Consider the following 72,089-nt stretch of genomic DNA (forward strand, 5'->3'; position numbering starts at 1 on the left):
GAGTCAGATGATTTGAATAAAACTATTCTTGCCTTTCTCACTGGCTCCTTGTGATACTGAGTAAGTCCTTTCCCCATTCCTGGGCCTGTCCCTTTCGTTGCTCCTGGGCTTCAGTTTCCCCATTTGCAAAAATGAAGGGTTTTGGAGGATCTGTTCTCGAAGATTCCTCTGAGCTCTGAATTCTGGGAACAATCTGATATCCCAAGTCCCTTGCAAGCCCCGGCACCCTGTGGCTGACTTTGTGCGATCACGGAAGGTCCTGGGATTGAAAGATGCTCTGCCAGGATGAAGGAGTCTGACCGGGTACCAAACTAGGGCTCAGGAGGTCGTGGCTGCCGTGCTCCTTCAGCCCTGGTGGGGGCGCTGCCGCGCTCTTCAGATTCAGGGCGGCTCCTCGCGGTGTCACAGAGCCAATCCTTCGGCTTCTTAGCTGTTTTCATCACTGCCTGACAGGAAGCCGCACGCCCCCCGGCCCTCACTTATCTTGCCAGGCTGTTCGTGGAGGCGGACATTTAGACAAACAGCTGATTTGGCATAAGGCGGAGTCCACGGCGGCCCGCAGAGGGGTCAGATAATTCATGTTGAGAACCGGCTTATCTGAGGTCGCCCCTCCGGCGTGGGGTCCTCGGCGGGCCCGAGGGAAGGCCCTCTTTGTGGCTGCAGTTGGCAAGATGGCGCCGGTGGGGGTGGAGAAGAAGCTGCTGTTGGGGCCTGAGGGAAACGGGACCCCGGGCGCCGGGGATTTGCCCAGCGAAGAGGACGAGGGGCAGAACTTATGGTGAGTGGAGGAGTAACGGGCTGAGTGAGGAGGGGCCGAACCCGGCCGGGGCTCCGGGGCCGGGGCCGGGCGGGGCGGGGCAGCAGGACCAGCCGGGACGGCCGGGATGGTGGAACAGCCTCCGCCCGCGTCTCCCCTGCCTCCGGCTCCGCGCTGAGGGGCCGGGGGCCTGGGTCCCCTTTCCATTTCTCTGTTGGTCCTGTCCCTCCCTCCCGGAGTCAGGAGGACTGGCGGACCGGTCCAGTCGCTGACACTTAGCGGTGGTGTGACCCCGTGCAAGTCACTTGCCTCGGCTCGCCTCGCTTGTTCCTATCTGTGAAATGGGGGTGACAATGGCACCTCCTAACAGAGCTGTTGTGAGCCCCAAAGTGACACATTCGCAAACCTCTGCGATCCATTCGCGCTCAAACTCTCTTGCTCTGTTTCTCCTCTTCTGCGAGTTCCCAAGGACCCCCCCCCCCCCCCCCCGGGAGGTTATCCTTCGGGATGGTTCACTGACTGTATTCTTGCGGTATCCCCAGGAGGGTGCTGGTGTTAGCAGGGGGGTGAGACGCCCTCTCACTTTTTCCTCACGAGGGTGGATGTTCTCGGGACGATACGGGAGCTTCCCGAGCTAAGCCAGGGATTGCCGCATTCCCCTCCGCCCCCTTACATCAGGGGGTCTAAGAGCCTTCGGGGTCCGGGGCAAGCCCTGGGGGGAGTGAGGGGCTAACTGCTGTGCCTTCTGCCGCAGGTCCTCCATCCTGAGCGAAGTGTCCACCCGGTCCAGGTCCAAGTTACCAGCGGGAAAAAACATCCTTGTCTTTGGTAAGTGCTGTCTCACGGGGCGGGAAAGTAGGAGAACACGTTAGGAGCTGAATTTTGCAGAGGAGGAAGTGCTAGGAACCCACGGGGCTTTTGGGACATTACCGCTGTGCTTATTATTAGACTTGGGAACTTCCCTGTTTTAGGGGATGTAATAAACTGATCATACTTCTCCTTCCCCCCCACTCCCCCGACTTTATTCCATGTTTTTGCAGTTACCTTTTTTTTGTTTTGTCATTGCTTTAAGTACTCTGATTTTCTGGTTCTATAAAATTATTCCGTTAAAGTGGCAAAGGTCACTGAAGTTAAGGGAGAAGTCAGCTCTATTCAGCAATGGGTTTGTTAAGTACCTGCAAGCTAGGCAGAGAAAAGCCACAACCAAACAAAACCAAAACCAACCGTCCTCGGCTCTTAAGTAGTTCGCTCTTAATGGGGAGACAGCATGCAAACAACTGTGTTCCAACCGGATATATAGGGATAAATTGGAGATAATTATAGAGTCTGCCTGAGACGCCTAGTTTTGCTTAGCCCTATAATTATTTTCATTAGTTTCCCAGCCTTCATAGTGCGGGTGAAGAAGATGCTCTGAAGTTGAAAGCCAGGGGTGTGTTGTATCCACCACAGACTGAATTTTCTGTTAATGATCGTTGACTGTCACACTCAGACTTTATTATTTAAATACTAAAAACTAAAAGTTTTAAGGTTGTCCTTTTATTTTCTCTTGTAACTGTTTTCTTTGTAATAGTCCATCTTAACATATTTGCTGGTGATTGACCCCAACATAGTCTTTGTCTTCATTTACCTCTTTTACAGATTGAAAATAGAGTTTTAAATTCATTTATTTTTCACATAAAAGAAGGGGTTACAACTTGGATTATTACTACGGAGAACTAGGTATACCTTAAGTATAGGAAGTGCTGTGATGTAAAGAAACCAGCATTTGAATTAGAAATCAGAAATCGATTTTAAATTCATTTCTTCCATTCTGGTTGAATAGTATTTATCCTTATGTTACAAATCACATTCCCTAAGCTTTAGTTTTCTTATATGCAAACATAACAGGCTGCATCTTGTGATCATTGAGGTTCCAGGTTCCAGTCTAAAATACTTAAATAAATCTGCGATGTCATTAATGGGGATGTTCCTCTCAACAGAGCAGATAAGTTCAGTATGGAGTCAGGTGGTTTACCTTTTATGCTGAGGGACTTTTCTCATTATTTACTGACATAAAGATTCAATGGAGGACATGAACTGTTCATTAGGTCCTACCTCTTGTCAGATGGCCAGCTCCTCCTTTGTGATTATAGAATTCTCTGATAACATCCTATACTCCAGTTATTTTTATAGTTCCTTATTTGTCACATTCTTGCCGTGTCTAAATCATGTCTCGCTAAAATATAACACTTGTAACATAAGTTTGAGTTCTGTGCTGTGAATTCAACTTTTTAATACGGTTCTATTATGTAAAAATAAATGCATCAATGTGGAAGCTATATATCTACTTCAGAATATCAACATGGTTTTTGTGTCCTGAATGCCTCCTACGTTTTTCTTATTTATAGGTGAAGATGGTTCAGGTAAAACAACACTCTTGGCTAAATTACAAGGAGCAGAGCACAGCAAAAAAGGAAGAGGTTTAGAATATCTATATCTTAACATTCATGATGAAGATAGAGATGGTAAGTTGCTCAAACCTATCATATATAAAATATTTTAGGTGCTCAATATTGTGCAAGCACTTTTCTGAAGACTGGGAATGCAAATAAAAGCAAGTCATTGCTAATTGTGGGAAAATAGGCTTGGGACTGGTCTGGCCATCGGATTGGTATAGGAAGCTTCCTTATGGGAAAACTTACTTTCCCAAAAAAGATTAGCATGTTTTAGAGAGTTCCCTAGAAGAATCAAACATGTAACCCATAGTCCCCCTGAGAGCAGCCTGAATCAGATTAAAATATAATTGAAAAATATTTAACAAAACATAGATCATGTTGATATAGTTTTCTAAGGCTATATGGATCCCACAGGGCTCCATTTAGATTTAGTGGAGCTCATTTCTATTTGAGAACACTGATAATTTAAGTGACTTGCCCAGAGTCCCATGGTCAGTATGCATTGAGCCAGGGCTTCAACTTAAGTCTTTCATTCAACACTGGTTATATATCTTTGGGGAAAGGAGAGTTTGGGTGCACATGAACTTAAAGGTTTAAGAGTGAGTCAGGTGGCAGATGCAGGATCCTTAGGACATATCAGTAGGTCAGATGACAGTGCCAAGGAGAGCATAGAAGTGGGACAGATAAGAAAGCCTGGTGATCCCCCATCTCACTAGAAAGATTGGATTTGATGACTTCAGCTTATCTAAATAGTGTGAGTAGTCACCCCTTTGGGTGACTTTGGAGCCAGGGTTTCACATTACTTATTCTATGAAGAAGAGATCATTTCCATTTTGAGGAACCATGAAAGGATATTTAGAGAATGTAGCATTTAAGCTGGGGCTTGAAAGCTAGATAGAAATTCAGTAGGCAGAATTTATTTGGGGAATGAAGGGCTCTTCCATTTGTGAGGGCATAATGTGAGCCAATGTGTAGAGGTGGGAAAGTGTCAAGGTAGGATTAAAAAGAACAAGAATAAGCTATTTGCCTTACAGTATAGACTGGGGGAGAGAATTCAATTTGTTTTAAATAGTGCCCCTTCTATCCTTTGAAAAAAATATAAAAAACAAAATACATCTGCCTTTTTTTGCAGACTTTTAGTAATAGAAATTAAAACTTAAGTTCATTTAACATATTGAACATAAATGCCATCTAGGGGAGAGGGGTGGAGGGAAGGAGGGGAAAAGTTGAAACAGAAGTTTTTGCAAGAGTCAATGTTGAAAAATTACCCAAGCATGTTTTGTATATAAAAAGCTATTAAAAAAAAACACAAATAAAACTTTTAAGTTCAGATATAGATGGGATCTATTCAGGAGTCTATCTTGATATCTTGGTCTGGTAGCCTGTAATTTTCCTGTGAAGAACACCTGAAATATATTAGGAGTTTTTTAAAACCTTTTTTAATCCTCTTTTCCAACATTAATTGCTAATAGAAGTATATATGTGCAACTGTTGACACCATTTTAAGTTCTGTAATTCCAGGGTTAACTGGAATTTAATCATGAAATCCATTCCCTGATTTCTATATTTGCTGTGATTTAGATTAGAGTTCTGACTTTCAAATGAAAAAATATTATTTTCAGTTTTTTTGTAAGAAGGATCCTCTGAATGTAGAGCCTACCATAAAAAGGAATACTTTAAAAATTGAGTTATTTTGACAAAGAAATAATAAAATCTTGCCCAATATCATTTAAAATTTTAGGAAGGTTAATATAAATGGAATGTATGTTGTCATACCACTTTACTTCTTTAGATCTCAGTTTCCTCATATGAAAAAAAGTTAGAGATTGGCCCCAGTGGTCTTTTAAGTTAGAGATGAAGAGATTAGACCAAGTTAAACAGCCATTGCAATTAGATGATGCAGGGGATAGAGTTCTGGGCCTGGAGTCTGGAACATTCATCTTGAATTCAAATTTGGCCTCAAACACTTACTAGCTGTGTGACCCTGGGCACATCATTCAACTCTGCTGGCCTCAATTTCTCATCTGTAAAATGAGCTGGTCAGGAAAATGGCTAACCACTCTAATATCTTTGTCAAGAAAGCCCCAAAAGGGGTCCCAAAGTCAAATGCCTGAAATGTCTAAGCAGCTGCAAACAGCCATTACCTCAGAGACTGGATTTGAAAACAGGCTTTTTGCTTCCAGTTCTCTTTCTATTATATTACATTCCCTTTACTCTTTTAATGTTTTTTTTTTTTTTTTTAATCAGTGTCTATTGTCATTTGCATCTTTGAATTCTTTAGTTTCTTTCAGCGTGCTTTCAATTTCCCATTTGAGCACATAAATTGGAATGTTGGGGGTAGTTGCATTGACTTCAGTGCTAAAGTCCTTTCAGATTCTCCTTTCCTGCAAGAAGCAAGAACAGATTTGTTTGCCTTCTATGAGAGACTCTTTATAGAACATGATGGACAGCTATATTTGAACCACAGAGAAGATAGGATGGCCTTTGAACAAATGAAAACTTTGTACTTGGTTTTTATGTCTTGTCTTTTTTTTTTTTTTTTTTTTTTTCTTATTTCTCAAATATGTAGCATGGATATAATTTTCCTTATGGAATAGTCAAAAGTTTATTTCATGCCAAAGCATTTTCATGTCCTCTTGACAATGTTTATAGTTACAGGACTTTATGACTGCAAAAAGCTTTTACATGGATTTCATCATTTGATCCTCACTAGAGTCCTGTGAGGGAGGTTAGTTTTTTTTCCATTTTACATAGAGGTTAGGTGACCTACCCCTAAGGCACATAGTGAGTTAATGAGGATTGGAATTCAGTCTACTTGTGTCTTGGATATGTACTCCTTTTTCCTATAAATAGAAGTAATGTAATAACTCTTCATTCAGATTTCTTTGAGGTTAGCATAATAGTTAATTTTGTAGACAGCCTGGTGACTTTACCAGCTGTTCCATCTGTGAGCAAATCTTTTTCCTTCTTTGAGCTTTATTTTCCTCAGCTGTAAAATGGAGATACTTCCACCACCTACCATATAGGTTGTTGAAAGAAAAGACTTTAAAATCATTAGCCACTATAAGTGTGACTCATAATAAATGTCTAATTTAGATTTAGATTTGGAAAGAAATTGGTTTTTTTTTTTTTTTTTTTTTTTTTTTTTTTTTGCTTTAGTGATATAGGCATATAGTGAAATGGTTTTGGTATAAAATGTGTGAGTTTGAAAGTGACTGTGATGTCTTGAGAACTGTTAGTCTCCAAAAGGAAAAAAAAAAAAACACTTGATAAATTTGGAAAGATTGGTTCCAATTCTCACCAAAAGCTTTTATGGATGTGTGGATTTGACTGTTTAATTTAATTTGGTTTGCAAAACATTTGATAAACACTTTCTCTGTGCCTGGCACTGTACCAGTTACTAGGTATATAAAAGGAAAAGTGAAATAGTCCCATTTTCCAGAGAGTTTATATTTTAACTGAAGGTAAACATGTCCAGTGAAAAATAGCAAATAAACACAATATTCTGGGATGAAGAAAGGGGTATGGAGACTATTATATGGCAGAGGGGAAGGAGAAGACATAAGGAAAGACCTTGGGCAGACATAGGTTATATTTGAGCTGGGCCCTGAAAGGATCTGAGGTAAAGAAAAGCAATGTCACAGGGACTGATAGAAGGGATATGTAAGAAACAAGCCATAGGTCTGTCCATCTGCCCTGATACTGCCATTAATAATATAATTGTTGCTAGCATTTCTAATGTCCTAAGATTTAGAAACTTAAATGCTGTATGAGAGGGGTAGGGATGGTTGAAACACTGGTGAGGAGGAGGAGGTAATGCTGAGTGGGACAAGAGTGCCTGTTTCCATTCAGAAAATATTAAATGCCCATTTTATGCAAACACTGAAAATAGAATGATAAAAATACACACTTGTCCTCAGAAGCTCCTCTCTTAAAAGAGGAGGATGCAATCTCTGCATCTTGATACTTCATACCAAAAAATTTATCTCCTCATTAACCTAGAATCTTTATCTAAAAATGAAACCCGAAGCCCCAGAATTGAATTAACAGTCAAATAAAATAATATTTAGTGAAAGCACTTTCTAAAATACTCCATAATTAGGAATATTTTTTTTAATGTTAATGTGGAAGTCTTAAATTTTATTTAAAAAATGGCACTATTGGCAAATACTAGCAAATCATTTCTGATGATCTTGTGTTCTGGCATGGAAAGACTCTGAGAATCAGTTTCCTTGTCTTTAAAACAGACTTGCTTCTACTAATTGCTTAAAAGGACTTTTCTAAACATCAAATGAAATAATGTATAAAATTGTTCGACCTTTCATGTATAAACATTTGAAATCTCATTCCTCAACTTCTACACCTTTTAGTTTTGACTTTTATCTTTTTTTTTTTTTTTTCCGAGGCTAGGGTTAAGTGACTTGCCCAGGGTCACACAGTTAAGAAGTGTTAAGTGTCTGAGATCTAATTTGAACTCGGGTCCTCCTGAATTCAGGGCTGGTGCTCTATCCACTGAACCACCTAGCTGCCCCTGCCTTTTAGTTTTGAAAGAAAGAAATATAGCCTTCATTTTTTTTCTTGATGTCTTTTGCTTTTATATCACATTTATTTCCAAACAGCCATCCTTTGTAACAAAGCCTTCATTTCCAATAAAAGAAGTGAACAGCTTAATATTTTTTTTTTAAATTAACACACTTCCAGTCACTTTGAGAATAGAACTATCCTCTTATCCCCCCTTTTAAGGGATGAAGTAGATTATGTACATATGCTCTTTGGTTACATTTTCTTTGTAAATAAAATATTTCTAGTTATTGTGTTTTATGGTTTTGACTTTGGCCTAACTACTGACTTTTCTAAGATGCAATTACAGTAGCAGCTCATTTAAATGTTGACTGGTTACATTTTTTCTCTTACAGATCACACACGTTGCAATGTATGGATACTGGATGGAGATTTGTACCATAAAGGCTTGTTGAAGTTTGCTGTTTCTGCAGAAACCCTGCAAGAGACTCTAGTTATCTTTGTAGCAGATATGTCTAGGCCTTGGACTGTTATGGAATCTTTACAGAAATGGGCCAGTGTTTTGCGGGAACACATTGATAAAATGAAAATCCCTCCAGAAGAAATGAGAGACATGGAGCAAAAGTGTAAGTACGGTGCATTTTTCTTAGTTAAATTGTAATTGTGGGCCTGTTTTCATTGTAGATCCTTTGAATGGCATCTGCCCCCTCATTTTAGTAGGTGGATAATATTTTGGACACTTGGGATCCTCTCTTTGAAGAAGTAAGCAGAGAGAAGGTGCTTCACAAATGTTGAATGAATGATTATATTCTTTTCTATGAAGATTCTCTTTTTTTCCCCCTGAGGCTGGGGTTAAGTGACTTGCCCAAGGTCACACAGCTAGGAAGTGTTAAGTGTCTGCTTAAAAGGACTTTTCTAAATATCAAAATAATGTATAAAATTGTTCGACCTTTCATGTATCAACATTTGAAATCTCATTCCTCAACTTCTACACCTTTTAGTTTTGACTTTTATCTTTTTTTTTTTTTTTTTTTTTTTTTCTGAGGCTGGGGTTAAGTGACTTTCCCAGGGTCACACAGCTAATTAGTGTTAAGTGTCTGAGATCAAATTTGAACTCGGGTCCTCCTGAATTCAGGGCTGGTGCCCTATCCACTGCGCCACCTAGCTGCCCCGTGAAGATTCTTTTTGGGAGAGCTCAACCCTTCTTAATTTAGGATCTCAGAACATTGTCAAAGTTCTCATCCCCAGGTGGTCTCTCTCTCTGTATAAATTGAGTTTTGTTGGTATTGCTTTCCTTGTTGACCTGGAGATTAAGGCAATTTTTTTGTGATTTTTTTTTCAAAAGGAAGAATTTACAATAAGGCTTTATCTAAACATGATTTGATCTGTAGGTCTTTATATTGTTAGCATGTGTGGTCTCCAAACTCTTTAGCAGGCCCTGTTTGGGAACAGCTCTCATCCCGAATTTAGAAAGCCTGGGTCCAAGTCTTGACACTAACACACAATAGCTTTATGGCCTTAGGGTAATTGCTTCCCTTCAAGGAACTTTTTTTCCCCTCCTGTAAAGTAAGGATGATCTCTAGGCAAAGTGTTAAAGTTCCATATAGTTCTAATAGTCTTTGAGTCCATGGGTTCTAATGTAGTCTGTACAGCCTGAAGCTCCCTTTAGGAGCTTCATTGTTTGACAGGAGGAAAGCTAGTTTCCTTCATTAACCTGCAGGACAACAAAATTAAAGTTAATTAAGAAATTAATAATTATAAAGGAATTCATACAAAAGCAATACTTAGAGTGGTTTGTTTCTGAATCCAAGAAGTGCTGAAATTAAAAATTAAGAGTATTTAAGGGTCCATTTTCTATTGTTAAATGGTAGGCTGTATTATGTTTATTAAAATCTGGGTTTTTTAAAGTGAAGGACTTGATTTTCAAATTTGAAGGAAGTTTGGGAGGGGTGGGATTGTTTTTTGTTCTAAAATATATGTGGTTCAGAAGATTGTTTTTCCTCTCCCTTGCTTCTGTGCAGTTACATGAGCATCTGATCACTTGCCAGAAGAGTAGGAGTGGCCGCGGCAGCAGCAACAGTCTTTGACAAGGGTTGGCTCTGCTCAAACTGGCTTATTTCCACAGTATGACATCACTCCAGTGAATTAATGAGGGCCCTTTTGGGCTTGGTGTACAGTATCCTCACATTGCTAACTCGTGCATTATAACGACATTCAGAATGATGGTTCCCGCATCTTAGGTTTGCTTTTCAAATCAAATTCCACATTCCATGTCTTCCTATCACACTCTTCCTTTTGCCTGTGCCTTCTGTCACATGTCAGTTCCAAATATCTCATAGACACTGGGAGCTTTTTAGTTGATCCTTTCAAAGTATCTTTTGTTTTTTTCCCCGCTGTATTTGCTGCATTGACTACTATGCATTCTAGCTAGCCAGTATCACACTGATCTTTACAAATAATGAGGATTTCCCCCAGAATTAGACACACTAAAGCACGTTACTTTTGAACATGGGAGAATTTTTGTAGCCAATACACTTATAGTATGTATGGTGTATAGAGAAGTAAGTTGATTTTTGTGACAGATGATTTATTCTGAGTTCATTTTTACAGTGTGGTAACATCTCAAAAATGTTTCATTTTTGGGTTTATTTTGTTTTTTAAAACAACCTAGATCTTGGACAGCAAGATCTCCAAAGTAAGAATTAGGAAACCTAGATTTGAGCCCTAGCCTGCCACTGCTAGCCATGTGACATTGGGCTTGGTTTCTTTCTCTGCAAAATAATTGGATCAAATTAAGTGATCTTTAAGGTCTTTTTCATCGCTGATATGCTCCTATGTGCATAATGTTAGGGGGGAGCTTTGTCTATTCAGTGCTACAAATTTATTCTAATTCTGGTTAATCTTTGTTCTCTTTTCTACCCTCTGTACCATACATTTGGGATGATAAGTTCTTTGCCTGTGTGCTAAAGTTAGTCTGTTAGTCTTAAGTTGCAGTAAAGTGGATATTTCAGGCTAGAGGAGATACAGTCTTAAATAAATTACCTCGATGAGTCTCAGTTTCCTCAACTTTAAAACAAAAGATTTGAATTAGATGTTTTCCTAGGAGAAGCTTTAATTTTATCAGCTGGCTCTTTCATCTCAGTAGTGAGATTAGTCCATATGTTGAATTATCCTATAGTATCTTCATTATTCATCCTGTGCTTTTCTATTTTTAAAGAAAAGTAATGGAAAGGTAGTATTTATTTAAAAATTCCTTTCCTTCTCAATTGTACATTTGTGTAGAACATTGCCTAATTAACCCAATGCATTAGGACCAGGCAGTATCTTTTGAAATGTTTTTGAATATTTACCTATTGCCCCTACTCAACCCAGAAGTGACCTAAAGCTATAATATCTGGTAATAGTATAGAGGCTTGGAACTGTTAGAGATGTGAGGTTTGATTCTGCCTTATAAGACTTGTATAACTATAGGAAAGTTACTTAATCTCTCTTTGTTAATCGACATACCTTTAAAATGGACATCAGAGTAACATAAGGACATAATGAGCAAGATTATCTGGAGATAATGGGGAGGGGGGGCAATACATGAGTGTATAAAAATACTATTTTACATGTTCTAGACTATATACTTTAAGAGTACAGTGGAAAAAAAGATCAGAAGCAGCTTCTTGGAGGCAATGAAATTTGAGCTAGGCCTTAGAAGATAGAATTGTGAATAGCAACAGCAGTATTTATTAAATGCCTACTATATATTATACATACACATTGTTAAATGCTGGGGATATTAAAAAAAAAAAGTAGACCCTCCTCTCAGAAAGCTCATAGCCTAATGAAGACAACAACTTATAAAGAACTATTTGCAAATAATATAGAGGATAAATTGGAGAGAATAAACAGAGGGTAGATACTAGCATTAAGGGAATAAGGGGTAGGGTCAGGAAAGGCTTATGAAGAATGCAAGGCTTTTAGCTAGGACTTGAAGGCACAGAAGCCAGAAGGTTGAGATGAGATGGGGGAGATTTCAAGCCCTGGAGAGCATGGATTGAAAATGCCTAGAGTTAGGAGTTGTGATAACTTATTTGAGGAATAGCATGGTGCTAGTGTCACTGGGTCAGGGAATGTGGACTGTGTAATATGTTAGAAAACTAGAAAGGTTATGAAGGACTTCATACATCAGACATAGTCTGAACTGCACTTTAGGAAAGTCTGTTTGGTAGAGAGACTGGAAGACACTGAAGACACAGAGACCAACTAGCTAGCTATTGTAGTAACCCAAGTTTTGAGTGGAAGGATGGTGGTGCCTTCAGTACCAATAATAAGGAAGTTAGGAAGATGGGAGGGCTAGGGAAAAAGTGGAGTTGAGTTTAAGATGTGCAGTTGAAGATACTAGACTGGAGGTCTGGAGAGAGTTTAGGATTATGTAAATGGATTTGAGAGTCCTTACAGATAATAATTGAATCCATGGGAGCTGATGAAATCAAGCAAAATAATATAGAGGGAGCTGAGAAAAGGTCTCAAGACAGGATTCTGAGGGACATCCTTTGTAGGCAGATATACTAGATCTAGCAAAGGACACTTAAGGAACAGTCCAATAGGTAGAAAAAAAGAAGGAAACAGGCTTGCATTTATTAAGTAGCCACTGTGTGGCAGGCACTGTGCTAAGAACTTTATAAATAACTTATTTGATCCTCTTAATAATCCTAGGACAGAGGTGCTATTATCCTCATTTTACAGTTGAAGAAACAGAGTCAGATATATTAAGGGACTTGTCCAGAGTAACATAACTAGTGCAAGCCAGCTTTGAACTCATGTCTTCCTGATTCCTCATCCAGCTTCACTGTAATTCCTAATTGCTTAGAGAATCTAGAAATATTAAGAAAATTTAGAGAGGCATGTGATGTAAAAGGCTGTAGAGAGTTTGAGGAGAATTAAGGATTGACAAGATCATTGGTTATTTTGGAGAGAGCAGTTTCAGTGGAATTGAGATTGAAAGCCAAATTAAGCGAGTGATAAGAAATGAGAGGCAGTAGAGTCATGATTATACACCCAAATTGTAGGCAGCTTTCTCAAGGAGTTTAGCCGGAAAAGATAGATGAGCAAAGACAGGTAGTGGGGCTGAATAGATCAAATAAGTTTTTTTGGTTTTGGTTTGTTTTTTTTAAATGAGTGAGATGAACATGAACTTGTCTGGAGGCAAGTTACCGAGCCATTATGAAGTGTTTCTGTGTGCCACATGAAGCATTGGAGATTAAAAAAAAAAAAAAACAACAACAACAAAAAAAGCCCTTTTCTTAAGGAGTTCACAGTCTTAATGGAAGAGAGAATGTGCCAACAACTATGTATGAGTAAGATATATTAGGATAAATTTGAAATAGTAAACAGGGCCTTAGGCACTAGCATTAGATCAGAGGTCGATCAGAAAAGGCTTCTGTAGAATGTCGGATTTTAGTTGGCATTTGAAGCCAGGAAAACTGGAAAGTGGGAATGAAAGAATTCCAGGCATCGGGCAGCCCCTAAAAAATCCCAGATTTGGGAGATGGAGTATATTATGGGAAAAATAGCAAGAAGGCCAGTGTTACTGGAATTGTAGAATACATGTAAGTGAGTAGGGTATAAGAAAACCAAAAAAGGTGGAAAGAGGCTAGGTTATAGAGGACTTTAAAATTTAAACAGAAGATTTTATATTAGATTGTGGAGATAATAGCCTCTGGTGATGATATGGTAATAGGGCTGACTTGTCCTTTATAAATTAGTCAGTAGACTAATTTATAAAGAGATAGACTAGACAGAAAGAGAAAAATATTCATTGAATCTTAGAATTTCAAAACTAGAAAGGACTTTTGAGAGGTCACATAGTCCAACACCCTAATTTTACACATGAAAAATTTGAATCCCAGTATGGACAGTTAGACATGATCATAGAGCAGGACAGTAGGAAAAGCCATGTTAACAAAAATGTAATATGCCAAAAGGCTTTTGTGAGGATGTGATTAGGCTGCTTTAGTAAATAGCATTTGGGGGTGCATAGCGAGTTCCCAAACTCTTTACTACAATTAAAATATTATTTTCAACTACATCTGTATCTTGAGGTCACCTCAGGGCTTAAAATACCAACAATAATTCAAAGTTTCAGAATCTCTCCAAAGACAAGTCATTTAATGATGGGAAAAGTGTCAGAGAAGTCACCTATTTTCTCAATGTTCCCTATAGGATTTCATTGGTTGCCTGGGAACTTTGGTGCCCAAATTATTAAGTGATATTTAATTTTATTTATGCTTCGTTTAAATACAAGGATGTAGAATGGAGAGTTTAATTTAGATAAAACACGAGTTATAAAGGTTATTCGTGAGAAAAGTTGCAAGTGGGGTTTCTATTGTTCCTTGTTAATTGTGTTGCACCATTAAACATAGTTCTCTGAAATATTGTGTAAAACTGTAATATGGCTGAGAATCTCATTTAACTGCTGGGTTAAATGGATATATTTATGGAAAGGAAATATTCTGAGGATCAGATTCTAGCTTGGGAAAAGCTCAAATTTCATGCTGCTGTGTTAAGTTAGCACAAAATTATTTAATAAAAATTTCTTCTCACGGAATTTCAAAACTGTCCAAAGTATTTCAGGAGTTTTGCTTACTCAGTTTTATTTGAATAGGACTGAAGTTATTCTGACTTCTGATTAATATGAACCAGTAGAAAATGGAAGTATTTTCCGTTATGCCTTTAAGCACTCTCATTTTGGAAGCGTGGGTGTCTCTCATATTTCATTCTAGAAAGGAGTCATCAATGCTGTAGCTATACTGAACTATTTTCTAAACTTAGATTGTAGAGGCTATGACAAACTGGGCTAACTTGCTATTGTTGTGTCCCCTTAAGTTTATCCCTGCTCTAATTTGGAGGGAGTGCTGCTTCTGTTTTCTTAGTATGAACTTAAAATGATACTCAAATATTACACATTTATAGATCTTAGCCAAGTTCTATAAAGAAGCATAAGATGTTTAAAAGTAATCTGGTTTTTTGAACTGTTCTGCATAGTTCATCCATTTCCCATGATGGTAATAATTTGAGTGATTGTAACCTGGCATGGTCTATTTCTATTGAGTTATCTGTAATGTATTTCACACAAAAGTAGAATAACTGGTATTCATTTCACCAATTTGATAAATAAAACTGCTTCAGTTAAGAGTAGTGATAATCTGTGGTTGGAGAAAAAGAAGGAAACTACATGAGAACAAGGTTAAGAGTCAAGACGTCAGTTCTAACCTAGGCTTCTTCTACCAAATCTAGTTGATATCTTTACTCAAACTTAATATCTTAGGTGCTTCAAGCTCTGGTAATTTAAGCAATTGGCTTAGATTTTATAGCTAAATCTAGGCTTGAGTGCAGGACTTCCAAACTGTGATGTAAGGTCATCTATCCACTCTTATCATGCTACCCCTTTGTAATAAGGGATAATTTTTTTTTTTTTTTTTTTACTTCATGGGCTTGTTGTAAAGAAAAAACACTTGACTATACTTTGAAATTACTAGACAAACATAAAACAGTCATGGTGTGACATATAACTTTACTTGCAAACATAACAAATGGAATTTTTTTCAAGGTTTCATCATGAAATCAATCATAGGTTGCTGTTTAGTATTCTAAGGGACAATATTTTTAATACTGTCTGTTGAAGTTAGTTTTGTTATGTTTTTAAAGGAGTAAAAAGGCCGTTTATTCCTTGATATCCCCCCACCCCCCTTGGCTGGGGTTTAGTGACTTGCCCAGGGTCACACAGCTAGGAAGTGATAAGTGTGTGAGATCAGATTTGAACTGGGGTCCTCCTGAATTCAGGACTGGTGTTCTATTCACTGCGCCACCTAGCTGCCCCCATTCCTTAATATTTAATGTTCCTAATGGGCACAGAACACAGTGTTTCAGGTTTGGGTCATACTGTTGCTTTTCAAATCTCAGTGCATCCGTGAATATTTCTCCTTTGGTTGTTTATATTAGAAGTTTAAATCACTGAATAAGTTAATTGTACATTAATATACATAATACATAATGCAATGCTGTCCAGAGGGCTTCATCATTTTGGAAACAGTTTATGTTTAATCAACTGATATAATAATGGTTGAGAACAGTTTGTCAGATTAGCATTAAAAAAAATGTCTCTTTTGGGGCCATTTGAAATTAGTTTTTAATTTTATTTTCTTACTTTGTTACTTCATGTGAAAAATGAAGGGATCGGATGCAGATGATCTTTAATGACCCTCTAGTTTTGAATCTAATAAAAGATTAGTGGCTTCTGTAGATCCAGCTTCCTTTTTTGGTTGGGCATGAAAAGAAAGGGCAATTTGGCAGCCTGTCTTTCTGGCATGAGAGAGGAGGAGTGTGAGGTAGTAAAAAGAACATAGGATTGATGGTTGAGAGCTAGATTGTTTTAATTTTTGTCACTTTGGCTAAGTCACTTCCCCTTTTCCAACCTTGGTTCTTTTGTACTGTAGGGCTAGACGCTCTCTAATGTTTTATGATATGTGCATCCTTTAACCCTCTTCATTTGTTCCATATTTAGATCAAAATGCTCTGAGCCTAAGTGATGATGCTATTTTCTGTCTGTGGTTGCTTAGTTATTTTGGTTAAATCACTGCTAATGAGGCTGAGATCATAGGTTTGATTCCCCACAATAACTATTTCAGAAAATTCTTCCCATTGTTTAATAAGCTGTATTGGGAGAAAGTGGAAAATTCTATACAATACACTCTCGATTTGGTTAAATTTCTCTAAGGAATTGCTATATTTATGAGAGGACAGCTTATTATCTGGTTACTGCAAATTACAAAGAATAGTAATTTAAATAATAGGCCTTAGTAGATTGTAGGATTTAGGGCAAGGAGTCATTGTCCAGCCCTTTCAGTTGACAGGTAAGGAAACTGAGTATACTAGGCTAAGAGTTTTCCATCTCATTATTTACATACAGCAGGGATGATATATGTATACATTCAGCTCTGTTCTTTAGTATGTAAATACTATAGCAGTTTAGCAGTTGTATAGCAAACTTCAAGTAGAACTTCTGACTGGTGTGATATAAAAGAGTTTCAATATTTTGGTCATTTAAAAGATTGGTACCTTATAAGCAGTTTAATTAATTATCCATGATATTTTGAAAATCTGAACTACTTAAATGTTAACATTGCTGGCTTTAAAATACACATTATAAAAAAAAACTAAACTATATGGGAAATATGCTCAGTGGTGTGTTTTCAGTAATCAGAAAGAGTTGCAATGAGGATGTCTGGGAATATGCCTGTGTTGCTCTGAAATGATAGAGTTCTAACTGAATTATTTAAATTTTGCAGTCTTCATTGATGTTCTCTAATCTGATTTTCTTGGGAAGTGGGAAGGAGGGGTGGTTTAATTTTCCAGGGCTTACTACTTAAAAGGCATCTAATTTATTGTTAAAAATGTGTTGTCTTTTATAGTTGTGAAGGATTTTCAAGAGTATGTGGAACCTGAGGAAGGCTATCAAGGCTCACCACAAAGGAGAGGACCTCTAGCTTCAGCACAAGATGGTGAAAATGTTACCTTACCACTTGGAGACAACATGCTCACACATAATCTTGGCATCCCGGTCTTGGTTGTTTGCACAAAGGTGAGGATTAAAGTATTACTTGCCTTTATGGTTCTCCAGTAAAACTCACTTGACAATGAGTTCTTTTTAAACTTGTATATAAATAGATGAATTGCTATAACTGAGAAAAATACTTAGATCAGAATCAATGACTAGAAGTTAAAGAAAAATGATTTTCGTGTAATAGAACAAAGAATTTCTAAACAGTTAAATCTGTACCACATTAGAATGGACTGCTTCAGTGGCTGGTGAGTCTTGACACAGGAAATATACAGTGACAGTTGGGTAGCCATTTTGAGGTATAAATTGTAGTGTTTCTAGGAATTTGATTAAATGGGAATTCTATGCTTCTGTCATTTGGTTTAGGGTCCTTGCTTTGCCACTAACTAGTTTTATGATCTTATTAATCCAATTAGCTTCTCTGACTTTGAGTGCTCATCTTTAAAATAACGCTGATCCTTCTGCTCTCACAGTAGACTTGTTAAAAGCAGAAAATTATGAAGAAAATTTCTTTAAAAGCCCTTTGTAAAATGCTACTCTACAAATGCTCTATAAACTGTTACAGCTCAAAGTTATGTTACTAATGGGAATGGAGTCCAGAACTATTTTCACATATCCTTGATGTAGTTCCCTTGATACAATGTCCTTAAGGACAGGGACCACATCTTTTTTTCTCTTTTTATTTTTCTCTTGTTTGAAGCACAGTGCTTACATGTGACATATGACAGGTGCTTAAGAAATAGTTGTTGAATGGATGGTTGAAATACTCATTTTCATTCAGTAAACCAAGTCAATAGCCTTGAACTAAAAGTAGGTAATTTATATTTTAAAAGGACTGATCAGTCAGGCATTTATTTAGTGCCTTCTATATGCCAGATATTGTGCTGGGAATACAAAAACAAATTAATTGAAAATCTTGCCCTTAAGGAGCTTACATTCTGTCATGGGACACAATATGTTATATGATAAGACTTTTCAGATTGGTTGGGGCTGGTTTGTAAAGGTAGTTTTTATTTGATCCTAGATTTACTAAGTAGTCACTGAAGTTTGAATAGAACATGATCAGACCTACACTTTAGAATCAGCACTCTGAAAGCTATGTGAACATAGGAAGGAAACTTGAAGTGGGAAGATCAATTAGGAACTTAATGGAATAGTCCAGAAGCAGTGGTGGCCTAATAAAGGATCTTGCTCTGCAAGTAGAGAACTGGACAGTTAGAAGATTTAACAACTCTGTGGCTCTGTGAAGTGAGGAAGACTGAGAATTCTAGAAGTCTAAGATAGTGAACCTTTAAGATTGGAAGCATACACAGTAATGCCTTAAACAGAAATCAGGGAAATTTGTAAAAGGTAGAGTTTTATGGGAAAGATGAGTTTGTGGTGTTTATGAGACTTCCAGTTTGTTATATTCAATAGGTACTTAATGATGCAACATTTGAGAGAGTCTGAGACTGAGTATAAAGAAAGATCCAAGAGTTTTCTGTCTAAAGATGATTATTAAACTTAGGAATTGAAGTTACCAATGACAGAGTATAAAGAGAGGAAGGGATCGGGACTGAGCCTTGGAAGATAACCATAGTTAGGGGCCATAATGGATGAAGAGCCTTCAAAGGAAACTGAGGAATGTTCAGGTAGATAGGAAGAAAACCGAAGCAAAGAGAGTGTACAGGAGTTCAGGGTTATTCAGTGTCATATGCTGCTTCAGAAAGGTCAAGAATGGTGAGGATAAGTACAGGTCTTTGGATTCAACAATTGGGATCATTAGTATTTTTGGAGTATTGAGGTTGAGAGCTAAACTGCAAGTCAGAAATGTTTGAAAGGAGAGGAATTGAAGGTAGATAGTCACTTAATGAATGGTCATTTAGTGATATGGTCAAAGTTTTGGAGGATTGGTCCAGTTCATTTCTTTGTCTTCAGTTCTTTGTTATCTTTGCAGGGAACAGGCTATTGGATTTTAGTTTTGTGTGAGCAGTAGAAGAATATCAAGTTTTCAGTGTGTTTATATTTGCAGCTGAGAAAATAGGTCACTTAGAGTCAGAATTGCAATTTAATTCAGCACAGGTAGATGCAATCTCAGTCTGATCCGTATTCAAATTATGAATCATATTTTACAATATCCGTGATAAGTGGTAATTGAGTCTCCATATACAATGTTTGGAACTTTTGCTTGGGTTATTCCATTCTACTGTTAAGACAGTTCTCTTATTAGATTTCTACATAATTTTAAACCCAACAGAAGTTGATTTAAGAATTGAAAATTGTTCTTGTTTCTTTGCATACAGTGTTTTGTGGCACTTGTTCGATTTATTTATGAGTCCTAGTAGACTTCATTATATTCAGCAGATATTTTTCCAAAAAATCATATGTAAATCAAATTCTATTTTAAATGTTTTAAGCTCATTAAGGCAACTTCCCTTTAGAGATTACCCATTTCAAAAGAAGACTACTTTTGTAATATGAATTCATTTTATTCATTAATTTAATTGTTTAATGTTAATGTGCTTATTCATTTCAACCTGCCTATACTTACTCCCTTCTTGAAGCTTCAATACAGAATGATAGAGATCCCAAGACCTTGTCAGGAGTGTAAAATCTGGCGAACCCTGCCGTGAGGGGAGGGACACCAGTATGGGCCTATGATGGATATATCTCCTTGCTAATATTGGTGTTATTAATGATGGGATTGCCTCAGAACGTAGCAGCATGCTCTGTCCGGCTGTCCTTGACAGCTTTTGAAGAATACCTAAGCCAAGATGGTATATACTCTCACTACTGACAGACTTCTAAGTGATAATAAATAATTCCACATTCATGATACCCAATTGAAATTTTTTTAGCATCAACTCAATCAATGTAAGATCTTGTGCATGCATTTAAAAAGCTTAAATTATATCTTCCTGGCTATACTTTAAAGTGTAACCAGGAAGATAACACAGGACCACCAATAACTTAATCAACAGATAGAAACAAGATACTGTGAAAGGTGCATGGTGGAGCAGAGCATCCCTGCCTGGAAAGATTCTTAGAACTTCAATTCTGATTTGCCTCTGTTACCTAAAAGTAGAGTATAGAAAGTCATTCTGTTTCTTTGAAGTTTCTAGTTCAGCAACTTATGCTGAGAATATTGGTCATCACTGACACTCATGAAAATTAAGTAAATATCTGGGAATATTTACAAAGCATATTTCTTGTCTGTCTGCCTTACTACTATGACTCTTGACCTCATAGCCTACAGAAACACCCTCCCTTTCCCTCTTTCTCCCACACCATCCAATAATGTATTGTGAATTAAATAGAAACCAATATAGAAGATAAGTGAATTCTGATCCTGTCATAGTGACATAGGAGTCCATAGACAATCTGTTGAAGGAACTGGGCATCTGCTTGCATTTTTGTTAATAGACATTTCTTTCCAAAGAAGAGGAAATAGCTGTTTGTTTTCCTCAGGATAATGATGTGTAATTATAACAATAATGACAAAAACATGTAAAACACTTTAAAATTTCCAGAGTGCTTCAAAAATGTCTCATCCTTACAACAGCTTTGGGAATGGGTACTTTTATTATCTATATTTTATAGATAGTTGAGGAAACTGAGGCAGAAGGAAGTTATGTGACTTGTCAGGGTCGCTGGAATGAATGTAGATTGTAGACTCCCAATTTAGTGGTCTCTCCATGTGCTGCCAGCTGCCCTAAGGAAAGAGGCCAAAGCAATAAGAATAGGAATGATGGGTGATTTCCCTATGGAGATGCCCAGACATTGACTCTGTTTTATCTGGAAGCAGGAGTTATGCAGAGTGATTAATTAGGTCACTGATGACAGCTTCCCACTTCTGATGTTTTAAATGGTCACAAGTGATAATGCTAGAAGAGATCTGGAAAACATTGCTAAGGCTTAAGAGACTGAAGGCCTTAGTGGTCTATTCAGATTTTCATTACTGTTGTTGATCAAAAAATAATTGCTTCACAGGAGAGAAGCAGATAGGTGAAATTGCTGGTTAATAAACTAGATGGACCATGGTTAAAAATATAGGCGTGTAGGGACAGAGTGTACAAGGACTGGTAAAATTGTATTTGCCTGGAGAAAGTTGTAAAACTAAATCCGGGATAAGAAAGGACTAGAGAAAAAACTTCCTTCATATCTCTACCTAGTTAAATGTTAATAAGAGTAACTGGGATATAAGAACAGCAGAAAAAAAATCCAGAAGTTTTCAGGGAATGATCCAAGAAAGCACTAAAGCCTGTGGCTTCTGTTGTCCATCTACAAATGTATAAAATATGAATGACAAGCAGGCTGATGTAGAAATAATAATACATGGAAGCAAAGTTTTACTACATGGATGTCCACGAAACTAGGTGGGATGGGACCTTGGTTGGACTATGGCTCTGAAAAACTATTTCATTATCCAAAGGAATTGGGTAAAAGAGAATAGTGGAATAAATGTATATGTTAAGAAAAATCAGAGGAGCATAGTGGAGAGGATTTGGATTAAAATTGCCAAGGGAATCATGTTTGTAGACTGTAAACCAATCATCATGAGTTTATTAAGTGCCTACCATATATTAGGCATGGTGCTAAAGTTTTAGGAATGCAAAGACTAAAAGTAGAATTGCTACTTTGTTTTTCTTTGTTTTTCTCATTGTTGAAAATGGCCACATCCATCAGAATTGATCACCATATAGTATTGTTGTTGAAGTATATAATGATCTCCTGGGTCCTACTCATTTCATTCAGCTTCAGTTCATGTAAGTCTCTCCAGGCCTTTATGAAATCATCCTATTGGTCATTTCTTACATAACAATAATATTCCATAATATTCATATATCACAATTTATTCAGCCAATCTCCAATTGATGGGCATCCACATAGTTTCCAGTTTCTGGCCACCACAAGAGGGCTGCCACAAACATAGACTTGCTACTTTCAAGAAGTTGACATTGCACTTGGGAAAATAACGTGTACATATATAAATAAATCCAAAATATAACTGAAATATAAGGAAGTGCTAATAGATGGAGAAAGACCCATGTAGGAATGACATTTCAGCTGAATTTTGAAGGAAATTAGAAATATTTTTGCTGATTATTTTTTGTTTGTACATTGCATTCTTTCCTACATATATCCCTCTCCTTCCCTACTCAGTAAGCCATTCATTGCAACAAAAGGCTGTATTTTCTGGGTGTGGTTGAGGAGAAGAGAGAAAGGGTCAAAGATGGGAAGAAGAGACACATACGAAGGACATCAGTTTGTGCAGAGCAAAAGTGTCATTCTTGGCTCCTGTAGAAGTCCTGGGTGCCCAGGACCAGTTTCAGTTGTAATTGGGAAATTCTTAAGAAAAGAGATGCAAAAGCAATATAGTTTAGATAATGTTGATTTTCTATATCAGGGTACAGCTGCCAATACCTAAAATGTTTCAGTTTAAATCTTACTCTGTAGGCCTAGAGTTTAGGATGTATGAGATGGATTAATGTCCATTATAGGTTGGTTAGAATCCTATTGTGAAGGGCTTTCAATGCATGAAGAATGTATAGTTTAGCCTAGTGGCAATAGAGCCTATAGAGCTTTTGAATTAGGGGAGTGACTTAATCAGACCTTTGTTTTAGAAAAATCATTTTAGCAACTGTATGAAGGATATATTAAACAATTAAATTAAATACATATAAATCTACAAAAAGGCTTTGGCAGTAGTCCAGGGGAGAGGTGATGAAGGACTCAACTGGAGTGGTACCTAGGTGAGTCAAGAGATCTAGTTGGAAATGTCTAGTAGGCAGGATGATAGAGGAATGAGACTCAAAGAAAAACATTAGGGCTTACATAAATATTATCTGAGGATATTCTATTTAATTCATGAAAGAGGATTTTTGAGAAAGAAGAGGGCCCACAGTGGAATCCTGGAGTATACCCAGAAGTAAAGCACAGATCATAGATCCAGCAAAGGAAACTGAAAAGAAGCAGTCATAGAGGATGTGAACAAGAGAGAATAGTGTCATGAAAACCTAAACAAGAAAGTATATCTCAGAGGAAAAGGTGATTAGCAGTGTCAGATGCTACAGACAATTCAAGGAAGATGATTGAAAAAAGGACTTTGGATTTGGCAGTCAATAATTGAGAATTTTGGAGAAAGTATTTTTAGTTGAATAAAATGTTTAGAAGCCAAATTACAAGAACACCTAGACAAAGGAAATAGGTAAAGAGTTGGAAAACAATCCTGCTACAGAGAGCTGTGATATAGTAGTCCATTATCTGGATATTTCTTAGAATATCTTCTCTGCTAAAAGTGCTGTAATAATTTCCTATTCCTAAAAGTGTAGGAAGTAATAAAAGGAATTGTTATATTAGATTTGATTTTCATCAATAAAGGAAAAATTGATTGCTTAAATTAAAATCAGTTTGTGTCAGGATAGAACATAGTTTGACATGCACTATGATTTTGGGAAAGCAGATTTCAGATAATTCAGATAGAATAGGTAAGAGTTTTTGGTCTAAAATCTCATGGGGAAAATCATCTCAGGAACTCCCAAATATAAAGGACTGTTGACTTAAGGAAACTGAAGTTATTGATCAACTTAGAATTTTTTTTTTTTAATTGGACAAGTAATAGGATTTATACCAAATTAGGGTAGATTATTATAAGAATTGTATTTGGTGTTCAGAATATATATATATATTCTGGTGGATGGTAAGGTAAGATTTAGGTGCTTTACCCTTAATATACTTCTGTTTTCTCTGACAAGAATCATGATCTTTGTTCTGAAAAGGATAAAGCAAAAATGTAGGATAAATTTTAAAAGGTCTGCGGGATTCCATGGCCTGAAATTCTACAGCATCAGAAGGATGAAAATTGCTTAAGAATTAAATTCTGAAGATTCGAAAAGAAATGATTCTGATATAGCTTGTCTAAAGATGCCAATATGAATATATGGGGAACTTGTTTACAAACTTGGGTTTTTAAAAAGCATATACAAAAAATGGAGGTAAAGGTAAAAGATGAATAAAAAATTACAGAATAATCTTGTGAGAATAGGGTCAAAACAGCCTGGGATGATAGAAGTCCCTGCTATTGAGACAAGTGAGTTCTTGAACCTAGTAGTTCTGCACTGCAGCTGACATCCAAGCTAAGTTTAGCATTCATGTAGTGAGCTCCCAGAATGCCTGAACCACTGGATAGCCTTGAAAGGGATGAGCTGGAGCAGATGAATGTTAGAGACTTTACTTTTGATATGTACACCATGTCAGCTGGTAGGGTGGACCCAGGAGGCAAAAAGGGGCTTGGCCTCTGAGGCAGGAGGTTGTGTCTTAGAACACAACCTTAGGTGTTAGAACTTTTCTTAGGAAATAGCACTAACTCCAGGTATCTCCTTTCTGTGGAACCACCAATGCAGTGCTGAGTGGGGTAGGCACAAGGTAATCCCAGAAGAGAGTGGGTATAATTGGTCAGTTTTGCCAGTTATAGGCAAGAAAAAGGATGCAGAGAGAGACACACAGAGACATACATACACTTGCTCTTGCCTTCCTGCTAACCCTTGTTGAGTTTTTCAATAAAAAACAGACATTGGTACTTTAACATCAATCTCATCTCCATGTCTATCCAGGGAATATTGGTATGTATGGCCCTGGCAATTAGTAGCCTCTGAGGGAGAGGTTACAGGTGAGGTGAGAAGTGAGGTTAGTTAGATGAGTCCTTCACTACACTTCTGGCCAAGAAAGGACTTTCTAACAGAGTAGTACCCAAGTGGAATGATTGCCTCAATTAGTGTGCTCAGGTCTATAAGCAAAACCTAGCTAACTTTGTGCCATAAATTCTTTTCAAACATAAGTTGAATGGTACTCAAAGCTAGTTCAGTAAAGTTAGAAATATTATTGCAGTATATTGCAAATACATGCTTTTCCAAAGGGCTATCAAACTATGCATATCCTTTGATCTAGCATTATCTTTACTAGGTCTGTATCCTAAAGATCATGATTTTCCCTTTGGAAAGGGACCCACATGTGCAAAAATTATTTGTAGCAATCATTTTTAAAATGGCAAGGAATTGAAAACTGAGTGGATGCCTATCAGTTGGAGAATGGCTGAATAAGTTAATATTATGGAATATTGTTGTTCTATAAGAAATGGTCAGCAGGATGATTTCAGAGAGGCCTGGAGAGAATTACATGAACTGATGCTAAGTAAAGTGAGCAGGACCAAGAGAACACTGTACACAGCAATAAGATTCATGTGATGATCACCTGTGATGGACATTGCTCTTTTAAACAATGAGGTGATTAAGGCCAATTCCAGTAGACTTGTGATGAAGAAAGCTATCTGCATTCAGAAAGAGAATTATGGGAACTGAATGTGGATCACAACATATTATTTTCATCTTTTTTGTTCTTAGTTGCTTATTTTCTTTTTTATTTTCTTTCTCATTTTTCCCCCCCTCTTTGATCTGATTTCTCATATGTAGCAAATTGTGGAAATATGTATAGATGAGTTACACATGTTTAACATTGGATTACTTGCTGTCTAAGGGAGGGAGAAAAAATTTGGAACACAAAGTTTTCAAGGGTGAATGTTGAAAATGAATATGCATATATTTTGAAAATAAAAAGTTAAAAAAAGGTAATTTTGGAATGTAAAGAAAAAAAAAATGCGTGCTTTTATCTTGGTAACTCTTTCCACTGGTATAATTTTTGAGTGGGCCAAAAAATTCATTCTTTGGGGATGAGTATCTCCATATTTAATTAATTTAATGAAGTCCTATCCATTACTCAAAACCTTTCCATTGGGGTAGAATCCTCCAGATTTAAGAGTCTTCTCTTAAGAGAATGCTAGATCAAGATCATACTAATAAGATATTAGAGGAAGATAATTGGAAATACTGAAGCTGATTAAATATTTGTAGGTGGCACATACTATATGAAATGTGATGAAAAGTTGAATAAATAATTTGATGCGGGAAGGGGAAAAATCTATACCATAAAAGGTCAAAAGACATTCTTCTAGGTAATAGCAGAAATAGAAAAATTCTGTAAAAGTCAATCTTAAAAAACAAAACAACAAAATATTCCTGAATTTTAAAGAGTGGAATAGAAAGAATTAAACAAAAAAGGAATAGTGAAATTTCAGAAGTAATTTGCTATTAGAATATTAATACCTTTGGTGTGTACCTTTGAGAAAAATTATAAATTCAAAATTATTTAACTCGCACTAACTTTAAATATAGTGTGAGTTAAATAATTTTGAATTTGTAATTTTTTAAAAAATCTAAAATACATTTTAAAATACATAGACACATTCACAGTATACTTCTGTATGTGTGTGTATGTAATAACAAGCATTTATTAAGACCTCATTATGCTGAGTGCTGGACTTGCAAATAATTTTATGTTATTGGAGTTGGAGGAGGTGAAGGGGGTAAGGAAGACAGTTCTTTTAAGGCTCTCAGAATATGGAAGCTCATCTTTTTGCAGGAAATTGGATTTATAGATTTCCTAAAGGTAGCATTTGTGATTGAATGATTTTTTAAAAAGCTGCCCCCTATTATTATGTCACTTCTTTCATTGTGCTAGTTCACTTTAAGGATGATATCAAAAAGTCACCTATTTATGTAAGAGATGTGATAGGAAGCTTTGTAGCAGTGTAAATTTTTTTTTTTTTTTTTTAAGTCAACAGCCAGTCATGATATGACAAGTAAATAGAACTTGAAATGGATTATTCAGGTTTGGCAGAAACTAGGCATTGATCAGTATTTATCAAGAAAAGGTCTAAATGGGTTCATGATTTAGACATAAAGGGTGATACTATAAGCAAGCAAATTAGGGAAACAAGGGATAATCTACCTTCAAGATCTGTGGAAAAGAAAGGGATTTATGGCCAAAAAGGAACCAGAAAAGTTTATGAAATGCAAAGTGAATTGAGTTATAAAATTAAATTATAAAATTTTTCTACAAGCAAAACCAATGCAGCCAAGGTAAGGGAAGCAGAAAACTAGGGGGAAAAATTCGAAAATATATGGAGAATTGACTCAAATTTATAAGGATACAGGCCATTCCCCAACTGATACATGGTCAAAAGATATAAATAGACAATTTTCAGATGAAGTAATTAAACCATTTTTAGTAATATAAAACAATCCTTTAAATCACTATTGATTAGAAAAATTCAAATTAAGACAACTCTGAAGTACCACTTCACAACTCTCAGATTGGCTAAAAATGATAGGAAAAGTTAATGATAAATGTTGGACAGGATGAGGGGAAATGGGGACAATGATTGTTAGTAGAATTGTGAACTGATCCAACCATTCTGTAAAACTGTGCATACCCTTTGATCCAGCAATGTCTCTACTGGGTGTGAATCCCAAAAAGATTTAAGAGTGAAGAAGACCCACATTGCAAAAATGTTTATAGCAGCTCTTTCAGAAACTGGAAACTGGGTGAATGCCCATCAATTGGAGAATGGCTGAATAAATTATGATATAAATGTTATGGAATACTATTCTATAAGAAACTTATAGCAGGATAATTTCAGAAACCTGGAGAGACTTACATGAACTGATGCTAAGTAAAGTGACAAGAATCAAGAGAAATTTTATACAGCAATAAGTTTAAGTGATGATCAGCGGTGATGGACTTGGCTCTTTTCAATAATGAAGTGATTCAAGGCAATTCCAATAGACTTGTGATGGAAAGCACCATCCATATCCAGAGAACTATAGAGACTAAATGTTGATCAAGGCATAGTATTTTTACTGTTTTTGTTGTTGGTGTTAGTTTGTTTTTTCTTTCTTGTGTTTTTCCTTTTGAGATGATTTTTCTTCCTCATATGTTTTAACTTATATCAAATTACTTGCTGTCTAGAAGATGGGGGAGGTGGGGAGAGGAAGAAAAATTTGGAACACAAGGTTTTGCAGAGGTGAATGTTGAAAACTCTTTGCAGTGTATTTGGAAAAATAAAAAACTTAATTATTAAAAGAGATTTTTTGAAAAACAGATTATGAATATTAGTAAAATATCAACCTCCAATCCAATAGTTCTCAGGGACTGACAGTATGAAATTTAAACTTTTTCACAATAATAACAAGGTATTTTAATGACCATCATAATAATTATCAATTGCTATTGCTTATATAAACAAAAAGATGTTGGGGGGTAGGGTGAGAAGTTGTCAGTAAGTTTTAAGAGTGTAAGGGAGTGCTGAAACCACAAAGCTTAAAAACTGCTATTCTAATCCTTTGCCTTCACTGGTTTTATTGTTTTTTGTTTTTTTTCTAGTGTGATGCAGTGAGTGTCCTAGAGAAGGAACATGACTATCGAGAAGAACACTTTGATTTCATTCAGTCACACATCCGTAAATTCTGCTTACAATGTATCCTCACTTAAGGCGGTGTCATTTTTGTATTTCCTCATTGTTTTTGTTTTCTAAGATGGCACATGGAAAATTGCATGGCTTAAAATAGCATAAGGTTAACTGTTTCTGTTACATAATTGCAGAACAGATGCTAATCTTACTTGGCAGAGTAAGGACTCTTTCACACCCCATGCAGATCCCCTAAAATCAAATGTAGCACTAGACATGTAACTTTTTAAAGACTCAGCTTTTTTCATCAGTTAAAACAGGAATAATAATAATACCTGTGCTCCAGACCTCAGGAAGCCCTCTCTCTCCCTCTGAGAGGGAAACACTTGGTAAACTGTACAGCACAATAGAAATGTAAAATATGGTGGCCATCTGAAAGATGGGAAGGAAGAGGAATTCAGAATCTCCTTCTAGAGAATAGGCTATTGTAATACTGAGTTATTTGGAGGCATTTCATTTATCACTGTAGAAAGCCAGCTTTTTTGATGGTATAATTTGGGTGATGACACATCATTGAGATATAAAGAGCTGACAATTCTGCTGCCAAATGTCATTTGAATTCTGTTATGTTTTAAAACTTAGCTTTTTTTCTGAAAATCAAACTTATATTTAGATCTAAATTATTAGTAGATGTGAATTTGGAGTCAGAAAGTTGGACATAAAAGCAGCTCTGATATTTCATCCTTTTGTGGCCAAGTCACTGTATTTCACTTTTTTCATCTCAAAGATAGAAATATTTCACCATATTAGATGACGGATTCCACCAGGAAACTTAGAAGCCTTAGATCTTCTTGAGTAGCTTATGGTATGTAAAGGAAATATAAAAGGAATACATAGATAAGCTTATTTCACAAAAATTTGAGAAGTTTTTGTTATTTATGTGTATGCAGTGGACTTGTCCTATCAGTAGGGACATAACCAAAAGTTTTTTTAACTGATAAATTTTACGAGATTTAAAAAGTAGGAAAATGAGCAGAGAAATCAACAACCAGAATCTAGCCAGAAGAACAAATTATTTCTTTGGCAAAAAGTTCACTTAAAGCTTATTTTTACTGTAGTTTTATACCATCAAAGCCAGTTTAAAACATGACATTAGTGTTATTTTCTGAGCAGCTAATTAATTAATTAATTAATTGGTTTATTTATTTATTTGCTTATTTATTCCCCTGAGGCTGGGGTTAAGTGACTTGCCCAGGGTCACACAGCTAGGAAGTGTTAAGTGTCTAAGACCACATTTGAACTCGGGCCCTCCTGAATTCAAGGCTGGTGCTCTATCCATCCATCTAGCTGGCCCATGAGTAGTGAATTTAAGGTAATAATATTAAATTCCTTTGGGGGAAAAACACATGATGGGGGTTTATACTCTACATAACTATATATTGTATCATTTACATATGTAGTTCTATCTAGCCATATGTACTATATATTTTTTATTGTATGCTAGAAATATGCAATTGTATATGCATATATGTTACATATTTCATTATTCCTCTATTGAAGCTCTACTAACATCCTTTACTATTGGATAATGGTAACTTTGAATTCTTGCAGTTTGTACCATTGGAGCTCTGGCTTTTAAATAGCCATTACTGGTGGTGTGTGTAGTCAAATAACATGGTGGCATGTTATTTGAGGACTGTTCTCATAAACTAAGAGTCTGAACTCTTCACCATAAAATTAGCCATCGGGTCAAAAATTTTAAGCACATGGTAACTTAAAAAGAGTATTTAGTTGATATTCAGTCTGCATATAGGACAGTCACACAGAAAAATACTGGATGCTTAGAATGTCAAAGTGTCTATGTGGTGTGTGTGTGTGTGTGTGTGTGTGTGTGTGTGTGTGTGTGTGTGTGTGTGTGTGTGTGTGTGTTTAGAAACCAGACCTTCCATTATTTTAACATCAGGATTGTTAGTGAAAAGATTCTTGATGTTTGGACAAGCAGCCATCATATACTTAAGAATTCTGATTTGGGATCCCAAATTTGAATTATAAATCCCTCAGCAAGTGGCTATGACTCATTCTAGTTTCATTTTAATGTTGTATGATTCTATAGTTTTTATTTTTTGATGTTTCAAAAATTCCAATGTTTGTCTCAGGGTCTCTGGATTAATAATTTAGGCTTATTTCTTTTTAGATGAGTTTTGATTGTGCATGCTTGATTTGAACATTTATACTCTCTCAGCTTTCCTTAAGCAAATTGAATAGATGGAGCTGCCTTGATTTACACATCAGTTAAGGAAGAAAAGAACCTTGACTTGTTGTACAAGTATATTGTACATAAAACATATGGTTTTCACTTCACCACACCTGCCTTAGTGGTGGAAAAGGATGCAGTTTTTATGTAAGTTCACTTAAAGGTGTTTTTTTCCTTTACATTTTAAATCTTTTTGTCCCTGTAAAGTGTGGTGTTTTTCTACTTATATTCATTCTACCTTCTGTTAGGCTACACATTCTACCTTCTGTTAAGCTACACAGAGGCTGTATTGTATCATGGACAGACCCCTAAACCAGGATCCAAAATAACTCGCTTTGTTTTTTGCTGATAACCAGTTATCAGGGGCCATTCCCTTCATTTAATCCTTAGTTTTCTCTATCTGTAAAATGAAGCTAATAGTCTACATAGTAGAATAAATGGAGTGAGACCCAGCTTCAACTCTCAACTACTGTGCTGTGACCCTGGGAGGAAAAGCCATTTCTTTCAGGGCCCTTAGAGTTTTAAATTCTTTGATTCATTATTTTTTGTACTCCCTACTTCACAAGACCATTGTAAGGATGAAATAAGTACTGTACGTGAAGAATATACTATTTATGAGCAAATTACTTTCAGGGTTGGTCAAGATAGTAGCTTCTCTCTTCTTGCTATCCAAGAGTGATTCATTCTTCTGCCTGCTTAGACCCTTAAAAATGATAGGTTAACTATAGTAAATATCAGTATATAGTCAATTTTTCTATGCATTTTCTTTAAATTTAAACAAATTAACGTTAGTGTACAAAATGTCACATTATTAGTCTCCTTCAAAATTATTTTTTGTCTTTTTTTTTTCCATTTACTTTTCTTCTGAGTCCTTTTTTTTTTATTTACTCTTCTGAGGTTATAATTAGTCTGTGCTATCATTTTGCAGTTTAACTTGTTTTGCAGTATTTCTTAAAAGTCCATATATTTTTATGCCATATTGGCTGTCTTAATCATGTAATCTTTCAATTTTATTTATTTGCCTCTATTGTTGAACAGTTGCTTTTAGTTTAATTTAGTTTTTTTTTTTTTTAATTACAAATGATATTTCTAAACATTTTTTAAAAGGTACTCCTTTTTTGTTTTTGATAACACATTCAAGGTTTGTTCAAGGAATTTTAGAGTTAGATGTGATTATTTTTTGTAGCTTTGCTGGTTACTAGCAGATTTCTTTTTTTCTCTCTTTCCTACAATTATTTTCTCCACAACCTACCAGCATTGGATTTTGTTGCTCTTAATTATTTTTGTCAGTTTGATGGATGTGGCAGTATCATCACTTTTACTAACCTTACTAATAATAAGGTTAAATATTTTTCTAAGGGATTATTAACAGTTCATGTTTCAATTTTTGAAAATTGTTCAGATCCTTCTACCATTTAGTCCTTAATAACAGTGGGAATCTCCTGTGTAAATTTTTTAAATATCTTATATATTTTAGATGTCAGGTTTTTATGTAATGTTTACCATGAATATGTTTTAACACCCCCCTTTTTTTTTTTTTCTTTTTTTTTTTAAATAATTGTAATTAAATTAATTCATTGAGGTTTTTGGTATAAGTTGGGGTTCTAAATCCATTCCTCTATGAAATGCTAACCAGTGTTGCTTAAGTAAATTTGTTGTGTAATAATATGTTAAGAACCTGAGATTTAATCTGTTATAGGCACTGACATATGCCACAGCCACTATCCAATGAGGATTCTTAGAATTGTGTTAGGCTCTAGTGAGTTGCCTATAGTCACATAATTCATAAATGCCATAGGGGAGATGTGAACCCAGGTCTTCCTGATTTCCAAGTGCAACTCTCTATCCAATACACTCCACTGCCTTGCTAAATACATGCAAACACAATACAACAATATAGTGCTAGGTGCACAAGGCTGTTTGAATATCAGAAAAAATGAGCAACATGGAGAGACAATGTAGTACAGTGAAAAGAGTTTCAGATTTTCAGAGTCAAAGGACCTGTGTTTGAATATTGATTCTGCCACTTCTGTGATCTCAGACATGTCACATTGTTAGGTTCCTCTTTAAATAAAAAGGAGTTGGGTCAGTAGGCTTCTAGGCCTACAATGTGAAAATTCAACGACAAAAATCTTTTCAGAACTTTTCTATCAATAGAAAAAAAACATAAAAAAATCATTTAATTTAAAAAATATATATCACAAGGAAAAGGCAAAAAGGGATTGTTTTCTTCAGCACAATAAAAAATTACCCAAGCCAATTTCTGACATAATTTGTAATGGAAAACCATTAGAAGACTTCCTTACTAAAAACACTACGCCTCACTTTTGTTTGGTGGTCTTAGAATTACTACAAGACAGAAAAAATATAGGGATTAATATTTTAAAATAAGCCAAAATATTATTTGCAGGTTACATAATAGCATGCTTGGAAAATCCATTTGTCTTGGCCAGAAATGGTCAATTTTGTAGTGTTATAGGATGTATGATTAATCCATTTAAAAAATCATTCCTATTGGAAAAAAAACTGGAATAGAATGAGCCTCTTACCCAGATTAGAAATCTGTATCTTATAAGAATTACCACAAAATGGTAATAACTGAAATAAAGTAAGAACTGAATAATTTGGTAACTATTGTGTTTGTCAGTGCAGTAATAATGGCTTTATATCCTTAATTTATTTAGATATTTAATGCAATAATCATCCCAGAGAGCATTGCATAGTAGAAGATTGGTTGCAGTTTGCAGTTTTTGAGGGAATTTCCTGACTGGTTATTCCCTATACTAATGAAATGGTAGCTACTAATCCCAAAAAAGTACTGTAAAACCTCTTCATAAAAGTGAATAAAATCATAATGAAATTTTAATGGAAATATAAAGAATTTTTAAAGAGAAACAGTGCAGAAACATTTTGATATTTCATTATGCTGAAACAAGCTGATGTTGGGGTGATCTTACACTATCAAACTTTAAAAACAGATTACAAAGTAGTCATTCTTCCCTTTCCTTGGCCTTTAAAAAAAAAAAAGCTCCTATTCTTGAGAGAAAAATTGACTACCGTTGCTTTCTGATAAATGATAAAAGATGATAGGAGATGGAATGTATACAAATGAATTTTGAAGGTTATGCTTGTCTTTTGTTTATCAATCTAAATTGATAAATTGGTTCTATCTGTATTTGGCAGTTCTTGTCCTTGTTCTTTACCATAAATTATTCCTAAAATATGGAGGCCTTCCTCTCTAGGTCTTTTCATGAACCTCTCCAATGGTTGATGCACTGCCTCTCTTTTCTCTCACTCTTGCCATAAGACTACTGAGTTTCTCATCCAGTCATATATTACTGTATATGTATATAATATGTAATATATTACAACAAAATTTGTCATTACTAATAGCTGTAGTCTACTCATTGCTGTCCCTTGCCCTTTGGTTCATTTGTGGTTTTTATTCTTTGAGTATTAGTTTATTTTTATGCACTTTTATTCAGGAGATATTCTTGCCAGACTATCAACTTTTAAAAACACCTCTTCTGATTCATTAGGGCCTTCAATAGGGCTATGCATAGGTGACTTGATACAGCATTTTTACAACAAAGTTGAAATAATCCTCTAGGAAGATTTGTATCTTGCATTTAGAGAAAGAGAAAAGGCATTTATTAAGCACCTACTTATACCAGATACTGTGCTAGGCACTTTAGAAATATTTCATTTGGTTCTCATAACAACCCTGTGAAGTTGTAGGTGCTATTATCTCCATTTTACAATTGAGAAAACTGAGGCAGATAGGGTCATACAACTAGAAAGTATCTGAAGTCAGATTTGAACCTGTCCCACTTCTGTATCCACTGTACCAACTAGCTTAGCTGCCTCAAACATTTTGGTAAGTTATGTTTGTTTTCATGTATTCTTTGAAATCTTCTATCAACAAAAAAATAAGCATTGAATATACCCAGAATTGTGCCTGGTCCTGTGCCAGGCAAGACAAATAGCCCCTACTTTGTTGAGAGTTTATTGACAGTCTCCATTAAAATAAATCTACTTACATTCTAGTATTCACTCCTGGGCTGATTTTTAAAATTATAGTTCAGAAAAAGTAGACATAAAGTCCTGTTAGTTAAACAACAAAAACATATAATTGTTAAATGTCATTTTCTAATTGTTCTAATCTACCATAGGACAAATGAAAGCCTAAGATAAGAGTAGTAGTCGCCAGTCAGGCCTGAGTGTCTGAATAGCATTTAATTTGTTTGAGTAAGAAAATAACTTACTAAGCCCACTGTAGATATGATCTGTCATACTGTTACCTTTGATCTCATTAGCAAGATATTGGCCAAGACTGGTCAAATGTGTTACTCTTTGTAAGGTCTCTATATCCCTATCACTTTAGGACATTGTATTTTCAGTTGTATTACAGTGGGGAAAGGCACTGGCACCATTCTTGGGACTCAGACGAAGTCTATACCTACCCCTAACACTTAGAAATATGTGACCCAGAGCAAGGCCTGTGATCCCAGGATTTAGAGTTGGCATAGACTTTACAAATCATCTGGTCCAATTCCTTTCTTGTATTGGGGAGGGTATGGAGGCCCTCTAGTGAATTAATGATTAGGCCCTGAGACTGCTGATACAGTGCCCTTTCCACCAAAACATCTTGCCATCTCAAAAAGAAATCACAGCTTCTTTAAAATAGCAGTGGTGATATCTGTAAGGCAATCAGGAAGATTATAAATAACTCCCTTAACTCCAAGCAAGGAGATTGGTTTCATAACCTTGCAAAGGAAACCACAATCAGGTCTTAATATGTTGCCTTAAATATATAATCCTAAGACTATTTTTGTACTGTTGTGTTCATTATGTGTATATTGTATGCATTAATTCATATTTATAACTTTGATCGTATTGAAATAAGGAAACTTTTATTAGTTTGCCTCCTGGGATCATATTATTTTCTAACATCAGATAGGTGTTTTGTATCTGCAATGTTCATTTTAAGGGAGTTGGAATGAAAGAAGGAACTCAAGGTTTTTTAAGCTTAAAAAGAGAACATTTCCAAGAGATATGATTACTGTAATGGGAAAGAATGATTAGCCTTATTCTTCTAGAATTGTAGGAGGTGTTATAGAAATGTAGCTTTCAACTTAGAATAAGGCAAAACTGCATAAAACTTGTTCCACAGTGGAACAAGCTGCTTCCCAGCTCCAGTATTCCTAATTGTCATGTGACCACTTTGGGCCTTGGTTTTATCTTCTGTAAAAGGCAGAGGCTGGGCTTGATTTCCAAGGGCTGTTCATTTCAAATGAAAGGTTCATATATATGGGCAATAGTGTATAGGTTAACCTGTAAAATACCATCCTCTGAGGATGCAAACTCCATCTGCTTAGTAATTTAGCTTTCATGTGGGGCAAATAAAACATCATTTTTGTCTTTATTTATATGGCATCTTCAATGCCATATAAATATTTGTTGAATTGAACTGAAATATACTCTTATGTTCCCTGAAAATATCAGGTGTTCAATGATCATTAGGTAACAAGTACTTGTCCTGTGGTTTGAATCTTTTTAATACCTCTCAAACTTGTATTAAATTGTGTCCAAAAAAAGCAAATCATTCCATATTTCTTTTCCTTTAGACCTGCTGGTTGGGACAATGAAAAGAAAATAGCTATTTTACATGAAAATTTCACAACAGTAAAACCAGATGATCCATATGAAGACTTCATTGTAAAACCTCCTGTAAGAAAGGTACAAACACTTATTTAATTTTAAAAGAGTTTTGCATGATTGTTTTCAAGGAAATGTTTCAATGATAAATTATCCACTAAATTTTTGATTTCTTGTACAATGTGATGTTATGGAATGAAATAATAGGAATTTTTTTGAAGAGAAATTTAAATAAGACTTGGACTTTAGTGTCAATTATAACTACTATAATTACTATATTATATATACATTATATATTATATATAACTACTATAATTACTATATTATAATATACTATATTACTATAATTACTAATTAGAATCTAATCTTGGAGATATTATTTTGTATTTTCACCTACCAGATATATTCTCAAGGCATAGTCACTAGCCACAATTATTTCATATAAAAATAAATATTTAAATTCAAACTATTATAGAAGCACACTTGATCTTTTGCTAGTGACAGTACTAAATCTAAATTGTTTTCCCACAGCCCCAGCATCAGCCTTTTCTCTGTAAACATCAAGATGTTTACTTTGTAATACAAAATTTTATTAATATTATGCCTATTAAAAGACCTGCTTTTGAATGCATTGAATTTCATTCATATGATTATAGAAAACATTAAGTTGATTTTTGTCATTAACAATAACTAGAATTTCCTTAATAGTTTCCTGAAATACGCAGAGGAAAAGATAAAGATTATTATTACAGGTGGCAAGAGAAGTGTCCAAGACTGTGACTAATAACTGTTGGACTTCAAGTCCTAGGTAGGGTCTTCTACTACATCAGGCTTTTTGCCTTTCTTCCTCTCCAAATCATCTGCGAATGATTCTTTTTTGGAGCTCTTATGATGTAAAATTTTGCACCCAAAAAAATCTATTTTGATTGTTGCTCACTCATGCTTGCCTCAGCCCTTTTTTGTATCTTTGTTAATGTAATTCTCAGCAAGCTGTGTTCAGTAAAGGTTGACAGTTTGATGTGCTGTCCTCTTTCTGTATTTGGAAATATCCATTACATTTAATGTTGGTTAAAATCAGAATTTTAAAAAAATTATAATTCTCTGATATTGCATAAAATATGTATCCAAAGTGTTAATCTTAACAGGTTTCATGAATTTAATTATAGTTACCTGTTTAATAATAGCAGTTAGATAGCCCTTTGAAGATTATAAATACACATGATGTATATTACTATATTTGAGAACCATAGCAATATCAAAGAGTATTGCAAGTATTATCCTTGTCTTATAGATAGGGAAACAGGTTTTGATTTGCCGCTGATCATGCAACTAAAAAGTTGGGATTTGAATTTGGCCATTCCTGACTATTGCTGTCTTTGCATTGCAATTTTTTTGACTGTCAGTTGTTTCATTTTTCCATTATTCAGATTGCTTAATTTGAAGCTATTGTGAGCTTTGTCTGAAGTTCTGGGTTTCTTTGTGTGTAAAGGTGGCTTCCAGATGCATAGTATGACTAAGACTCCCTGTTCTTTTTGGAAAATTCTGATACCGATTTGATGTTTTTATGCATTTTTGACTAAAAATGAACTTATTGTTTTACAGTTAGTACATGATAAAGAATTGGCAGCAGAAGATGAGCAAGTATTTCTAATGAAACAGCAGGTAATGTCACTGAAAGTTTTAAAGCAATTATCATTGCATTACAAGTACCTCCCTTGGACATAGGGGCATGAATACCATCATCTATAATTTTCAGTAAGTACTATAGCCTTGAAGTCCTTCTGCAGGCTCTTACAATTGAAATTAAGGTAAACTGAGACAAAGTTCTGAGCACATTGAATCTATTGATAAGGCTAGCAATTAACAACAAAAGGGTGTCTCTTAATACCATGAGGTGCAGCTTACTGGCCTTTGTATAGTTTTGGGAAATACAAGAGTACAAAAAACAGGAAACATAAAACAGTATGATTGGTTAAAGTCTGAAGATTATATATGGTGGAAAATGATCTGATTAGATGAAAGTGAGGAATTCAGGAGTAAGCATTTTCACCTTGTTGCTATGGAAATCCCACTGCATGATTAATTAGAGTCATAGTGATGACAGCCCAGACTTTGCCAAGGACAGCCCAGTATGGCCAAGTTAACGGACTTTCTGGTGCTCATATGCATCTTGCAAGACTTGTTAGTGAGGTAAGAGTTCTTTCATGTATTCATACATGCATACATACATATACACATCTATATTTACATACGCACACATATGTATGTATATATTTTTCAATTTCACAACATATTCCTTTCAATCAAGATGATTTGTGGACCAGTTTAGCTCATAGAGGAAGGCAGAACTTCTGAACTAGGAGACAAAAAAATGTGGCTTAGACAGTTTTGTAATATTGATTTGATTTTTCTCAGTCCCCACTCCCACCCCCACCTCACCCCTTGATCAAAGGGGAAACTTGTCTCCCCCTAGATCATTAATCTATAAGCTAATTCTATAAGATCTTTAACATAATCATTACCAGTAAAGTTCACTAACATAAGATTTTTCAGTGAAAGTTCAGAACAAGCTTTAACATAGCAACTAATTTAAAGCCTGAAAAAAATTAATAAGGCAGAGGACAATAAGGGTTCATTTATCAAAGGTGGGTCATGGGCTGTTTCCCTGCAGCCGCCTGAATGAGAAGAGGGATTCCATCTGGATTATTTGAAGTAAATAGTTTTGCCTCTGCTTTCACTTGCTGAGTCTTATATAGGTAGGTCTATCACAGTTTTCCCTGACCAGTTAGTGTTAGAACAACAAGATTGATTAATTATAGTACAAGTCATGAATATCTAATAAGAATATCCAAAACCATGGAATATATAGAGATTTGCATGTCACCAAGATAATAAGAAAACATAACTGTGAAGCAGAAAATCAAGGTAATACAATAATGATCATTGTCTTTTTGTGTCCTTGTAACCCACTCTGAATGTCCATTTAATCATCACATTTCCTTAGATCCCAGATGTCTCATGTAGTTTCCTGTTTTCTGGAAATTACTATCCATGGATATCTGTAATGAACCTATTCTCAGAACAGCTCTGAAAGTTGTTTTTCTGGTTCCACTTAGCTTGTAGGGATTCGTAGATGTCTTTTCTAAAATCTTTTGCAAAACAGATCTTAGTATTTGAGTACAGTCTCACTTAAATTTTACTTTTCCAATAATAATTTCACATGATGAAAGTCAGGACAAATCTTATGATTCTAATCCTATCAAGAACAGAGACATAAGAGGGGTATCCAATTAGAGCCCCCCCCACCCCCCCCCCCCCCCGGTTTATTTTCTTTTTTTTTTTACGTGCTCCTTGCTGTTTGTATCTTTATCTAAACCCTATACCTAATATAGAAACTATAAACAACAGACTTAAAAAGGAATCTCTTTATAATCTATAAAGATCTGACTTGTAAAATGAATTTTCCTGGCTAAAGATTTAATTAACATTTACCATATAAGTTAAGATTAAGAGTGCATTTGTAAATTGGCACTGATTCTATTATAATTTAGTGTTCATTTATTTTGTATTTAAGCCTTCAGTTTTACCATGTATGACCATCCTGTTAGCATGTGTGCTGTCATGTGGATGTATTTCAGAAATTTAATTAACAACTCAGAAACCAAAATTTAATTATTTTAAAACCTTTTAAATTAAATGTTAAGAGAAACCAGAAAATGTCTGACTTTTGAAGAATGAACAGTACAGTATTGCATATGTTAAGTCTTAAATACAATTTTTAGAACTTATTAGAATGTGCTTTTTTTGTGTATCCAGAATAATTTACATTTGACATTTGTAGTCATTTAATCTGGTTGCTTTCTCAAAATTTTCCACTCTAAGCAGTCCTCTGCAGGCCTTCCTTCTATTATGGAAGTACCTGTGGGACCCCAAAGGCTGTAAGGTCTGGCAGATCCTACTTGGATAGACTTCAAGTAGTCTCTGACAATCAGGATAATGTGAGTTTGGAGGAGAGAATTCTCAGCACAGAAATGACCCCAAAGCAGTGGATTATTTCAGCTATAGCAGCTTAGGAAGACTGTTATATTTATATCTTGGCCCTGTTACTCTGTGAAGAAAGTAATCACAGGGATAAAATCAGGGGTCCTTGAAGGAAGATATAGATTGTCCAAGGTCACATACATAGCTCAGACTATACCAAGGCTTCTGATTGCAGGGCCATTATATTTTCTGGTATTTCATACTGTCTTTTAATCATTTACATAATATTCAGCCACTTTAAAGGGGGTTAAAAACTATGATCTGTGATCTCAGACTCAAATTGAGAAATGTAAATAAACTCTGAGTTGTTACACTTGTAAAAGAAAGAAGGCACTGTATATGATTACCAATCCCTCAGTAAGAACTTGAGTATATAGTTAGAAATATATGGCTCAGGGGGATAAACTGAAAGAGTTCCTTTAAATTTCTATATTATATAAGAATTTACTATAGGATGAATATGGTTATTTTGTTTACTAGTAGTGGCTGGATAAGCTGGCTTGAGGATTTCTCCAGCTATCTTGTCATGTGGATGAAGGAAGTTTGTGTGTATAGACTAATAAATAGCTTGTCTTTATATGATTTACAAAGTTTCCTTGAATCAGCACAGTGATATAGATAGTTCTGCTATTGTTTCTTATGTGATACAAGAGACCATTGCTGGCCTTTGGCCTCCTGATTCAGTGCAGTTTACATTTCATTATGACTGGTTTCCTTTAGAAACTGTTGGTAGTTGAGAACAAGAAGAGGTACATATGGTAGGAATCCAACAAGACTTCAGCCCACAGACAGAAGTGGAAGTGATTTATCTACTGAAAGGTGGTAAAGGCTTTAGAAGAGCCTTCTTCTGACTTGCCCAGAACTAGAGCTAAGAGAATCCAAAGCTCTCCTTAACCTCAATGCAGAGCTCAGTATGTTTCATCTAAGCACATTTTTAGGAGTTTACCTTGTTTTAGTTATGGCAAAATAGCAGTGTTGTTTGATAGTAAAAAGTCCTTCTCTTTGCAGTCATTCCTCGCCAAACAGCCAGCCACTCCTACAAGAGCATCAGTGAGTATTGGTTTTCCTACCAAAAAAAATTCTTTGTATAATATGATAAATAGTAGACAAGGAGAGCAAAAATGTGATGTTGATCAGGTGAACTAGATTTTAAGTTTTAAGTTTTATGCTTTGTCATTATTTATGGTACCTTGCATTTGTATAGGAGTTAAAAATGTTTTGCTGTACCTTCACATGTATCTGATTTGATCCTTACAATAGTCATTTGAGAGTTATGTAAGACAAGTATCATTCTTCCTATTTGGCAGATAAGAAAATTAAATTATAAGTTAGAATTAGACCAGGAACCAGATTACTTGGTTACTTGGTAGTTCTCAGTTCAGTTTACCTTGTTTTAAAATGCCCTTTTTTGTATTGCTCATAGAATCATTGATGTAGGATCACTGATCTAGAAAAGGAAGGGACCTCTGAAGCTCCATTCCTTCCTCCTCATTTTAAAGATTGGGCCATTGGGGCTCTAAAAGGAACAATGATTTGACCAAATCTCAGAAGAAGTATAAGTTTTCCAAAATTGAAACACAAAAGTATATTAATCATTTTCAGAGTCTGCATTCTTTGTAATTTCTGTGCCTTTCAAAGTTTTCTTAATATTTTTTTAATATTACTAACCTAGGGGGAAGTAAATAGCACAGAGGATAGAGGCCCTGGAGTCAGGAGGACCTGAGTTCAAATGCAACCTCAGACATTTAGCACTTAATAGCTGTGTGACCCTGTGCAAATCACTTAACCTCAATTGCCTCATCCCCTAAAAATATATTAATAACCTATCTTTGCTCTAAGGAATCTCCTGCTAGAGGACCTACAGGCTCTCCAAGGACACAGGGTCGAGCTGGACCTACCAACGTCCCCAGTGCCTCACCAATTACATCAGTCAAGAAGCCCGATCCAAATATTAAAAGTAAGTATTTCAGAACTGGCTAGGACTTGATGGCCATCTGGTCCCATCTTCTCATTTAACAAATGAGAAGAGCAGAACTTATACTCAGGTCCAAATCTAGTGCTTTTTCTGCTGCATTCTTCTGCAGGGTTTACATTTAATCTGAAGGTGGGATTTATAGTTGGAAGGACCTGGAGATTATTTTATTATTATATATTTCCTCTTCCCTGTGATAAGAAAACTGGTTTGCTTCCCATTCCTTGCAGCCCCAGATGGATATCAAGCTTAATGTAGTTTCCCAGGTTTCAGAGCTCCCTAAGTGAAGATGCACCCACCAGTCCTAGGCTTCCCTGTGGCTAGTTACTAGGTTGTGTACCACTAAGCCCAGTAATACCTTACTTAATAAAAATTGACAAGTGGTTATTTATTGGCAATAAATGGTAGAGCTGAATTTGTTTAATAGGTAGCCTAGTTTTATGGGACAGGAGACTCTTGCAAGATCCTATGGTTTACTTAAAAGGCTTTTGGCTACAAAAGAGGAAATCGTTTCATAGTATAGTGATAGAATCCATATAATTTTCTATATTGCAAAATTTCAGCTTACATATTTTTAAGATCATGCATTCATTTATAAGGTTGCTTACTTTATGAATGTAGATCCTTCTATAAGCCTTATTTAGGAGTCTCATAAATTGCTATGATTGAAAAATTCATTATAGGATTGAGTCTCCCTAAACTGGCTAGATTATGTGTTAGACAACAAATCCAGAATCTGTGTTAGACATGTACTCCAACCTTTTTCTTTTTCTTGTCCATGCTTCCCTCAGGGTTATATGAAGCTTGTGACAGATCAGATGTGACAATGATTTTATTCAGAACTTATGTTTCCTGTAAAGAGAACATGAGGGGCAGCTAGGTGGCGCAATGGATAGAGCACTAGCCCTGAACTCAGGTTCAGACCATTTGATTTGAGAATCAGAATACCCTTTTGAAAGTAGAACTATATCATTATCCGCATTTGGCAGATAAGAAAACTGAAGCTCAAAGGAAAGTGAATTAAGTTTTTGTTAGTGTGTGGTAGAAATAAAACTCAAATCCTGACTCCATACTCAGTGTTATCCACCACTGCCTCTCCTTGTGTGTACATTGTGTCATACATGTGAGAATTTAACAAAATCCAATCATAATTGGGTATTAGAGTTCCTGAAGATTGAAAAAACCTGGCTTTCTATACATGACTATGTTGGCTGAGTGTGGCTGCTTGCTGAAAACTACTAAGTAATTGACATCCTGCCATGTTTCTTTCTCACAAGAGCAGCTTTTGTTCACAGCCAATAAGCAGTCAGCCATTGACACAAAAGGCATCAAATCATTCCCAATATACATTTGCTCTTTCATTGGGAGTGTAACATATATCAAAACTGGACCTTTTTTTAAATAATAGCTTATCTTCAAAATATATGCAAAGATAGTTTTCAACTTTCATCCTTGCAAAACCTTATGTTACAGATTTTTCTTATTCACAAAATAGTGAAAACATTATATTGTGATCCACAGTCAGTCCCCACAGTACAAATAGTCCTCTCCATCACAAGTCTGTTGGAATTGGCCCAAATGACCTCATTGTTGAAAAGAGTCACGTCCATCAGAGTTGATCATAGCATAATCTTATTGCTGTGTACAATATTCTTTTGATTCTACTCACTTTACTCAATATCAGTTCATATAAGTCTCCAGGTCTTTCTGAAATCATTTCTTACAGAACAATAATATTCCATAACATTCATATAACAAAACTTACTTAGCAATTTTCCAACTGATGAGCATCCACTCAGTTCCAGTTCCTCACCACTATAAAAAGGGCTGCCACATAATATTTTTCCACATGTGGGTTCCTTTCCCTTTTTTAAGATCTCTTAAGGATATAAGCCCATTGCTGGATCAAGGAATATGCACAGTTTGATAGTCCTTTGGCCATAAGAACTGTACTTTTAAAGAAGTTGTATAGTCACATGTTTCAAATTGACAACAGTTTTCTTAGAGTTTTTTATTTGAATTTCTTTAGATAATGCTGCAAGTGAAGGAGTGTTAGCCAGCTTCTTTAACAGCCTCTTGAGTAAAAAGACTGGTTCTCCTGGAAGTCCTGGAGCTGGGGGAGTTCAAGGCACAGCCAAAAAGTCAGGTACAGAAGGGGCTCTTTTTATCTGGGATTTGGTGTCAAGCTGTTTTTTGTGGGTTTGTGGAGAGTTTGGGAGCTCGTTTTGTTATTGATTTGGGCCACATCTAGTTATAAGTATTCAGTGACACATTGTGTTTTACTCAAACTCAACATATGAAAAATGCAAATGTAATAAAAATGTATTCATTTGGCAATTAGTCATACTTTTTTAAAAGGATGTTTTTTACAAAATTATTCACCATAGTTTAGAGGATTTAGAGCTAGACGTGACCTTAAATCTACTAGACTTGTTTTATATCAGTGCAGAAAATGAGGTTCCCAGAGAAGTGACTTTCCACACACCTAATAAAAGGTAGTTGGGTTTTACTTTGAAACCTGGTCTTCTTGACTCCTAACTCAGCATGCTCTCTACTACAATACACTGTATTTAGATTGGGTGTTGGAAATAGCATTTTAATTGATTAAATGATATTTACGTTATCTTCTCAATAATAAACCTTTTAGGCTAGTTGAGATAGATATACCATTAACAAAAGTCACCTTGTTCTAGCAGCTACAAAGTGCTGGGATCATCTCTGGAAATCTTAAAATAATTTTATTTTCATCAGGGAATAGAATAGATTACATCTTTTAAGTTCTTGAAGACAGAAACAATTTGAAAAAAGTGTGATAGGGAGGAACACAGAAGTCTCTTTGTTACTTTCTTAAAGTAGCAGCTTCTGAGAAGATTGTACCCTTAAGGCAGATTGAGATAGTCTTGACTACTTTTTTGGTTATGTAATCATTTGTCCTTTCAGTTTTAAGTAATAATAATAGTTTATATTACAGGAGTGTCTTAAGATTTTAAAAATGCTTTCCTAGTCTCCTGGGGTATAGACCTAGAAAAGACTTTAAAAACCTGACTTTCATTTTACACATAAAGAAACTGAGGCACAGATAGAGTAAGTGACTTGTTTCAGACCTGGGGTAGGCATCTAGGTCTCCTGGATCCAGCTTGGGCAGTCTTTATCTACTACCCCAAGATTTGTAGAGGAGGCTATATTAAAATTTTAGGGTTGTTTTACTTTTTTTATAAATTGCTGTCTATTTACTTTGGAAAAAGTATTTGAAATTTTGCAGACTAGTCTTGTCTTAATGTTTTCACCATGTCTCCTGGAAAAAATCCACCTCTAATGTTTCAAGCCTAAGCTGGAAAACAGATGCTTGTTAAATTCTTCGGCCTTTTTTTAAAAAAGCTGTTTTGTTTAAAGTTAAAGATAATTCTATAATGTTTAATTTTTTAAATTATTTTTTTAAGCCAGTCATTTCTAATCTAGCAACAAATAGTAAGTGATTAAAAAAATTGAGGTCCAGAGAAAGAAAGTAGGTTATTCTATCTGTGTAGTCTTAAAGAAGAGCCATTTAGAAACTTGCTTGCCATTTTATTATTTTTGACCTCATACATACTACTACTGTACTACTACTGTAGTACAGTACTACTATACCTTCCTCAGTAGCAACTGTATGATCTGTGCATCAAAACTAGCTATTCCTTTTTCATGACTTAAAAACCTGATCTTATACCCCAAATCACTTTTTTGAGGGGAAAATTCATTAATTCATAATGACCTTATAGGTTTAAAAATTAATTATTTTTTCTCAAATAGCATTTTACAAGACATGATTTATAAATACTTCCATTTATTTGTTTTCTTGAAGAATATTTGAAAATTAACTTCAAGGTATAAAGTATGAATGTCAAAACTGAGACCTTGAAAATTCTCTAGTTCAAAGCACCCATTTTAGAGAGGAGGAAACACAGCAAGAATATTAAGTGGTATGTCAAGGTCACATAACTAGTTAATTGGCTAAATAAGTCTAAGACATCTCATGACTGTGCGTCCAGTACCCTGTATATATAGTATAGTAGTACTGTACTACAGTACTCTCTCTCTCTCTCTCTGTCTCTCTCTCCCCCTCTCTATCTGTCTCTCTCTATTTCTTTCTCTCATCCCTCTCTCCTTCCTTTCCTCTCTATTGAAAGTGATTTTTTTATCTTCCCAGATTTTCCTCAAGTACTTTGCCTATATTTATCCTTTGTCCCTGTGACCTTTACCAATGAAATACAAACTTTTGGTCACACACGTGTCTATTCGAGGTGTAAATTTATACATAAATTTTATATCCGTACAACTGTACAAATATATTTTGTATCTTATAGGATGTTTGCCGAAATAGAAATTTAAAACATTATATCTCTCATAGCTTAAAAAAAAAGATACCTCACCAACATATATAGCTGCAGAGAGAAAAATTGCCTTGTTGGTTACACAAATTAAATCATGATATTCATTTTTCAGGCCCATTCAACAGTTATGCGAAGAGATTTGTTTAGAAAATTACTATCCCTGAGAGGTGAGGATATGGTTTCTAGAGGTCGTGACAGTGGCAGAATAGGTGGTGGGGCTTTATTTCTTGGAAATAGATGGTCTTTCTTTACTTACAGACTGTCAGATTGGAGGAGAGTGGGGTGAGAAGCAATCTTGGGGGGACACATTGTAGATCTGACAGGTTTCAAGGAATGGTCCTTGAGCCGAAACTTGATTGTCACAGTTGCTGTTTCTTCCTTTTGCTAAGGCTGCTACTGGTATCTACTGTTAAGTTTTGAGTTGATGTGAAAACATTGTTTTGTTTTGTTTTTTTCTTGTTTTGTTTCTCTTCCCAGATTATTTTTACCTTGCGAATACAATCCTTCTTTTGCAACAACAACAACAAAAAAATTCGGTTCTGCACATATATATTGTACCTAGGATATACTATAAGATATTTAATATGTATGGGAATGCCTGCCATCTAGGGGAGGGGGTGGAGGGAAGGAGGGGAAAAACTCGGAACAGAAGGGAGTACAAGGGATAATGTTGTTAAAAAAAAAATTACCTATGCATATGTACTGTCAAAGAAAATGTTGTTATAATTATAAAAATTATTAAAAAACAAAATAAATAAATATATTGAAGGAACATGGGGGGAAAAAAAAGTTGAGTTGAAATCCTCTCTCTTCCTTATCTCTCTCCCATGCATCGGATGCCTCTCATCCGAAGGCAATGTCAATTATATAAATGAAGTCTTGCAAAACATATTTTCCATGTTTGTCAGGTTAAAAAAAAAAGTTCTCTCATTTCACTTGCATCAGTTCATATAGGTCTTCCCAGGTTTTTCTGAAACCATCCTATTTGTCATTTCTTATAGCACAGTATATTCCATCACAGTCATATGCCACAAGTTATATAGCCATTCCCCAGTTGATGTATATCCTCTCAATTTCTAATTCATTTGTGGCTGTTTTTCCTGTACTCACTGAATTACAAGTCCTACTACACCCAGCACCAGTGTCCTTTGCTTTCCTGAGGGCTGTGGATAAATCCCTGAAAGGATTCTTGTTCCTCGACAAACAGTCCCCATTGTGGCCTGAGCTTTTCCACTTTTCTGAAGGTGCTTTCATCTCTTTTATTCTGAGAACTAGGTGCAGACAGCATCCTTGCTCTGCAAGAAGGGAGTGTCTGTCTGTCCCTGTAACATCCTGGGCTGTCCCAGAGGTCCAAGTGATATGCAGATCCTGGAACAGAGGACGCTTGGGGTGTGTGCTGTGGCTACAGTGGGAGTAGAGGATTGAATGCTTATGTCTGATCCGGGAATGAATGTTAGGGGAAACTTGTGAGGCACACCTGTTCAATGCTCCATAGGTGTGGGAAGAGGGAAGGATGGGGCAGCAAGAGAGAAGAGGGGGGTTTAGTACAATCCATACTAATCAGATATTAGGGGAAAGAGCATTTGAGGCAAGCTGCATGCAGCTGCAAGTGCAATAGTGGTACTTGTCTTCTTAGTTCTAATACTTTGTTTGCATAATTAAGAGGACCTACTTTGGAGATCCCTATTATAGATAGTCTGCTTTGCATCACAGTTAGTGGTATATACATCAGAGTCTTTTTTGGATTGCTACTAGCTGGCCTCATACTGAGCATTTGATAATTCAGATAAAGTTGGTGTTCAGTATTAAGCTATTTAAACAGTATAAAAAAGAGAAGAAAAAAGACATTTTGTCACAATGGCAATGAGAAGCAGAAGGTACCTCAGGCTTAGAATTCAAAGGGAACTGAGTTAGGCTTATTTATCTTTCGTGTTAATATCATCAAAGACTATTAGGAGAAGAAAATTTCCTTTATAATTCTTTTCTTTCCCTGTTATACTTGTTGGTTTTTTTTAATATGTAAATTAAAGTTCTTTATTTTCATTAATTTTTAGGACAAAAGACTGTTTTGACAAATGTTCAAGAAGAGCTGGACCGAATGACTCGCAAACCTGACTCCGTGGTAACAGCAAACTCTTCGACAGAAAATGAAGCTTGATAATACTTAGAACATACCTGTGTAAATGACCAAATAACTCTGTATATTGATCTGACAAGACCAGGATTTTTTCTGATATAGCCCATGCTATCAGTTTTTCTTGGGGCAGGGGAGATTGAACTAAAAAAAAAAACAAAAACCACATATACACAACCAACCAACTTCTTTGGTTTGTCCAAGTGTAAAATGCACATTCAGGAAGTTTGCCTAGAAAAATCCCTCTGTTTCAGATAACCCTTTAGAGTTGAGATAGGATAGCCTTGGTGGGAAGCGGGAAAAGCTACATTTCTTTGACGTGGGCAACACCAAGGAGCAAACTGCAGAATTTCTATCCAAGTGAAGCTAATGGTGACGTGCAAGGACAGAAGGAGGGACCAACTTTCAGATAGTTGTTATAATCCAAGCACTTATGTGTTAACCAATTCCTTTGTGCCTGGAAAGAAGGTGCAGGTGGCAGCAGAGTCCAGGAGGGCGAAGAAGGCCTAAAGAGAGGATGAGATTGGATACCTGGAGGAAAACCGAATGTGAATGAGATGGAGGAAGACAGAAGGACAGTCAGTGTTACCAAACCCTGTGTGTTCAGTAGGAGTCTAATAATCATTGTTAAAGATAAAATAGAGAAAAGTCTAAACTAAACACTAAACATCATCATGGAAACTATTCTTGTCATGAATCATGTCTTTAGTTTTTAAAAGATGTATAAAATGTGGGATTGCCCTTCAGTGTATCTGATACAGGGGGGAATTACTCCAGCTTGCTTAGATCCAAGTACCTGGCACATTGTGGAGTGGCTTACAAGGTACTTGGACTTAATGTGCACTGTATGCAGACAGTCACTGTTTGGCTTTAGTTTAAAGTGAATAATTATGGAATTATTTAATTTTTAAATTGTATTTTCTGATAGTTATTACTGCCTTGTTTTTATTTTATTTTATTTTTAATACCAACAGGCTGGCCTATTAATAGAGTTAAGGGTGGCATTTCATTTTCCCATAATGAAATATGCTACAGAATGTTTTAAGAGAGATTTTTAATAATTGCACTCTGGCTATTAAGCTAGCATGGGATTCCTGCCTTATGGTTAGTGGAAACCTTCAAAGGTTTTCTTGGTAAGATTTTGCCCCAACTCACTAGTCTGCTCTGCAGCTATTTAAGATGGAGAATCTCTGTGAGTATTGCACATTGGAAAAGGAGATAATTATTTTCTTTTGTTTTCCTGAAAACGTAGCATTTTTTCTTATGGAAAGATGGCTTTCAGTTGTCTCCCAACATAAAACACATACACACACACACAAATATATTTGTGTGAATATATAGATATTTAAGTCCATAATCACATCACATCATTTGTGACATAAAAGATGTCTATAGTTTTCAAGTGGCTTTTTTTATTTCATAAGTGATAAAGCTCATTTAAATACCAAACACTACCATGAATTTCATAAAGTATTGTTGTCAAACTGAAGGGGGAAAAAAAACCACAATTTTAATTATGCTGAGTTTACTTTTATGGAGAGGAACTTGTTAGTTTTTACAATGTCTGAGCATAGCCTCCCTGTTCCATATATATATGTATTTGTATGTATGTGTGTATGCATATATATGCATATAAATATATATGCATATATATATATATCATTACTTATACCTTCCATGTTATCTTGACCACTAATAGGAATCCAGGAATAATTTTAAATCCTGTTCTATCAGGAGACTGATCTTTATTGTATTTTTTAACTGTCTCAACACTGCTAACCAGAAAACTAAGAGCATTTACTTGCCTCTGACAAATGTTAACCTAAAAGCCTTTTTCTTGTGCCATTTATATTGTTGGGAATTCATATATGTTTTGTTTTGTTTTGTTTTTAACATTTTAAGAAATTATACTGTGGCCTCAAGTTACAAAGTTACCTAGGTAAACAACACTTGTGAACTGACTGTGGATAGAAGGTTGATTTAGGATGTCTTCAGAGGAATACATGCAGGGAGCAAGTGAATATTGGAAAGTCTTTGATCATATCAAGAGTAGTCATTGCTTCCTGTTCCAGTAGTATCTGGAAAACTTTAGTAGCAAGAAGGAATTTTTGAAAATGCATATGTTTATTATTGTCATAGTATGGTTTTTAAAATTAGTACAATGGTATTTTGTTTTGTTTTTTTGTCATTTTAACTGATAAGCACTTTCTGTATCAATCTAATGTATCTTCATTATTTGTCGCAAGATTGATGAAAAATATTGAGCAATAGCTCTTAATGTCCCAGTCTTGTAAAAGAAGGTTTCTCATGGAACCATTTTATGCCAGTTCTTTGTTGCAAGTGAGTGCTCCTAGTGTCAGAAGAAACTTGTCAGTAACTTGGTGTGCTTGGTGGTTGCCAGGGTCAGCCAGCTTTGGGCAGCCGCCAAGTATTTTTTTGTTCCTGTTGTTTTTCTGTTTTGGGTGTCGCCAAACATTGGAACCAAAGGCCAAGTAGCAAGCAGCCTTTACTTTATTTTTTCTGCAGAATACGCTTGTGTGGTAGATTGTTAAAAACTCTTCTGTGACTTTACACATGCGCATTCTAGTAGATATATCTGCTGTTCCTGTTTAAAGCTGAAAATGAATTTTAGAGAGTGGCCTAGAATTGGCCTGTCATAAGGACACTGCAGACAAGCTGCGTAAGTTTGGTTTTTCACTTAAAGATTGCGCCGTTTCTAATTGACTTCTTAAAAACCAACATTTAAAACTGTCTTATTTTATTTAAGTGGGAAGTGACTGCTCTGTACATCATGAATCTAACAATATACACGCTGTAATTCACTGTCCTGTACACCAAGTTTCATCTATCTTTTTTAACCTACAGTTAGAATGGCAGATTATCAGCCACAAATCTTAATCCAGTTGTATGGCTTTAACCAGGTGCAGTATGCAGTCATGTGGAATCTCGCTTTATAGTGCTGGCAAAATGGAGATGTCTCTAATTACTGGCTTCAATAAACACGAATCCAGACCGCTGGCATTGCTTGTGATTTTGTTTCTTATATATCTGATTGGGGATGAGTGAAATCATATAGAAGAATAGAATCCTATAGAGTTTGAAGAACTCTTAAAGGTCATAGAACCTCAGACACACCTGAGTAGGATCCATACATTGTAAGGTTCAGAACTTTTGAGTTTATTTAATTCTGGCCTCTCATTTTAATAATGAGGAAATTAAGGTCATGCACATAAGAGACAGTGTTATTGTTTGGACCCAGCCTTCTGAGTTAACCTCCACAACTATTGCTGTATTGTTGGCCAAATATAATTTTTGCCTTGCATCCATCTTGTCACATCCCTTCTTCCTACAGGTAAGAAATCTGGCTTCCCCTTTCAGTGTTGGAAGTCTTCTGCTTCCTTCTTATACTTGGTACCCATATCCACTCATTATCCCTACCACCTTTAGTTAGCAATGTCTTCTCAGAGGTTCACTCCATCTAGATACATTGCTCTGTCCAACAGATTCTGGTTGCAGTTATATCTTGACTGTCCCATTTCACCACTTCCCTTTCAATCCTTAATCTCATTATTCACCTTCAGTCCTACATGAATTCTAAGTACCACTGGAGGAAGTCATACAGCTTGCTCTCCAGGTCCATCACAGATTAGTTATTGTTATGATCCAGTTATTTATTCTTCCCCATTGCCTCATGTCTGCTACAAAGCTATCCACAAACTACCTGTATTCTCTCCTCTATCTTGTCACAACAAAAGATCTTGTCTCTAAGTTTGCTAGTGGAAAAGAACTCTCCCTCTCCCATGTCTTAAAACTTCTTAACATCTCTACCCATTTCCATCTCCCCTGTTAGCTTGCTTCTTGAACAGTCATTTCTCTGATTTCTAGTCATTTGGTCCATGAGCCACTTCCCTACTTTCCATAGATATACTTTATCTCTGCCATCTTTTATCTTCCCTCAATAATGCCATTCCCTAAAACTGTGATTTTATACCTCATTTTTTTACTGTCATTCCCAGAAGCAGCTGTCTACTGACTGCTTCTCAATCCCTTTGCCTTCAACCTGTTCTAAAAACACTGTCCAAGGTTATAAGCAGTCTAAATTGCTAAGTGACTTTTCTTAGTCCTATCTTTTAAAAAATTTTTTTTCAAGTTTTTATTGAAATATTTTTATCAAAATTTTATTTTTTTAACATAACCACTGGTTTTTTTCTCTCCTCCCTTCCAAAGAAGCATCCCACATAATAAATTATATTTAAAGGGAAAAAAGATAACTGATCAATAAATCAAAAAACTGAAAATAAATGCAATATACCATATCTGTGCACCTCCTTAGCAAAGAAATAAGATGGAGGTGGCATCTCTAATTTGGATCAATGCTTGTTATTTTACAATGATTCACTTTTGTGCTTCATTCCATTGGAATCATTGGAAACTGTTTTTGTCACAGTTCGAACAGTTCCACGTCCCTTGTGTTTTTGTTTCTTCTTAATAGTTTTCATATGCAATTTTTTTTATTATATATATATATATTTTTATAATATTATCCCTTGTATTCATTTTTCCAAATTACCCCCCCTCTCTCTATTCCCTCCTCCCGATGACAGGCAATCCCATACATTTTACATGTGTTACAATATAGTCTAGGTACAATACATGTGTGTGAATATCATTTTCTTGTTACACAATAAACATTAGAATCCGAAGGTACATGCAACCTGGGCAGACAGATATTAGTGCTAACAATTTACATTCCCCTCCCAGTGTTTCTTCTCTGGGTGCAGCTTCTTAATAGTTTTCAATGTGACATTTTTCCCTTTTTTCCAATCTACCTGACACCCTGTGCAACTCATAATTTCTGGTCCATCAAAGAGAAGGGATCAGAATCATCTGGCTCTGACCGCATATGATATGTCTTGGTTAACATCTCATTTGTGAAATATTCATTGGGTTCAAAGTGAAATTCTAATGTAAAACTCATAGGTTGGCCAGCATCTGAGAACTTCACTTTAATATCTTTCAAGTGCTTCAGAATAGGTTCATCATGTTCCTGAACCATATCACTGAGCAAATCAACATTTTTAAAAACAGCCAAAATTCAGGAATTCATTTAAGATCTTCTTTTTCTTCATCTTCATAAATTCTTCATTCCATAAATGGAATTTATATTGTGATGATGTATATTTTATTCTGCATCAGGAAAATCTTTTCATACTTCTGTAGGCATTCTATTTGTAGTTCTTACAGCATGGTAATATCCTGTTACATTCATATACCACAATTTATTTAGTCTTTCCTCAGTCAATGGACATTTTTTTTTTTTCTAATCCTTTGTTACCTCAAAAAATGCTACTTGTAAATGTTTCTGAAGGACTTTTATCAATGACTTCTTTGGGGTGTAAGCTCAGTAGCAAGATCAAGGGTATGGTCAAAGGATATGGACATTTTATTAGTCACTCTATTTACTTAATTCCAAATTGTTTCCATAACAGTTGTTAAAGAACATAACAGCTCTTCCAACAGTGCCCTAGTGCATCTCTTCCTACAAACTATTTTGTCACCTTTCCCAATTTTGAGTGTTGAGTTTTGTGGATTGTTTGATAATTATGATTTAAAACAGCCTTTTATTTGGTTATTAATACTTTGCAATTCTTTTTGAGAACTTTTCTCTACCTTAGTCATGCACACACATGAGCAATATTATCAAATCCTTATCTGAGGAGTTTCTTATGATTACAGTAATTTTTCCCCCCTGAGGCAATTGGGGTTAAGTAACTTGCCCAGGGTCACACAGCCAGGAAGTATTAAGTGTCTGAGGTCAGATCTGAACTCAGGTCCTCCTGATTTCAGGGCTGGTGCTCTATCCACTATTCCACCTAGCTGCCCTTCATTTTTTGTTAGGGGAAATGAAGGAAAACCCTAAGAGAAGGACAGTGATGAAAAATGACTTATTGATCAGAAGGCTTATAGTTTCAAAAGTGGTGATATTTGAAATGAATCTATAAGTATAGGCATAAATTGGAAGATGGAAAGTAAGAATATTCTGCAGGTACTCCCTGCTTTGGAAAGATGCCTGAATCACCTTTTCTTTTTGATATGTTCATTTGCCACCTCTTACTAATAAGTACTAATAGTATCTTCCCTGAATAATTATGATATTGATATAAATACAGCATTTTTGGACTAATGTTGAATAATCTCTCCCCCATATATATAGAAATTCCCAGTAACCATCACTGACTAGTACTTAGTGTCATGAGACATGTTAAAGTCTAGAATCCTGAATTCAAATCCCAGCCCTGAGACTTAGCTGTGTGAGCATGTGTATTCTCATCAATACAATGGGAATACCTCCTGTGTTAGCTGAAGAGGGTGGTATACTGGGCAGAAATGGGTCTGTGGTTTCTTTCTCTTGTCTGCGCCAAGGCCGGATTTGTGGTGAAAGAATTCACCTACTCAAAGTTGTGACAAGAAAGACTTTATTGATTAGGAAAAGAACACCAAGATGTCTTGGCAGGCCATATCTCCCATATTGCAAGGAAGCATAGCTTGAGATCTTTATTTTATATACAACAGAATAATAGAACAGAATTTGTATCTGATAAGACTTTTCTGCTTCCATAGGATGTGGAGAAATTTGTATAACTAAGGAGTTTCTCCCAAGACTGTAAGTTTATATAAGAAAGGAATTTTTCTCTAGAGGATGTCATTCACATACTGGGCTGTCTGCTTTCCCCACTTCGTTAGCCATCTTAGAGAATTTGCATGGAAAGCATTTTATGAGCCTTAATGCGCCCCTCATCTGTAGAAGTTCAGATGCCTTTATATCCACCATCCTTCAACTGTTTGCCTCCCTCTCAACAAACTACTTGGACATTGTTGCATAGCCTAGTATCTATGTGTTTATTTCCTTACCAGACCTTAAGTTCAGAAATGGCAGGAATTTAACTATCCCCACCCCATCCAGGACAATGCATACAGAATGTACTTAATAATTGTTAAATAGAATCCAAAAACCCAAAGGGATTGATCAATTTACTCCTTGGGGTTCTTAGAGTTTTGGTAGAGATTCTCATCCTTTTCTGTATCCTATTTCCTTCTGGCAGTCTAGAGAAGTTTATGGAATTTTTTTTTAAACAATTAACGTGTAAACCAAATTTTTTCTTAATTTTTAGTTCCAAATTCTCTACCTCTTGAAAACAATTCTACATAGGTTTTACATGTGTAGTCCTATAGAATATTTCCATGCTAATCATGTGAAAGAAAACAAAAATAGCCCTCTACCCAAAAAAAATAAAATGTTAAAAAAAAAGAAAGTGTGCTTCTCTCTGCATTTGGCCTTTTATGGAAGTAGATGGCATTTTTTTCATCCTGAGACCTTTGGAATTATCTTGAATCCATTTTTGCCAAGAATAGTGAAGTTATTCATTATTCATCATCATATAATATTGCTGTTATGTTATTGTGTTCAATGTTCTCTTGGATCTGCTCATTTCATTCTGTATCAGGTCACATAAGTCCAGGTTTTTCTGAAATCATCTTGCTCCTCATTTCTTATAGCATAATTGTGTTCCTTTACAATCCTATTGCTCATCTTGTTCAGCCATTTCCCATTTTATGGACATTACTTCAATTTTCAGGTAAATGGTAAAAGGCCTTTTGCTTTCTTTGTTTACCCAGGGCTTCTTGACTTGACTACAGTTTTAATAAGAATCTAGATTAAGGGATCTAGGAATGGTCCAGGGATTAAGGGATGGTCAGCTTTCTCCACATTTCCTTTCACATCTAATATTCTAACTCAGCCTCTTAATAATGTTTAAATAGTGATTTAATCAACTATTTTGTATGTATTTCTATACATGATTTCCTTTGACTTCCTGGTTAAGTCAGTACTGCAAATGACAGCTCCATGTGCTTGGAAGGGAGAATATCTTACTTATTCATTTTGGAGAAATGAGGTGAAACAATACTATACTATTCCTCACCATCGCCATCCTGTCCCCATCCTTGGTCAGTTCATAGCTCTTGACTTCAATACCTAACTCAAATATTTCCAAGGAAATGTCACTAACATCACCTGACAAATAATTTCTTTACTTATGATGTGACCTAATTGCATGACATCATTTTTCAGATAGGCAGCTAGGTCTCAGTAGATGGAGTTAGGAAGACCTGAGTTAAGATGTTACTTCAAACTTAGTATTGGGGGGAGGCCCTGGGTAAGTCACAACCTTACTTATCAGAGTTAGTTTCCATATCTGTAAAATGAGGATCATAACACATTCCACAAAATTATTAAGAAATTTAAATATGCATAAAATTCTTTATAAACCTTAAATAATTTAAACATTATTATTGCCACATTATTTTGTGCAAAGATATTTCCCCAAAGATACTGAGCTGGGAGATAGTTGCTTCTTTGTCATCTCAGTGCCCTAATCCCTTGTCAAATAAATGCCTATAAACAAATTCATGATTTTCTTGAGCTCATATAAATAAGAATGAAGGAGGCAAATGATGGGAATAGCAAAGCATAAAGGGGCAAGAGTCTTGACTATCAGAGATAGCATAGAGGGAGAGCAGAATGTAGTCATTGCAGGGGAAAAATGGGTTCGATAGGTAGGGCAGTGGATGGAGCACCATCCCTGAAGTCAAGAGGACCAGAATTAAAATTTGGCCTCAGACACTTCCAAGCTGTGTGACCCTGGGCAAGTCACTTAACCCCAATTTCCTTAACAACCACAAAAAGAAACAGAATGAAGACAATGTTAGGGGTCATAATGCATAGGAGAAAATGGCATGGAAAAAAAAATTCAAGAGTTCAAGAACAAGAAAAGTAGGAATAGTGAATTTGTGGTAGTGAAATCATCTGTTTAGCTGAGGGAAAACAGGAGGATAGTGGTCATGAGAATTAAGTAGATTAAGGAATTGAGAAGTTAAGGTATTTGAGGGAACATCAAATATGTATGTTGAAGACCCCTTAATATCAGGGCAGGAGTTTGGATAGAAAGAGACAGGGAGCCAAGTGCTAAACTCATTAAGGAAGGAAGGAAGGAGTGTATCCTGGGTGGTTAATAAATAGTGACCATCAGGATCTGGATTGAATGATATAGTTGAATGGATCAAAACTCAAAAAAGAGGTTACTAAAGTGATGCTGGTAGAGGAAAATTCTAGAAATGTCATTAAGGAGCAAAGAGTATTCTGACTCCCTCTGACCTTCTTGACCAGCAAGTTGAGAAGTGCAACCAGTGCTTAAAAAAAAAAAAAAAAAAAAAAAAAAAGAGCAGCAATCATCAGGAGAGAGCCAGAAAATGGAGGGAATGAGAAAACATTCAGGATGAAAACAAGCTTATGGAATAGGCATTCTGGAGAGCACAAAGGAAAGGTCAGATTTGGAATGGGACATTTTGCAAAGGGGGGGTAGGGCTTAGGCAGTGGATAAAGTTGAGGATTCAATGAAGGCATTAAATAATTGGAATTAAAAATGAGAAATACAAGGAAAGCTGTCGCCACTTTATCCAAGAGAGGTGGGGGAAAGGAACGGGTATTGAAAGAACATCAGACTTTGAAGTTCAACCTGGGTTTTTAGCCTTTGACCATGACAAATCACTCTTGATACGTGAGTTTTTGTTTCTTCATCGATGAAATCGGAGTAATTATAACCTATCTCAGAGTTGTTAGGGGGAAATAACTTTTTTTGGGGAAAAAAAATTGTGATTAGAAAAGTATAGGATAGTGTTGGTCTTAACTTCTTAAGATAAACATTCAAATCCAAGCTTGGATACTTAGTAATAGCCAACAATGCTTTCATTTATAAAATACTTTATACATATTATCTCATTTGGGTCTCCTGACAACCTTGTGAGTTAGGTGCTATCACTAGTTATCCTTTACAGATGAGGAAATTGAGACTGACAGAAATTAAACCACTTGCCAAATTCATATAATTAGTAAGCAACAGAAGCAATATTTGAATTCAGGTCAACCTGTCAAGTTAAGCACCACTGCTCCACCTAGCTGCAAGACTGGGGAGGTGCACATCACTTCACCTCTGCCAATTTCTTTACCTGTAAAATGGAGATAATGATGTGTCATCTACTGTGAGAGAAAGCTATATAAATTCCAAATTAGGCTAGATTCCAGAACAATTATTGGAGGATCTTGAAAGACTTCTTATTTATCTATGTTCTGGCCAAGATACAGTTAAAATATTTCTGACTGATGTGAATCAAACCCATTTTTTAAAAAAGTTGTTTCCCTCCTACATATTTTTTGGGAATAGTCATTTCTAATGTTTCTGACCCTCCTTGTCAATTCCTTTCTGAAAGGCATCTTAGAAAGCCTTTGGAGGACATTGAGCCAATCGGCTTCTAATGCTCCTCCTAATCCTTTCTCTGCCATGAATTTAGATGGTGGTTAAGAAGAGGACTTAGATATAGATGGTCTGGTTTAAGCCCTTCATTTTGAAAATGAAAAATATTGAGACTCAGGGAAGTTGTGTTTTTCCCAAGGTTACATAGGTGTCAATAACACATCTAGGACTCAGATACCTATTTTTTAACTCCAGGTCCAAAGCTTTTTTCTGCTGCCACATGATAAATGCCCAGAGGTCAAGACACACTACCTTATCTGGACTTGTTTCCTCATCTGTCAAAATTAATTGGACCTGGCCTGGCTGTTTCTCCAACAAGACATCTACACTGTCTTTTGACTCCAGGCATTTTTGCTGTCCCTCATCCTTAGTATACTCTCCCTTCTTACCTTTGCCAACTGGTTTCCCTCACTTCTACAAGTTTCAACTAAAATCTCATCTAAAATATTTCGTATATCCCCTTAATGCTAATGACTTCCTCTGTTGATAATCTTCAATTTATCCTATATATATCTTATTTTTACATGATTGTATGTTGTTGTCCTCACTCTTCCCTCCCCTCATTAGACTGGGTGTTTCTTGAGAACATGAACTTTTGGCTTTCTATCCTTAGCACTTAGCAGAGTGCCTGGCACATTGTAGGCCTTTAATAAATTCTTGTCTACTTGATCAGATTAACTTTTAAAATCTCATCCTACCTTCCTTGATGATCTTAGTTATATCTCCAGATGATTCCTAGATACATATATCCAGCCCTAACCTGTCTCCTGAGCTCCAAATTGGATATCTTTTGGATAGCTAAAACTGTAATCAGTGTAGGAATCATCTGGAGATATCCTGTAGACATCACATTCAACATGTGCTAAATAGAATATATTCTTTCCCTTCCACTCTTAACTCTTTCCCTTTCCAAAATTCCCAATTACTTTTGGAGGTGACATCATCCTCCCATTCACTCAAACTAGCATCACTTGGGTCATTATTTCCTCTCACACACCCCACAAAATCTAATCAGTTTCAATTCTTATCATTGTTGTCTTCCTAACATTTCTTATATATACTCCCTTCTCCCTATTCCAGTTCTGGCCTTTACCATGGCTAACCTGGACAATTTCAATAGCACCCCAACCTGTCTCTGTACTTAAGTCTCTCCCTATTATCTATATTCTACTCAGTTGCCAATGTATATGTCTGACCATGTCAATCTTCTTTTCTCGTTCAATAAACTCCAGTCTCTCCCTATGACATCTAGGATCAAATATAAAATCTTCTGTTTGACATTTGAAGCTCTTTATAACCTAGTCTCTTCTTTCCAGTCTTTGTAGGCTTTATTGCTATCCAAGTTCCCTTTCATCCAGAGATACTGAGTCACTCCTTGTACCTGGAAGGCTCTCCTTCAGTTCTAACCTTCACCTCTTACTCTCTGGCTTCCCTAAGACTGCTGACTCTTGCAGCTTGTAGAGCCTTTTTCTGTATAGGTATCCTGTATATATTTGGTTATTTACATGTTGTGTCCCTTAGCCAGAATGTGAAGGACTATTTTTACTATTCTTTATTCCTGGCTTGTTGATATTCATTGTTTGTTGATTGACTGATTCCAAAGCCCTAAAATTTAAGATATTTTACTTTGTTTTTGTAAATAAGAATGAGATTAATAATCTATTCCACTTCCTGAGAGAAGAATCTTTGAAGTGTTCATTATTTGTTACATTTGAAAGTACATATTCCTGACATTGATCAGAACAAACCTTTTAATCACAAAGACTATCAACCCACACTGGAAAAAAACAACTTTCCTGTTTAAAGAACTATTTAAAGCTTGGCTTCCAAAGGCAAACTGAGTGCTAAACTCGGATTATTATAAGCATCTTAATTTTGTGTTTTGGGAAGAGTTCAACAATTTCCCACTGTGTGTTTGTGCTTTTTGTGAGCAGTAGTTCATTTTTAAATCCTGCTGTTACTTTGGTAGAACTGTTAGCAGCCTGTGGTATGTTACATCTGTCCTTGATATTTCAAATATTTGGCCCAGCTTAATGGAGAACTTTTTTTTCCCCCCACAAACTTTGAGTCATGTATTAAATACTAGCCTGGAATTAAGCTCTGGAATATGTGGGAAAACAAATATGCGTTAAACTATATTTAAATTTCACCAGTAGACACAAATGAGAGTTAAGAGGCAGTTAACAGAATCCCTGAATGTCACAGTGGTAAATTTAGGACTTGAGTTCAGATCTAATATATGCCACGTACTGTGTGACCTTGGAAGAGTCAATTTCGTCATCTATAAAATGAAGAGGAGGCTTCTAAGGTCCCCTTCCTTCAGCTTTAGATATATGAACATAGAATGTGACTACATTTCAGGGAACTTCAGATATACAGAGTCCTGTACATATTTTAGGGAGGCTTTGCTTTCTTTTTAAATTAATTTTACAATTATAACGTTTTTGACAGTACATATGCATAGGTAATTTTTTGCAACATTATCCCTTGCACTCCCTTCTGTTCCGAATTTTCCCCTCCTTCCCTCCACCCCCTCCCCTAGATGGCAGGCATTCCCATACATATTAAATATGTTATAGTATATTCTAGATACAATATATATATGCAGAACTGAATTTTGTTGTTGTTGTTGCAAAGGAAGAATTGGATTCAGAAGCTAAAAATAACCTGGGAAGAAAAACAAAAAAAGCATACAGTATACACTCATTTCCCAGTGTTCCTTCTCTGGGTGTAGCTGATTCTGTCCATCATTGATCAATTGGAATTGGATTAGATCTTCTTTATGTTGAAGATATCTACTTCCATCAGAATATATCCTCATATAGTATTGTTGTTGAAGTGTATAATGATCTCCTAGTTCTGCTCATTTCACTCAGCATCAGTTGATATAAGTCTCTCCAAGCCTCTGTATTCCTCCTGTTGGTTATTTCTTACAGAACAATAATATTCCATAACCTTCATATACCACAATTTACCCAACCATTCTCCAATTGATGGGCATCCATTCATTTTCCAGTTTCTAGCCACTATGAAAAGGGCTGCCACAAACATTTTGGCACATACAGGTCCCTTTCCCTTCTTTAGTATTTCCTTGGGATATAAGCCCAGTAGTAGCACTGCTGGATCAAAGGGTATGCACATTTTGATAACTTTTTGGGCATAGTTCCAGATTGCTTTCCAGAATGGTTGGATTCTTTCACAACTCCACCAACAATGCATCAGTGTCCCAGTTTTCCCACAGCCCCTCCAACATTCATCATTATTTGTTCCTGTCATCTTAGCCAATCTGACAGGTGTGTAATGATACCTCAGAGTTGTCTTAATTTGCATTTCTCTGATCAGTAGTGATTTGGAACACTCTTTCATATGAGTGGAAATAATTTTAATTTCATTATCTGAAAATTGTCTGTTCATATCCTTTGACCATTTATCAATTGGAGAATGGCTTGATTTCTTACAAATTAGAGTCAATTCTCTCTATATTTTCAAGATGAGGCCTTTATCAGAACCTTTAACTGTAAAAATATTTCCCTAATTCCCTTCTAATCTTGTTTGCACTAGTTTTGTTTGTACAAAAGCTTTTTAATTTGATATAATCAAAATTTTCTATTTTGTGATCAATAATGATCTCTAGTTCTCCTTTGGGTCACAAATTCCTTCCTCCTCCACAAGTCAGAGAGGTAAACTATCCTATGTTCCTCTAATTTATTTATGATTTCGTTCTTTATGCCTAAATCTTGGACCCATTTTGATCTTATCTTAGTATGTGGTGTTATATGTGGGTCCATGCCTAGTTTCTGCCATACTAATTTCCAGTTTTCCCAGCAGTTTTTGTCAAATAATGAATTCTTATCCCAAAAGTTGGGATCTTTGGGTTTGTCAAACACTAGATTGCTATTTTTATTCATTATCTTGTCCTGTGAACCTAACCTATGCTACTGATCAACTAGTCTATTTCTTAGAGGCTTTGTTTTCTTTTCTTGATGGAAGAGAAAACTTAAGATCCAAGAGGGGGCAATGTCCAAGGTCAAATGTTTAACTAACATTGGAACTGGCACTGCAACCCATATCCTATTACTTTTTAGTCCAGTGTTGTCAGATTCACAAAATAATAAGTCCCAGAATTCCACTAGTCCAATTTGTCTTTACCTGAGCATTTTTCACCAAATGATAGTCATCCAGTATCTTCTTGAGGACTGTTAAGGATGGGGAATTCACCACCTCTGGAAGCAATTCATTCTACTTTGGTCTCAATCAAATTATTAGGAAATGTTGAGTTTTCCTTGTATCAAGCCAAATGTGATTTTTTTCAACATGGAGTCCTTCAGATATTTGAAGAGCATAATTGTCATCCCCCTCCTTAGCCAACTAAATCTCTTCTATAGACTACACAGTCTCCATTTTTTTTTTTCCTAGTCTTCAAATGACATTCTCCATCTCCTTTATTATTGTGGCCATCTACTGAGACAAACTCCCAACATATCAGCTTGTCCTTCCCCAAATGTAGCATGCTAAACAAAGTACCACACTCCCAATGCTCTGGCAGTCAGTCACAAACATCTCTCTTAATGCAAACTAGGACATAGAATGAGAAGACAGAGCTAGAAGAGGCTTTGGAGAACCTCTAATCTAATCCCTGGATAGCTAGGTGGCAGAATGCTGGAATTAGAGCCAGAATAATCCTGAGTTCAAAATCAGTCTCGGATACTTAATAGCTGTGTAAAATTTAATCTCTCTTATCCTAAATTTCCTCATCTATACAATGTTTATAATTATGGCACTTACCTCCCAGGATTGTTGTGATAATCAAATGAGATAATATTTATTAAAGCACTTTTCAAGTCTTAAAACATTATGTAAATTTGAACTATTATCAACTCATTTATATGTGGAATTTAAGGTCACCCAGATAAACATCACTGACAGGATTTACATCCTGATCCTCCAGGCCATTTCATTTCTCTTTACAACTTGTCCTTTATCAAGTTAGCCTTTTTTTGGCTACCATGTCACAATTTTAGCTTTTTTTGAGATAGGGGTTCACTATAACTCCCAGATATCTTTTTTTTTTTTAAACAAAAAGAAATGCTTTTGATTTTCACATCACAGTGTCCCCACATCAAATCCTTCCCTATAGCAAACAAAAAATAGCTAAATCAAAGCCAATTGATGGGTATGTAGATTCTCCCACAACTCCTCTGACCTTCCACTTCCAAGTGGAAGGATGCGTATTTCATTACCTCTTGTCTTGGACCAAATTTAATCATTATAATTAAAGTTCAGCTGCATTTTAGTGTTGGTTCTGTTTACATTATTTACTCTGTATTACTTAGTCTATATATTGTTTTCCTGGGTCTGCTCACTTTACTGGACATTAATTTATATCAGACTTCCCAAAGTTTTCTAAATTCCTCATATTCTTCTTTTCTTATGTAGTAACAGGCAGCATGCCATTCCATTTCATTTATTCAGCCCTTCCCAATCATCTGGCACCTATTTTGCCTCTGAATTTTTTTCTACCTCAAAAAAGTCCTGCTATGATATGGGGAAGGTGGCACAGTGGATAGTACTCCAGCTCTGGAGTCAGGAGGATCTAAGTTCAAGTATGACCTTAGACATTTGATGCTCCCAATTGTCTGGCAACAAAATAATAAAAAAAATAGAAAGTGCTGCTTTGTCTATTCTGGTATATATGAAGGATTTCTGTGGTACTTTACCCCAAGGTCTCTTTCACATGAACAATTATCTAGTTATGCTTCCAAAAATCCTATATTTTTTAAAATTTGGCCATCACATTAGCTTTTTGATATCATTTTAAATTGTATTACTATATTAGTATATAGTATATATATATATATATATGTATATATATATATATAATATATATTACTATATACTTTCCACTGTGTTTTTTCTAGTTTCCAAAAAAGAGAACATTTTCAATACAAAAAAGAACAGAAAAAGAGGACTATGTGTAAAGACAGAAATGTCTTATTACATACAGCTATATATATATATACTATATATATATATATAATATATAATATATAATATATATTACTATATACTTTCCACTGTGTTTTTTCTAGTGTCCAAAAAAGAGAACATTTTCAATACAAAATAGAACAGAAAAAGAGGACTATGTGTAAAGACAGAAATGTCTTATTACATACAGCTTCCTTAAAAACAAAACAAAACAAAACAAAATACCAGTGTTGACCCTTTATGATAATAGATTCACTAGTCCTTCACAGAACTCACCTAAGGAAGTGGCTGTCTCTTGTCTCTTGACTTGTCTCTTCTTGGGGCCATATTTATTATAATGACTCAAAATTCAGAATCTTTTTATGTTCTTTCCATCTGCATCATTAAAATCATCATGTTATTTCCTGATTCTATTTTATTTTACTTTGTATCAGTTCATCCTAGTCCTCTCACATCTTTCTGGATTCTTCATAGTTATCAATTCTTATATAACAGTAATAGTCTTTTTATGTTCACATAGTAGCATTTTTTTAAAAAGGCCATTCTCAAGTTGATCAGCACCCACTTTGTTTCCAATTTATTGCTACTCCAAAAAGTACCTTTGTGAATATGTTGATTTATATGGGATCTTTCAGTCTTTGTCTTCCTTGGAGTATATGCCTAATAATGAGATCCCTGAGCCAGAGTCAGTGTCTTTTTTTACTGTACTGTATTATCAGAAAGGTAGCATGATGTATGAGAATGCTGAAAAATTATTTTGGTTTTGGGAATCAGGATATCTGAGTTTGAATTTTGGATCCTAAATTAATACATTTTTTAAAAAACTTAGGCAATTAATTTAACCTGTTTGGCTATGCCTGTTTCCTACTTTATTTGTACCTGGGAATTGTGCAAAACTGAGCTGCTAGATTCTGAGTGACCAGATGTACTAGCTCAGCATTTAAGTACTCTAGGAATGAAGTTGTCAATCGTGTATGAATCCTTGCTAAATGCTACTTTGATCTAGAAAAAGCAATCCCCCTTTATTAGCCACTGAACAAGATTTAGGTACTCTAGGAATGAAGTTGTCAATTGTGTATGAATCCTTGCTAAATGCTGCTTTGATCTAGAAAAAGCAATCCCTTTATTAGCCACTGAACAAGAAAAAGTAGAATTTTAAAGGAATTGACCAGTAATTCTTTTCCTCTTGGCTACAGAGCATATGAATACCCATTGAGTGTCTTGCTACAGAGGTGAGTGCCCTTTCCCTATCCCAATATCATTTTAAAAAATTATTTCATTTTCAATTCATGGAACAAAACAAATATTTCCACGACATAGTACAATAAAAAAGATAATTGCACATGAAACTGAAAATCTGCCATGTACAGCTTGCTATTCCCTGCAAATATACAACAAAGCTATCATAAACATCTTTTTTTTCCTTTTTTTTCTTCCCTTCCCTCACCCTGCTCTAGAGATGGCTACCAATTAGGCATAAATATATATATATATATATATATATATATATATATATATATATATATATATATATTCTTTCTCCAGATGCAAATAGCATCTTTCTTCATATGGCCTTTATTTTTCATTTGTGTTGCTCAAAGTCATTCTTAAAACAATATTGCTATTACTGTATACGATGTTCTCGTTCTGCTTACTTTACTCTTCATCATTTCATGCAAATCATTCCATGCCTTTCTAAGATCATTAAGCTCATCATTTCTTATAGTATGTTCCATCATAACCATACACCACAACTTGTTCAGCCATTCCTCAATGGAGAGGGATCCCTGCAATTTCCAGTTCTTTGCTACCACAAAGAGAGGTACTATAAACATCCCATTCATATGAAAAATTTTATTTGCTACTTGTGAATTTCCTTCCAATTTTCTATCCCAACATCATGACAACTGTTCCCAAGGAGCAGTGAGAATAGATGGACTCTAAGGGGCAAATTTAACCCTGAGTCCCTGTTACCCTTTCAATTCTTATATTTCCTTTCCTAAGTAGGTAACCGCATACTCATCTCAAGATGGATGTATACAGATTTGGAAGAGATCTTATGAGTTTGAGAAGTCACTCAGTAGTCCTGAGCCCATCAAGTAGAGGTGACTAGTAGCATCAGAGAAGAAAATTACCAAGAGAAAGACCCTAAGTCTTGAAGAAATGGATTTTGAGGGGACAGTGTAAAACCAAAAAAAATATATAAATTCAGCAGTTCTACAAAGTGCATTATGTTTTACTGATGTTTAATCTCTTTGGAGAGTTTGACAGTAGTCATAAATTACTGAATCCTTTTTTTAAAAGTCTTTTGCCAGTGAGCAATTGTGTTTCTTGTTTAGCATTTCTTTTATGTGTCAAACTTGATTCATACTGAACCCACATTTTGTTTCACTTTGGGGAGACTCTAGACATGAATGGAAACCTGAGCCATAAGCAATTTTCCCCCAAAGTGTCAAATGGTGTGAGAAGAGAGGACTGACTCATCTGCAACTGAGTACAAAGTAGTTGGGTCTTTAAAATAAAAAGTGATAAAGTGCCATTGAGCCCAGCAGTGGGTTCCTTGTGTTAGATGTTAAATGGGGAGAAGAATATGCACAATATATATCTAACTGGGTCAGTGTGAAGAAATTCCCTGTAAATGTGAGATACTGCCTTTTCTGTTCTATACTCACTTTCATATTCCATATTTTCATATGCAAGAATTGCAACTGACTTTTATTGATGAGATGGAATGGTAGGTAAAACCCTGGGATCTTGAAACTTTAAATCACCTGACACTCCAATTAGAGTTTAAAATTCTTGAGAGCAGGGACTGAGTTTAGAATTCTTAGGAGCTGCTAATTGGTTGACCCACAACTTTGAAGCATTATTGAAAGCTTGAATTAGCACTCTAGCACAAGACCTACAACTATAACTGACTGTGTATTAGGAATGAAATAAAGGGACATCTCAAACTATTGATATTTTTCTTAATAAATGTTTGTTGATTCATTGCCTTATAAACTCTCCGGAAATTTTTTTTTTTTTTTTTTTTTTTTTTTTGGCTTCTCATGTATAAAATATGCCAGTTTAATCCTATTTGTTTTAGGACCTTGGCAGGGAATCATCAGACAAGTTGATTACAGAGATGTTTCTTTTTTTTTTTTATTCATTTTTCCTAATTATCCCCTCCCTCCCTCCACTCCCTCCCCCCATGACAGGTAATCCCATACATTTTACATGTGTTACAATATAACCTAGATACAATATATGTGTGTAAATACCATTTTCTTGTTGCACATTAATTATTAGCTTCCGAAGGTATAAGTAACCTGGGTAGATAGACAGTAGTGCTAACAATTTACATTCACTTCCCAGTGTTCCTTCTACAGAGATGTTTCAATGGAATCTTAGCATTAAATATATTCAGGCTATCAAGCCTAGAAGGAATTTTATTGATTCTTTACTCCAAGTAATGATGAAGTGATAAAATTAATGGCAGAACTGGAAGGAGAAGCAAAGGTCATTTTTTCCCAGGGTTTTTATTTTAAAATAGGATGTTTGGAGAGGTCATGGCATCAGCCCAATAGCCAGATGTAAACTGGTAGAATTTTAGGTCCAATGACCAGCCAGCTGGTTGGGGAAGTACTCCAAGGAAAAGAGACCATTCAGCTTTCATCAATCTCAGTAGTTCAATAAACACATTCAATGCTTACACAAGGCAACTTAGTGTAGCGGAAAGAACTAGAGTCAAGAGAAAAATGCATTCAAAACAATCCTGCTATTTGCTTGTTTGTGATTTCCTTCTATTGTGACAAATGAAAATCCTAAGCAATAAGAGTTTCTGGGTAATTAATAATCAATTTATTAATTGTCCTAACTGGCAATGAATAAATTGATGGCTAGTTATAGGCAGATCCTGAAATGCCTTAAATTACATCTGACAAGTAGAAAAATAAATGTACTAAAAATCTTCAGCTCCTCCAGTTGAGGATATGGCTTGACTGGAAAACTCAGTAGCCTCAAGATATTTGGACAAAGGGAAGTCATCTCCATTAGAACCTCTCTAGCTAGTTTTCTCCTTCATAAGCAGAGATGCCCTAAACTTCAAAGGAAAGGTCCAAGGACTGAGAGTTACTCTTCCAGCAAAGGCTGGCCCAGACTGGATTCTGTTTATATTTTTAAAGAGAAATTAGCTCAGTTGGGTGGGGTCCTGCCCAATAACAAGAATGTATCTTGAGGGCTAGGAGCAAATCTTATCACTCTGGTTAGCCCTTCAGAAGCTCTTTGACCTTTTCTGGAGATAGGTTTTTAAAAGAAATAAGAGGGAAAAGGGTGAATCCCAAATTAATAATTATTAATATAATAATATGATATTTTACTCATAATCTGTTTCCTTTTATGTAAATTAGGAAAAATAATAACCATAACTTCTATTTCACAAGGTTCAAGTGAATTTTTTTTTTTTTTTTGGAAGAATATAAGCTACTTGAGGGCAGGAACTAATTTCTTTTTAACTTTGTATCTCTGTCACCTAGCACAATGTGATGCATGTAAATCTTCAATTGAATGTACTAAAAATGGGATAGAAAAATAGACATGTCATAGACTCTGCCCTCTAGGAATTCACAAATTAATATAAGGATGAGAACTGTGAATAACTGTTGAACAAGGAGAAATGAGATAAAAGCAAAGGAGAGAGCCAAAGAATTATGGGAAACTTGAGGAGCAAAAAATCATTTTCACATTTAGGGAGACAATGGTGAAAGAAGTATTCTTGGAGGAAGTGACATCTCCACTCTGGGCTGCCTCATTTCTCAGTATAGTTAGCTCACAGTTATTCAGGCCAGGAGAGAACTTGGATAAGTTATACTTTTAAGTCTGAACTTTTAAATTAACCTTCTAACTTGTCTCCCTCTACAAATTCTATAAATTCACCTTATTAAAACACTGTATCATGAATGCCACTCCATTCACTAACTTCTCCAGTGGTTACTTCTTAGTTTGGAATCTTAGGCTCTCAACTGTCTAACCCCAATCTGCATTCTCAAGTTTATCTCTTTTATTATCCTAACTTCCCTCCAGCCAAATTGAGCTCACGGTCCTTTGAGCACTTACAAATATTCCTACTTCTGCCTCTATCATACAGGACTGAGATGCTCTTAATTGGACATTTACAAATTCTAACAAATATCAAATCCAGGGTGCTGGATATACAGAAAAAAAAAATAATTCAGTCCCTGCTTTTAGGAGCTTACATTCTCTTAGGGAGAATTTCATTAGAAGATAAAAATACGTCATCCATACAGATAGATATGATAAAAGACACAGAGAAAGAAGTGCAAAAAGGACAATAGTGAAAGATTCAAATCAAAGCAACTCTGAGGTTGTATCTCACACCCATTACATAATTGTTAAAGATGACCTTTCCCTGCCAACAGCTGTTGGAAGGGCTTAGGAAAGACAAGCATGTTTAAGCAAGATTGTGAAGTTGTGAATTGATCCAATCACTCTAGAAAGCCAATTTGGAACTATACCCCAAAAGTCACTAACCTGAGCATACTATATTGTTGTGATACTAGTGCTAGGAATATAATCCAAAGAGGTCAAAGAGAAAAGAAAGGATCCTTCTTTATAAAAACATGCAAAATAGCACTTTTTGGAGGGGAGGGGAGTAATAGCAAAGAACTGGAAATGAGGTTATCACCATCCAGTATATGAATGTAATGGAATGTTAATTATGAAGTGATAAAAGGGATAGATTCAGAGAAAAGTGAGATGACTTGTTTGAACCGATATTACATAAACTGGACTGGACAGAACCAGATAACCAAATTATATTATGACTACAACAATGTAAAGAAAACAACTCTGAAGGACTTGAGAACTCTGGATGGATACAATGGCTGTTCAGAATTCCAAAACACCAGTGATGTCATGTTTTCCACTTTTCTTCAGAAAAGTGATGGATTAGAGAGCTAAAACTGAGACATCCATTTTCCAGAAATGAGATGTGAATTGTTTTACTTGATTATATTTACTTGTTACAATGGAGGGTTTTTATATGAATGGAAGAAAAGAAAAATTGTAAGGACAGAGTGCATAGATAAATGATAATGATGCCAAAATAGTAGTAGTAGTAATGATGGTGGTAGTAGTAGTAGTAGTAGTAGTAGTAGTAGTAGTAGTAGTAGTAGTAGTAGTAGTAGTAGTGGTAGTGGTAGTAGTAGTGGTGGTAGTGGTGGTGGTAGTTAGTTATAGTAGTAAAAGGAGAAGAAAGGAAGGAAGAAAAAAGAAAGCTTCAATTGAAAACAAAATAGAGAGCAAAAGGAAGTTCAGACAGGGACACAAATAAGCAGAATGGTGTTGGTTTTTCATTTAAATTTAATATATGCTAATTTTAAAAGCTGCAAATGAAGATTTATGGCTTCATATATAATTCTCTTTTTAAAAAAAATTTTTTTTAAATTAAATGCTCTAATACAATATGACAAGTAGAAAGACATTTTCAGGTTATTAAAGAAGGTGTACTTTATATAGGATCCATATAGGACCTAAGCTAAGCCCTGAAGGAAGAGAAAGATTTTTAGAAACGGGGGAAAAAAAAAAAAGGCATTCCAGCCACAGTGGATAGGATGTTACCCACAAAATCATGGGACTCCTCTAGAGTATCTATAGTACAAAAGCAGATTGGCTGATTTTGTTGTGAGTCATAAGAAAGTGAA

General features: G+C 35.6%; 1 protein-coding gene across 1 annotated transcript; it reads left to right on the forward strand.

Annotated features, from left to right (window-relative positions):
- The first annotated feature begins 621 nt into the window (after window positions 1-621).
- Window positions 622-49,193, forward strand: DYNC1LI2 (dynein cytoplasmic 1 light intermediate chain 2). The gene is made up of 13 exons (XM_074286539.1): window positions 622-778; window positions 1,512-1,585; window positions 3,145-3,261; window positions 8,109-8,339; window positions 17,172-17,341; window positions 28,577-28,670; window positions 30,867-31,002; window positions 36,483-36,594; window positions 38,116-38,175; window positions 41,563-41,604; window positions 42,394-42,511; window positions 44,556-44,672; window positions 48,951-49,193. Exons 1-13 carry the CDS (start codon window positions 672-674, stop codon window positions 49,052-49,054), a joined length of 1,482 nt encoding a protein of 493 aa, XP_074142640.1. The 5' UTR covers window positions 622-671; the 3' UTR covers window positions 49,055-49,193.
- Window positions 49,194-72,089: the final 22,896 nt, after the last annotated feature.

The sequence above is a fragment of the Sminthopsis crassicaudata genome, chromosome 2 (assembly GCF_048593235.1).
Source record: "Sminthopsis crassicaudata isolate SCR6 chromosome 2, ASM4859323v1, whole genome shotgun sequence".
Lineage (NCBI taxonomy): Eukaryota > Metazoa > Chordata > Mammalia > Dasyuromorphia > Dasyuridae > Sminthopsis > Sminthopsis crassicaudata.

What these genes read in the sequence shown, in the direction of transcription:
- DYNC1LI2 (XM_074286539.1), top strand. Translation starts at nt 672, where the DNA reads ATGGCGCCGGTGGGGGTGGAGAAGAAGCTGCTGTTGGGGCCTGAGGGA. An exon ending in AAAAAACATCCTTGTCTTTG is followed by an intron (nt 1,586 to 3,144) that starts GTAAGTGCTGTC and finishes TCTTATTTATAG; the next exon opens with GTGAAGATGGTTCAGGTAAA. An exon ending in TAAAACCTCCTGTAAGAAAG is followed by an intron (nt 36,595 to 38,115) that starts GTACAAACACTT and finishes ATTGTTTTACAG; the next exon opens with TTAGTACATGATAAAGAATT.